Raw genomic sequence first — 69,908 nt, 5'->3', positions numbered from 1 at the left:
TGATCAGGTACTGTTTCTGTCATTGTTTTGGGGATTTTTTTCATAGGGGTTTTGTCTCCAGATGCTTTGAGCTGGTTCCATGAAGCAAAAGCAGCTGCCATTTTGGCTAGATACTGTGGTAACCCCTGAAATAATATGCTGACAGGGAGAAATTAGAGCACAAAAAAAGGACACGCCAGAGAGAAGGTATATTCCCTCCTAGTAATATGATTTGGGTTTAGGTAGTCCTGTGAGCAATAGGGAGTTGAGAGATATATGATTACCCTGATTTGGTCTGTAGGTCTCAGTGTGTGATGAGACTTTTGGGTTAGGCTGCTGCCTACAGCACCAGCTGCCGTTGCAACACTCCCGTGGAGCAGTCATACCCTACTACCTGTGTTCCTGAAGCCTGGCAAGTGACTTTCTAATGACCAGACAAAACAATCAATTAGCTGGATCTTTGAAACCCTATTTTGCAAGTTCAGCCTTTCTAGTGAGTTCTTTCTGCAGTAATTTCACACCCAAATTTCAACCTAATTGTTACTGTTTGACAAGACAAAGGAGCAGTAAGGCTGTTCCTATATGCATTTTACAAGTTAAATAAATAGGAACTGGCTACTTTCCAGTGGTTCAGTGCTCCGCTCTGGACATTTAAGGGATCCAAGTCAGCCTTTCTTGTGTGGGGAGGTATTTTCTAATCCTTAGCTTCCAGCCAAGTCTCTGGAGAACAGACCATGCAGTCTGCTTTAGATGAAGTGTATATATATATTTTTTTTTTTTTTAAATCAGCTGTCGATTTTTTGAGCACAAGAAAGGTAAAATACATTATGAAAATATGCCCAGGTGACCTTGGTATGTGGCATGCCAGGAAACACAGCTGAGTGAATTGCGTGCTATGCCTTTCCTCATGGAAGTGCATGTCACCCCCTAACTGGCTCTGCATGTTTGGTTGGGTAGCTGCCAGCAAATCTGACTGTCTCCTCTTTGCATTCAGGATGTGGATGACCACTGGAGCATGGTGTTCCCTCAGCTATATGTGCCTGGCCAGCAAAACCTCTATTTTAACAAGGTGGTGTTTGTCAAGTGCATGTTGCAAGGGATCTACAGTTCCCTCATCCTCTTCTTCATCCCCTATGGGGCCATGTACAATACAGTGAGGAGTGATGGGAAGGCCATTGCTGACTACCAGTCCTTTGCTCTGATGGCCCAGACCTGCTTACTGATCGTGGTGTCTGTACAGGTAAGGCATCCTGGCTAACATTTTTAGGAATTGGTTGTTGTTTCATGATGGCAGCATCTGGAGGGCCGGTTAGGGTACTGACAGCATTGTATTTCCTACTGCATCTTGCATTCTTGCAAAAAACAGTCTCTTGACACCAGGTTAGTCTCCTCAGTTCAACAGAACAGGAGATTTGTACGTTACGAAAGATCTGGGTGACAGGAAAGAAGAGTCTTTGCCTTGGGAAGTTTGCAGTCATAACAGACAAATCAGTTAAGGCAGGGAATAGAGAAGGACTTGTTCTAGTTTTATGGGAAGGGTTTGAAGCACAGGACTGTCTGTCTGCCATCAGGCAGTTATTTATAGGCTCTCCATTATGGAGATGTCTGTGCAGCCTGGCCCAGTGCATGATGTATGCATGACACAGCCTGAACTTGCTGGAAGAAATAGCTAAGACTTGGATGGTAGAAAAGTCAGATGGTACTATCAAGATGAGAGAGATTTCTTAAAAGAAAACCAATCAATCATACCTCCCTAGATAATAATTTCTGCTGTCTGAAGTCTTGCAGACTTGTTCTCCTAACTTTCAATGCTACATCACAGCTTAGGGCTGGGGAAATAAGCATGGCTCATTTGAACTTACTGTGTTCAGTTCTGGGGCCCCCAGCATAAGAGGGATGAGGGCCTGTTGGAGCAAGTACGGAGAAGGGCCATGAAGTTGATCAGAGAGCTGGAGCACCTCTGCTAAAGAGGGTGAGAGCATTGGGGTTGTTGAGACTGGAGAAGAGGAGGCTCCAAGGAGATCTCCAAGGAGACCTCATTGCAGCCTTCCAGTACTTAAACAAGGGCTACAAGAAAGCTGTGGAGGAACTTTTGACAAGGGCATGTAGTGACAGAGCAAGAGTTACTGGCTTTGAAATGAGAGTGGGTTTAGATTAGATGCTATGAACAAATTCTTTACTGTGAGGGTGTTGAGGCACTGGCACAGGTTGCCCAAAGAAGTTGGGGATGTCCCATTCCTGGAAGTGTTCAAGGTCAGGCTGTGAGCAACCTGGTCTAGTGGAAGGTGTCCCTGCCTATGGCAGAAGAATTGGAACAGGATGATCTTTCAAGTCCCTTGATATCCTGTCTCCAGGACTGGCCCCTAGTGACTGCTTGAGAAGAGGGCAACAACAGGATAAATGTAGTGATCTTGCCTTGAATGGTTTTCCAGAATCTTATGATTTGTGACTTGTTATTTCTTGAGACTTTGAATGAATAGCATTCTCAGGGGGAGGTGTACAAAGCAGAGGACAAGCTGTGTTCAGCACAGAACTGCTGAATAAGGAAGGCACTGACAATAGCGGTATTGCTCTGTTTTTTCAGATTGGCTTGGACACCTCTTACTGGACAGTTGTCAACCAGTTCTTCATCTGGGGCAGCCTTTCTGTTTATTTTGCTATCACCTTCACCATGTACAGTGATGGCATGTACCTGATCTTCACAGCCTCCTTTCCCTTCATTGGTAAGCCTTGGGACAAATCTGGATTGCACTCAGAATGAACACACTGCAGGGCTTAAAGTTTCCAATTATTTTAAAGTATATTTCAGAATATATTGGTTGCCTTTTTTGCAAGAAAAGCCAGGATATTTTTGAGGGTTGCTGGGATTTATTTTGAATCCCATCCATCCAGGTGAATGTGTGCCACATTCACTTCCTTGGGTAAGAGTGGACATTTCCATGCAGTCATGAGAATGGTCCTTTAAATAAACCTGCTGAGCAGGGTGGAATGCTTTCTGCTGCTCCTCTATATTTGGGTTCCAGGTGTCCAATTTTTACAGATTATCTAGGAGCATCTTATTTGTAGATGTGTGATCTTTGTAACTAAGTTAACATTTTGGCATAGGAAGGCATAGAAGTACAACATCCAGTCAGACATGAGAAAAATGCCATGTGATTGTGGTAAGCCTTCTGACAGGTTAAATGGCAAATTCCCAACAACAAAACATACCAGTGGTGACCAGGTTTTTGTAGTTATTTTACATGACAGGTTTCTGAACACATGCAAAAAATGAAGGATAAAAAAATGAGTCCATTTCCTGAGACTTTGACCAGGAGGAACATGTAACTTAAGCAGAGTAATTCAGACATTTTTAATAGATCTGTGCATCCATAGCCAATATAGATACAACATTGTTATGAATCTCTACCTCTGAAATCCCAACACTTCTAATTTCAAGTCTCAGATTTTTGTATTAATAAGTGCCTTCATTTTTGACTGACTTTTTCAGTAAAAGCTTGTTTTGCCTATCTTCACTGCAACAGCAAGGGGCTTAGCAAACTTAGAAATATCTGAGATGCAGGTCAGTTGTTGCAACATATTTTTCAAACAGATGATCACATCCACTTTGAGATGGCTTTTAGAATCAAAAATGCTGAGTGAGAGAAGACAGAATGTCTGTTCAGTTTCCCAGGGCAGGTGGAGAGTTGGACTGGGTGATCTTGAAGGTCTGTTCCCATCGTGAGGATTCTATGATGATTCTAACTCAATTGCCAGGGATATCTCATCTGCTGCTCTGCTATTACTACATTGCTCAAAGTAGCCATAGTGCTGAGGGCTACTTAGTAAAGTCCCAGTCTGAAACCATTTTTAAGGAAAGTGTTTCTAGTCTGGACTGAGACAACTTGTTTACTTAAATTTCAGTGGAGTTGTATTACAGCAGCATTTGGCCAACTGGAAAGAAAACATTCAGCAAATACACTGCCAACACCAGCATCATTAAGCCCTGTAATGAGGGTTTTGCAGACCATTTGTTCTATCTTACATTCCCTCAGTTTTGGAAAAGCCAGAAGTGAGCACTTTGGTTTCAAAGAAGGTGTCAGTGACATGCCACCACATGGCAGTAGTGCTGCCATTACCCCCATTAAGCTATGCTGTCTGTGCAAATCTCCAGAGCAACACACGCTCCTCTCGTAAAGGGCTGTGATTCCCATCACCTGCTGGGCAGAGCCAGTATTCTATATCCTTTAGGAAATGCTGCTGGGAAGCAAGAAAGGAGTATTCCTCCCTTTGCACTACAGTTCTGGCAAAAGGTGGGAGTCGTGGGCTGCTCCTGAAGTTCTCCTGAATGTTTATATCAGTCCTTTGCAGTGATTTGACTCTTCACAGAGAGAAAAGATTCACTCTGATACCCTTGTCCACCTGGGCTGTTGCTGCAGTCGTGTCTGGACATTGCATTTTTCTTTGCTCATCTCACACAGTGACACTGGCTTTGCTGTCCTCTCCACAGCCTGTTGATTTCACTGTTGGAGGTGATGTCTGCCTTGTATTTTGGTCTGTTTGCCTGGTTGCTCTGAAATCACAGAGAGCAAAAGGGAATAGTGGTGGGAGGTGCTGCTTTTACTGTTTTAATCATGGAGTTTTTTCCAGGTACGGCTCGGAACACCCTCAGCCAACCAAACGTGTGGCTGGCTATCTTCCTTAGCATCACCCTCTGCGTGCTGCCGGTGGTTGGCTTTCGATTCCTGAAGGCTCAGTTAAAGCCAACTCCCAGTGACAAAGTAAGGAGATACCTTATTGAACCAGAAATCCTGCTTACCATGGCCTAGGCTCACCATGGAGCCACAGTGCATGTGCTTGGCATCACTTGGAGTGTGTGTCCCTGTCGGGTGCAAGTGCTGCCATCCGTCTGTCCCCTACTCCCCAGAGAAGGAGGATTGAACTTGGGGTTTGGCACGGTTCAAACCATCTGCAGCTGGGACCAAGGCTGAGATTATTTACATGTGGATTAGACTGCTCTGAGGCAGGAAAGCTGCTCTATTTTTAGGGTTTAAGCACTGTGGCTCAGTGGCAAAGGAGTGGTGTATTCCTCGTGCCCTGACGCTGTGCAGTTTTAGCCGGGCAGACCTCAAGCCTTCACCCTCCACCCAGGAATATGTGTTTGCTGGGGATTTTTTTTTTTATTTCAGAATTTACTTTTTGTAGCCAATGGTTATATGCCCCTTCTGGAAGCAGCTTCCCTCCCATCCCCAGGAATATGAAGATGAGGGCACCAGGGCAAGGAGAGGCAGGGAGTGATGGAGTGGGCAGGGGGCACACAGGTCACTACAGCCAAGGGACCCCCTCAAAAGCATCAGTGCACACAGAGCTCCCTGAGCTCTCTTTCAAACAGGAGCATTTGCTGAATGCTGCTGCCACCTCGTGCTTCCTTCTTCTCCCTGCGCCGAGCTGCCTGGAATCTGTGTCAGAGACAGCCCCAAGGGAAAGCACTGCAGTTGATGCCCTCCATGGTCATCCTCGGGATGTCTGTGGAGCTCCACAGATTCTCCAGGACTGCAGGAGAACATGTTGGGGAATTCTCAGCCCTTGTACAGAGGCTAGGTGGGTGCTAGAGAAGACAGCTGGGTAGGGAGGTCCTTGGGATGCAGTTTGAGGCAGTTCAGGGGTGTAAAAGTGGGCTGAGTTTACCCCAGCTGAGGAGAAGTCAAACACAGCTGTCACCCAGAATCCCAGTCTCACTGCTGAGGCTGAGCATCCCTCCCTCTCTAGCACAAAATTACTTTTCTGCCTCCTCTTGGAAGTGAATGGTCACAGGAGAGGAGTGGGTTTCCTGCTTTATGGAGTTCTCCAGCTGGCAGTAAACAGGCTGGATGTTCAGAGAGGCCAGGGACCTGCCACTGCCATTGTGCCAAGCAAGAAGCACAGGAGTCTGGCAGCTGGGGAGTTTTCTGTTGAGCCAGAGGCTCTCAATACCAGCCTCCTGCACTAGACAGCCCCGTTCTGGAAAGGTTCTTGTCAGCAGATGAACTCAGTGGCTACCTGGGAGCAGAAAGCCCCCTACCTGCAAATGAAGTGCAAGATTTATTTCCCACCTGCCAAGGAATACAGGGATCTCTCTATTATCCCTGTAAGTGTTCAAGGCCAGGTTGCATGGGGTATTGATCAACCTGATATTTTGGCAGTGGGGTTGGAATGAGATGGTCCTCAAAGTTCCTTCCAACCCAAGCCGCTCTATGATTCTATAATTCCATGACGATAATCATTATCATCATAAAAAGCTTTTACATATCAGAAACTCCCATTAGTAATCTATTTTCTATATTAAATATACCAATTCTTAAATGTTTCTTTATTTGTTTTCTGGAATTTTGACTATTGTCGAGATGACTTTCACATTTTGGGTGATTTGACTGAAAGTCCTTCAGTAATGCCCCAACCATGGCATTGAAGAGCTCTGGGGAATACATGGAAATCATCCCATCTCATGACTTACAGATGACGCTCCCATTAACACCTTTTAGAGTAGAATAGAAGATGCCCTTTCCTCATTTTTGTCTTTGGATCCCTGCTTTTGTTTGCCTTTCTCTGCTCCTCTACCACTGTGCTTGTGAATAATGATGCACATTCCACCTTTTCTGCCTTATTTTCTGATTTCCAGGTGCTGCTGAAGATCAAAGAAGCCAAAAAGCGGCCCCCTCCACCCTCACCCAAGCGACGCCTGCGCCGGACCAGCACCCGCCGCTCTGGCTACGCCTTCTCTCACCAGCATGGCTTCGGAGCACTCATCATGTCTGGGAGAAACATGCGGCCAAAATCACCTTTTGCCACAACAGGAACATTTTCACCAAATAGTGACAAATATAAACACAAAGGATTGTAACCAAAAAAAAAAAAAAAAAAAAAAAAAGGGGGAAAAAAAAACCAGACTCCCCCTTATCCCCCTTAAAAATTAACAACGCAAACCAAAGTAAAGGGCAATCCAAAGTCAGGAGAGGAGCCAGTGGCTGCCCAGAGCTCTGCCCTCTGGGCTTCCAAATCAAGGACTTGGGGCTTTCTTTTCACCCATGTGCACCCTCTGGTTTCAGTTTCTTTTCCAAAGACATGTGCCGCTGCTGGGGAAGATGGGCACGGTGAGCATGGAGTTGTATGGTATCCCCAAGGGGCTCCCTGGCGCAAGAGAGAACGTGCTGTGGGAGGCATCTCTGCTCCCTGAGATTGTTCATAACGCTATTTTTTTTTTTCCCTCTAACTACATACCTCAGAGCAAAGAGAATTCCAGTCTGAGGAAAAGGTTGAATTGGCAATGTCTTTCTCAGTCATGTGCCTTCATTTTTCTTCATGAATCCACTCTGGACCATATTACTGGGGTGACAGTATTGACCCCAGGTGTGCCTTAGGTCCAGCCACACAACCCACAAATCCACAATCTTTGTAACGTGTGATTTTGTAGCCTTTTGACTGTAATCTATTTTCTCAAGAGATGGCCAGTACCCAAATACCACCCTCTTCCCACATCTCCCATCAGGAAGTGCTGCAAGCTCAGAAAAACCCTTAATTGGTCAAGGGACCAGGAGCTGACACTCATCAGCCTGCCCTGTTTTATCTGCATTGCAAATCTGCTCCTGTAAAGGATTATTGTCCTGAGAGCCCTCTCAAGTTTTTTAACTGGGCACCAGCCATTTCATTTAGACTTAAAATAAAAGAGCAGAAGGCACTCAGACTTCCTTATGGATCCAACCATGAAATCTGGCCCCTGAGAAGCCTGTGCTGTGGTTAGGGCTCACCTGAGCTGCCAGAACGAGGCATCTGGCCCCCCTTAACAGACTGAGGTGCATGCACGTCTGGCTTGATGGTGACCACACCAGCAGTTTGGAAGCTAGAAAAGCTATTTCATAGCCAGCAGCTGAAATAGCCTTTACTCTGCTGGTGCTGGGGCTCAGTGTAAGGGACAAAGCATGACCTGGTGGCTCCCCCACCCTCCCAATGATCAGAGTGCTCATGATTCAGAGGAACTTAGTGAGGCCTGAGGAGTCGCTGCAGTGTTTCTCTGTGCTGGCTCAAATTTTACTTGGGAACAGGTTATCTGTCCAACATGGGTGGTAGAGAGCTGAAAATCCAACCAATCTGCCAGCAGATGGACCTCAAATGCACAGATGCAGCCAAAGACGTGATCTTGAGGGACTGGGATTTGCTCTCTGTTTTGTTACACCAACTCCATAATCAGTGGGGTTACTGGGTGGAAGGCCAGTGTGGCAGTGTGAGAGTCTGTCCTGCCAGCACTGCTGAGCTGTCTAAATGCAGCTCTTTTTTTGTGCAGAGGACTAAGCCCTGGCTGTTGTAGGGGGGGTTTTGTTTGTTTTTGGTATTTGTTGAGGTTGGGGTTTTTTTCAGCTCCGTTGTACAAATTTAGACTCCTTCCTTTTGAATTGGATTTTTTTGTGCAGTAACCGCCCGATATTTATGAGACTCTGCTGTGAGTCTCTGAGCTGTCAGTGGAGGCAGTGTATGATGGCAACAGGCCAGCCATGTCCCCATTTCATGGAACACCCTGCTGCCTCTGGTCCCAGTTTCAGCAGTTACTGTGTGAGATTGTTTAAGCTGTAATAGAAGGTTGCATCTCCCTGTGTTTAACTCAGCGCAGGAAAGAAAAAAATAAAAGAACCAAATCAGTCTGTTGCACCTGCTGCGTGGGGAGGCTTGTTGCAAACTGTGGTATTAAATTTCAGCATGGCCAGTGCAAAACTGGAGCTGGGACTGGATCCAGACTTCAGTGTTCAGGACCTGCTTGATAGGGAAGGAGCAAATTATCTGGTGATCTCCCTTGCAAGGAGACGCCTAAGTGAAGTGAGAGCCTGCACTCTGGCTGAGGAAACTGCTGTGATAGTTGGTGCTTGTCACCTCCCCCTGCTTTACCATTCACTTTGCAGAGACAATCATGGCTTTCTGATGAGGATTCTGTCTTTCACAGTCAGCCTCCCTGGGGTTAGAGGAAAAAGGAGAATTTGTGCAGATAAGTAGACATCCCCATGATACCTAGACTGGTCTGTGGACTGAAAGTCCTGTCAAAGCTGTTCCTGGTGTCTGATGCAGCAGAGTATGTTGGCAGAGCAGCAGAGGCAGTTCTTGTGCTGACAGAGCACAGAAACTCTGACACTGTGCCTCTCTTCTCATATGGTTTACGTGCAAAGTACTCACCTTCTGGCTAAAAGGGGATTTGAAAATGTTGGCTACAACATGCAGGGGATAATAAAGCTGTTGGTGAGCTTGCACCAAATACAATTCTTTCAGTGGTTTGACACAATCAGCATTTGAAACACATCAGCTGGCAGTGATGTCTGTCTTGCATCACTCCTGATTTTGTAAAATAATTGTTTTTTTACAATAAAAAGAGAATGTTGGGATGATAGATTTCTTGGAGCTCCATTAATAACCAGAAGTGCACGGGGGGATGGTATGTGGGACAACGGATCTGAGGCGGCAACGCTTCTCATCCGGTATCCTGATGCGGGAAGCACACAAATTCTCAAAATTTTCCATCCTGGCTGGGATGTTTTAAGAGGAAACTTGGAGGAAACGTCAGACATCCTTAGGCGGAGGACCCGGTGGGGGCGGGCAACGTCGAGAGCCCGCCCCGTGGACCGGCTGTAAACAGCGGAGCGATGCGGGCGATCGGTAAGGGACGGCGGCAGGGACGGCGCGGGGCTTGTGCGGGGAGGAGCGGGGGCGCTGCTTCCCGTGTGCGCGGTGCTCTGCTTGGCTCCCCCGGGGAGGTCAAACCGTGTGTCATCGTCTGTGCAGTGTCTGAAAATGATAATTTAGTCTTTTATGAAACTCTCGTATTTCATAGATATGTCAAAAATTAATCCTTGAAATAGATTTTGGATTTTGTTTTCACCCCCTCCCTTTTTTCCTCCTAATTATTCCATAATATAAATATTCACAGTTTGAACATTGTTTTGCTGTTGTGCCTGTACTTGCCACCCTGCTGGGCTGCAGTTTGGGGGTCGAGAATGATAATGCTCTGATGGTGGTGAGGCACTGGAACAGGTGGCTCAGAGAAGCTGTGGATGCCCCATCCCTGGGAGTGCTCAAGGCCAGGCTGGATGGGGCTCTGAACAACCTGGTGTAGTGCAGGGTGTCTGTACCCATGGCAGGGGTGGGGAACAAGATAATCTTTAAGCTCCCTTCCAAGGCAAACCATTCTATGGTTCTTTGATAACCAGTGATGACAGGGTTCTATTTCTTACGCTGCAGCAGAGGAGAGCTTAGAACATCTTCTCTGTCCCCTGAATCCACAGGGTGACACTGAGCAACCTCTGTCCCTAATAACCGTGGAGCAGCAGGTGCGTTTGGGCAGAGGCGCCTCAAGGGTGTTTTCCATTGCTAACTGCACCACCTGCATTCCTTCCTGGCTGCCTGGTAGCACTCACTGTGCTGAGTATCCAGTTGGAGAGCCCAGGGCAAGCATGTAGTGCTCCTCTGCCCTCCCATTTCCTAAGAGCTGCTCAGGAGTAAGGACTTCCAGGCTACAGGTCAGTGGGAGAGAGTTGTGTGAATGCACACAGGTGGAGTCTGTTGTATGAATGGAGACATCTCAGTAATGACCCATGCTAACTACCAGCTGGAACAAAAACAGGAGCATAAGGGACCTCTTGGATATCTGTGGGCATGACAACTCTATCCTCTAACTCCATCAGACCACTGATAAAATTCATCCTAAATCCAGGAGTTCCAGTTGGAAAGCTTCCTGTCCTAAGGGTTGATTTTTCTCTCTCTCTAATTTTCAACCTAAATGTGTTCACTGCATTTATTCTCTTGTTGTCGTGCCAGCATTATACTTTTGCTTCAGCAGTTTTGTTTGTCTCCTGTGATATATTTAGACAGCAATCCTATCCTCTCTCTGCCTACATTTGGCTAGGCTAAACAAGCCAAGCTCTTAAGTTTCTTCTTGTTTGATAGGTTTTCTGTTTCCCTCAGGCCCTTTCTGCACCTGTTCGTTTGAGTTTTATCGTTTTTAAATGTGGGTGACCAGAATTTTTTTTGTATGGTGCTTCTTTTATCAGTGCCTATACAATAGCTCTGGTATTTCACTGCCTCACCTGGGCTGTGTTTGCTTACAGCCTCATCATCTCTGTGATCTTTAACACAGTTTTAGTGGTTATTTTTCCTAATTCTATTACGAATATGCACAGTTGTTATCTAAATTGGGTTAGCTACATAAATACTTCTCATGCCTGACAACCTGGGGAGGAGCTGAAGTCATCACAGTGTAAGTCTGCGCATGCTGATGCTTTAAACTGGTGCCTTGTCCTCAGGGGCAAGCTTTTTCCATGAGGGCTGGCAAGGACATTTTGCTACATCTGCTGATGTGTTGGCTGATGTAAATATGGAGTGAGGGAGCTACCATTTCTCCAGCAATAAGCGTGGGGCTGAGTTCCCAGTCGCAGCTCCCAGACAGCTCTGTCCCTGTGATAAAGGTCTGTGTTGCTGCAGGGCTGGATGTGATGAAGGGCTCAGAAGAAGGGCACAGAGCCCTGCAGCCTGGGCTTGACCTCTGAGTGCTTTTGGCCATATCTGCAGCACAGCTACTCTTCAGTTTTTCCAAACCTAGGCTTCTGCTGCCCTACTTCTTGTAATTCATTTAGAAGTAGAGTGTTTTTTCTCTTCCTGGCACTGTAGAGAAGCCACCTCTCTCCCATCACTCCCAGCATGAAGGGAAGTAGTTTTCATACCCCTGTCTCTTTCCCCAGCCTGCCTCTCCTCTCCAGCTGGGTGGAGCTGACTGTACTGAGCTGTCAGCTCCTGCTTTTCCACACAACGCTGAGCCCTCTGCCAGACTCTTCAGCTATAAATGGATCTCGACTTTTCCAACCCCCACTCTCAACACCAAGAGATGTTGTGGGATATCGGAGCTGGGCCAGGCTTCCTCTGAATTAGGAAAACATATGACCCAACCACTCGCTTTTTGTAGGTTCTCTATAAGCATCGTGCCTGGCTTTGGGGGAGCTGAGTGTGCCCTGGTGAGGGCTGTGCTGCTGAATTCTGTGGGTGCACTGCGAGAGCAACTGTTCCCAGACCTGAGTGCGAGGCTGGGCCAGACCTGCAGGTGCTGTTCCCAGCCCCACACGTCACCCCACAAACACAGCACCATCTGATCTGAGTGCTGTGTCTCCAGGGAAGGCCAATGTTTTTGTTACTGGCTACATCCTGCCTCCACATCTAAATCAGGCACTTCATAAAAGAAGCCTGGCTTTTATACATAATGAGCACTCCTGTTTGCTTCCCTTAACTTTGGGATTTATGGCAGGGATCCTGAGGTCTTTTAAGCTTTATTGCATTATGGCTCCTCTGAGAGGCAGGGAGCATCAATACCTCCTCGTTCACCAGGGAGTTGGGGCCTGAGGTATGCACACCAAGGTGACTCAGGGAGTCAGTAGCTGCCCTGGATTCTAAACTGAAGTCTTTTGTGTCATCAAGTGCTACCCTCCATCAGCCCTGTGGGCATCCAGGCCATTCATTCCATGTAGGGTACAGGTCTGTATTTAGAAAACTAATTTGTACTCTCATGTTGAAAAATTGCAGTCTGAAAGTCTCCTAGTTAGTGTGCTTTGTAGAAGCTGCTGGGCAAGGTTCCAGTCTGGTGACCTTTTGCTGGCAGCAGTGCATTTGCATCCTTTTGACTTAGACAGCAACACCTAGAGCAGCTGCTTCAGAGGCTTCCTTACCTCCTGGCAGTTGTCCCTCAGAAACCTTCAGGCTGTGGATAAGGGATCATAGAATATTCAGAAGGTGCAAGCCGGGTTTATGGCTGTGCAGTATTCTGTCTGCAGTTCTGCTTCTGGTTCAGTTTTTGCTGTGGCAGCAGATGCTGTCTGACACATTTTCTTGCACAGGACGCCTGGTATCCTGCATTTTCCCTATTCAGTGGCTTGGTTGTGTTGTCTTTTGGATGGATCAATGAATCTGTTGATGGGGCAGGGTTCGATGGACAATGTGCATGAATAATCTGTTCCTTTTTTTTATGTAAGCTGGAGAATGTCATACCCCAGACCATGATATTACACAGGGCTTATGGTTCACTGAAACCTCATTTCTGTCTCCCTTCTGGGATTGTGAACAGTATTTTGTACAGATGAGGGATAGACTAAGTGTTCCTTCACCCTTTTCCACTCCATCCCTGGGCTTTGAGCTCTGGGAGTATATGAAATGAAGATACTGTGTGTAGTTGTAGCTGCCTGATGCTCTTTTCGCTGGTAACCTCTGCTGCAGCTGAGCCAGGCATCAGATCCTGCTGGTTTGCTGGCTCAGCTTGGAGTGCTTCAGGTTAAACTTGGCTGTGAGGAGTCAGGTGAAACTTGGCTGTGAGATCTTCTGCTTGTAGTATCCCTTCCAGATGTTCAGGGAGGCTGACTATCCCCACTTCTTTTTGGCTTTATGTAATCTGCCTTCCACTGAACACTTATTTCCCTGTTCTTCACCAAAGCCCTGGACTCATAGCAGGGTGTTTTCTGAGCTGAGGTTTGCCAGCTCTAGGTCTCTGTTCTTCTGAGTCTGGAGCATGAAGCCTGGTTGAGGTTTTGCTACTGATACCTGCTGCTCACCTGAAGTCCATAGTTTCTCTGTTCTCATTCTGGTGTGTGTTTGCCTGGAATGCTTTCCACAATTCACATCTCTTGTGCCTGGGGTGAGTGTTTGGTGAGCATATTTGTAGTCCTTAAGCACTGGTGTGGACTCTGCACTTCCATCTGAGTCCTCATCTGAGCCATGGATGGGACTGTGTCTCAGCCACCCAACACTGCAGGCTCTTTGAGAGATCCTTGGCAGAGTGATGATGGTGCTGAATCATATTTTCAATTAAAGCTTTATTTTCTTAACAGGTTCCTGGTGGCCAGGAAATGTAGAATGGTTGGGGTTGGAAGAGACCTAAAAGATTATGTAGCATTCCTGGGCACTGTGCATGGAGCACTTCATGTCAAATGCTGTGCTTTGCAGGGCATCAGAACTCTGGTGCCTGCAGTGCTTGGTCCCACAGGTTTGGAAGACATAGTGAAGACTATAATTTTCCAGTGATTCTAAGCTAGCCAGGGTGGTTGGTTTGAAAACTTCTTGAGGAATTACACAAGCATCTTGCAGAACTATTAGCATGATAAAACAGCAAATGGGTGACCATGCTGATAAATGCCACATGTAATGGTGATTTGTGAACAGTTTCTCACTGTTCAAACAAGCAAGCCATTTGGAGTCACTGTGCATTGTTACCTGAGCACAGCAGTTAAATGTTCAGCTGTAGCCAAAGAAGGCAGATCTCACACTGGAAGCAAAAACTGATGGTATATATTCTTGTATACTAGATGTACATGTTGTGCCTGCATCTTGGGTACCACATACCAGCTGGTCACCCTCTTTCAAAAAGAGTAACACAGACCTGGAAATAATAGAGAAAAGTGGAATGGGGATGATTAAGGGACTGGGATAGCTTCTGTAGGAAGAGAGATTAGACAAGCAAAAGTAGATGATACTGGGAAAGAGCAAAGGTCTATAATATGGTGTTCAGCAGGGAGAAGTTGAGTAAGGAATGACCTTAATACACTTTATTATTTCTCACAGCGCAGAGGAAGCACATCCAGCAAAATAATTTATTAGACAGGATGTTAAGGAAGTCCTTTTTCAACACAGTTGATTTGTAGAACATGTTGCTACGAGATGGCATGAAGACTGAAAATACACACAGATTCCAAAAGGAACCAGACACCTCAATGGCCGAGATGTGTTTCAGTGTCTCTGAAACATGATGGTCAGTGTGTGACCTCCACACACTGACTTGATTGTTGCAGGCTGGAAGAATGTGTCCTAAGGGGAGATCATTCCATGATCGCACTCGGTGAAATCACTCTGTGATTTTTATGTGCCAGTGCTGCATTGTCAGGGGTGGGGCACTAGACCAGAAGAATTCTTGTTGTAACCCACTGGTGGTTCTGGTTACCAGAGCATGCTGGAACAGTGGGGTGAAAATGAACTGATTTGGTTTTGAGCACTTCTGCTCTCATGACACTCCTGTGGGATTGTCATGAGAGCAGACTCACACACAACTCACCACAGATTTTCTTATCACTTTTACTAGCAAATCTGGACAGACTTTCAGGGGAAGGGGACTGGTGCAGGCATGGCCCATCAGCTGGCTCGGTGTGCCCAGCACTGCTGTGGTTGTTGCAGGGTGTGCCAGCCCAGCGACCACTGGCCTGCCAGGCAGGTGACATGCTTGGCATTAGCTGTCCAGTCCTATCTTTGTTCCCTCTTGGCTTATGATTAATATATGGTTTATGTCCTGATGGAACAAAGTCTGGATTCTTAGTGCCTCTTATTCACGTAACTGTGGGTGGTGTTGTTATCCATCCAAATGTCTTGTCGTACGGAAAGGGGAAAGAACATGCTATTGCGAATTCTATTGTGAATTCCTTTATCCTTTCCAAGTCCTATGTTGCAATTTCCTTCACAGTCTAAATAGCAAAATGTCTCCAGTCTCCCTACTCAGAGAACTGTGAAAGTTTGGAACTGAAAAGCCTTGAAAAGTCTATTTGCTGATAATGAAGTACTCATTTTAGGAGCATTAACAGAAGCCACTGTTACTTGCTGCTCACCCTGTTGAAAACTTACCAAATTAATATTTCTGGGGATTTGGTTTGGGTTTGTTTGTTGTTGTTTTTTTGTTTTTTGGTTTTTGGGGTTTTTTTGTGGAAGCTGGCTGAGGCTGTAGCAAAAGCAAAATGCAGTAATGGGCATACTGTTTCTGTCTGCCATTCTGCTTGCTGCAAGGGGATTCTTCACTGGTTAAGCCTGATCATCATATCACAGTGAGATTTTGGGAACACTGAATTCAGAATCCAGTCATCATTTTACTTCTGCCTCATTCCTTGAACTCACCAACATTAGAATGTTTGTGCCTCTTCCAGTGGGACGGATAAAGGGTTTTAAAGCCCAGTTCCCTGCTCCCTATACAGAAGAAAAAAAGTCTCCTGGCAGCCTCAAGCTGTTTTTAAACGAGACAAATGCCCATGGTGCCTGTCTGCCAGAGCCCCCCAGCCCCTACACCGAGTCCCTTTTTAGCACACTTCTCCATGCAGCTATATCTGGCTCCAGTTCCTTGCTCTGGGAACGTGACCTCATCGTTGTTTTGGTATTTCCAGTGATTCAGCCTGGTCCGGGGCAGGGAGGAGTCATTCCTGGTGCAGGCTGACAGGGTGTTTGTGCGTTTCTGGAATTCCAGAGCAGTGCAGCCTCAGCCCTTCCGCTGCTTTGACAGCTCGGCTGAGGCTGGGCTGGTGCACAGCATTCCTGCCTGGCAGATGGCCTGGGTGCAGCTGGTAGAGGGACTGATGCTCCTGCTTTTGGGGTAATGGGGATCCCTGTCTTTGCAGGGTACCTGCTGTGGTGAGGGTGAAGACAGCTGTGAGCAGTAGCTTCTATGTCGAGGGAAGCCACAAGGAATCTCTGCTTTATGGGTGGGAAGAGAGTCCCACAGAATGCTCATTCCTGTTTACAGGCTGCCAGCATCCCATGAGGAAATTAACTTTGCAACATCCACAGCAGCTTGGTAAGTGTTACGGTCCTTGTTTTCCAGAGGGGGGGAAACCGAGGCACCAGGCAGGGAAATGATCTGCTTGAGGTTTTACACCACTGAGCTGGAGCTCCCCCACATCCTTACAGACCACACTTGCTTGAGAACTACAGGAACGCCTTGTTCTTCATTGCCGGTTTCACCCAGAGGTCACTGGTGTGAGCTATATGCCTGCCTGGCATGGGGCTTATAGGCAGTGCCTGCTGTGCTATGAAACGTCCTGAAACAGCTCCTTCCCAGCCTCTCCCTAAGGTCTTCCAAGGCTTGTTTAATGGGCAGTGGTTGACACCAGCAAACCTCTCCTCTGCTGCTGGTTCTAGTTGAAGGCACAGTGGAGGCAAAGCCCCTGAACTCTTTGACACCTTGCTTCTTAACTGTGAGATGAGCTCAGCTGGTTAGAGCATGGTGCTAGCAATTGCGGGTTTGATCCCTGAATGGGTCATTCAGTTAAGGGCTGGGCTTGATGATCGTTGTGGGTCCCTTCCAACTCAGAATACTCTGTGATTCTGTGCCAACGTAGTCCCTATCGCCCATGTTCCACATTTGGTGTAAATACAGCTGCAGTACAGCATGTAAATTACCCTGAGATGGCGGGAGAGAAGAATCCTGGCAGGAGGTAGTACCAAACACATTGAACTAGGGAGAGAGGGTAAGTCTCAAAGATGCGGAAAACTGGAGCCTGGGGAGAGGGCCTGAGCAATAGGAATGGGTCCAAGCAGGTGAATGGAGCAATGCTCCAATCAGCCTTTCTCCCTGGAGCAATGGGCTGCTGTGGCACTCTGCACCAGAGAAGGTGTGGGGCTAGGGCCGTCCCGGCTGGCGTGAAGTTGGATGGGTTTGCATTACTGCTAGCACGTACTGCATACGGAGCTTAGGAGCTGATGGAGAATGTGGAACTGGGGGGTCTCCCCTCGCTAGTGGTCACTTCACCCCATGGCTTCTCCTGGCAGGCAGCTGCCCTCCCACCCCACTGTGGGAGCAGGCAGGCAGTGGACCCATCCCGCACAGCCCTGCCACGCTTCCCTGCTTTCTGTGCCTGCTGTAAATGGCTCTCTGTAACACGAGCTGCATTTCTGCCATAGCCCTCTCCTGTGCGCATCTGTATTTACACTGGGGCTTTCATTAGCAGTCTGGCCCTCGCTCCTCTCCCCTGCCCACATGCTCCCCGAGTGAGACTCTGGCACCGCTGTGCCTGACGAGGGGCAGGTGACTGGCAGCAGGAGGAATTCCTCAGCCAGCTCCTGCCTGGAAGAAGTGCCTTGTCATCTTGCCTGTTGCCCGCCATCCTGCATCAACAGGGGAGCAGCCGGCGGAGACGCCCCGCAGCACGGCTCGCTGATCCCTGAGCCGGCACGGGGACAAGCTGGTTTTGCTTTGGATTATCGCTGGCTCTGCATGCTCTGCTCCTCCTGCGGCTCTCATGCCAGTGCCGCTGCACTCGGCTTCCAGCTGCGGTGAGCTGAGCCCACGTCCTGGGGAGGTTCTATCTGGCAAGGTAGGAGCTGATCCCTTCTGTTTATTCTGCTAAATGTAATGTGACCAGTTCTGCCCATGCCTTTACAGCATGCGTCAATTAGTGGGTTTATTTTGCATTGCTCTGTAGCTCTGCTCGACAGCCAGTATGCTGCTCAGGCTGTAGCCTCTCTTGCAGGGAAAGAGAATGTATATATACCCTTTATTTTTACCTACATACTGGAAAAATCAAACTTTGGATCCTTTTCTGTTTCAAGATGGAGTCTTCTCTTTTCTGTCTTGTCAGTTCTCATGCAGCAATCCTGTGCATGTTCTTCAGGTCATGTCACCTGCTTCTTCAGGAGATGTGAGAGTAGAGAGCAGTCTCTGATGTGTCTTGGGAGGAAGGGGGAGGGAGGAGAAACTCACTGAAGACAAAAATCAAGTAAGTTCAATAGGCTCGGAAATGGCTTTAGAGAAGTTATTTTTAACCCAGAAAATCAGACAGGGGAAGAGCCTCCTTTCCTTGGATAGTCTAGGTTTGCTTTTGATTTTTTTTTTTTTTTCCTTTAGTCCTTTAGGGCCCACTCTTCTGATACGGAAAAGCCTGAGGCTGCTACTTACTGTCCCTAGGGATAAAGGACAGTCAGTCTTGTCAGTGTGGTGCCTCCTTTCGAGTGAACCTTGCTGATGTTAGGTGCTTTGCCTGCCCCCACCTCTGCACACCTTTGCTGCTGCCACATTGAGAAAAGAGGTGATGACCAAGAAACCCGACCCCTGCTGGACTTCTCTGCAGCAGCCAAGGAGAGATAAAATAGGAAGGCATCTGCATTTTCTGTGTTTAGGCACAACTGTTCCCTTTTTAGTCCACAGCAGCTGGGATGTGCTCTGAGCCATCCATCTTCCCCGAGCCTAATGTACCTGGGCTTCCCTCCCATATGGACAAGAGTCTGTCTCCTCAGCAGGACAGACAGGGATACCAGGGCTTCTGCAGGTGATGGCTCACTTCTGAGGACTGGCCCAAACAGCAAACCATGTTTTAGGGCCCTGCTATATCCCTGTGAGGAGGAGAAAGGGGTGCTCTAGCTTTCCCCAGCATATCCTGCGGTGCTGCCAGTGGGTGTATAAATAGTGCCCACAGTGTACTATTTTGGTGAGAAGCTCTTCCCAGGATTCATCCAAAGAGTTATGTGAGCAAGTGTTAAAAATAACACCAAGCCCTGCCCAAGTGCTGGCGTCATTTCAGCCAAAGTGTTGGGAATCTTCCATGGAGAGCAGCCTTGGACCCTTGGTGGGGGCAGCAGGAGGGGGCCCAGCACAGCTTCCCATATTTTCCTCCTCTTGCTGTCCTGCTGACTACAGAGGACTGTGGCCCTCAGCTTCAGCAGATGTGCTGGTCACCAAGAAGGCATAAGACTTCCACTTTTTTATTAGGTTGCTTGACACTGGGCTTTCCCTATGTGTTCGGGGTATTATTGCTGGGTCTAATGAGAGGTACAGGAAATTTAATCTAGCTTTAATCTAGCCTGCTGCCAGGTCCCTGGTGGTGGCCAGAGCTTGCTGCCTCATTAGAAACTCCTGGGCTGTAGAATGGCATATGGAGTCGTTCTGGTTCTGGGTTAGGTTTATCCTGCAGACTGGTAGCTGGAGATTAGTTTAACTGTGGAAAGGATATTAAATCTATGTGTTGCATTATGGCTTAGCTCTGGACATTCTTGCCATCTGTATAAACATGAACGTTATCCCAAAATTCTGCCTTTTTTATGGTGTAATTGGTGTCTATAATGGAGATCTGGACCACACAGCAGAGATGTCTGGGGAGCCATGCTCCTTGAGCTGTGCAGCCAGTGCAGGATGCGCCATCCCACTGTGAAGCTGGAGCTGTGGTTTGTTTCTCTCAGGCTGGGTTTTGCTTGTTGTTGGTCAGGTTCTATGCTGGTTATGCAATTCAGCTACTCTCATGCTGCAGCAGCATCATGTTGTGTGTTGAAAAACAGGAGACCTCCGGAATGCAGCAGACCTCAGTGAGTCCTGCTGCCCAGTGTGTGAAGCCCAGAGCTCACAAAAATGCTTCTTGAGGGGCTCATGCTCAAAGAAACTCTATCTGAAGAAAGAGCTAATCCTTCCTGCAGATGGGTGATGTGGCTCCACTCTGGCCTGGTCTCATATGGGATGTAGAAGCCCCTGTGGGTGTAGAGCACCCATTGCTTAATTACGTAGCTTAATACATGAAGCCTCACACACAGGAGAAGAGAAAGAGGTAAGATGTCCTCTGGGTGCAACGCAGGGGAACTGGGGCTCACCTGTTTGCTCTGAGTCGACAGCAGTAGTATCATGGACAGAGAAACATCTCTTTCAGATGCTGGAATTCAGGATCCCCCTTTATAGCTCCTTTGCCCCCATGTTTGCATTCCCAGATACATCAGTTCCAGTTTCTGGCTTTGGAAGGGCTGGATGGTTACGGCTGGACTTGATGATCTTAGAGATCTTTTCCAATCTAAATGATTCTGTGATTCTGTAGTCTTTGAGCACTTTCAGAAGGGCTGCATTTATTTTAAGCTGAAAGGGAAGGTTGCTGTGAAAGCTGCAGGCATGTGAAAATTGCTAAAAAGGTCACAAGTGCTGTTGGACACTCTATGCTTCACCTCCTCTGATACGGGATTACTAATTCTGGCAGATGTTCCCAGGGATGGAGAGCAGGTCCTGTTAGAACATCATGACCAAGCGTTTTCTCTGTCTGTTGCACTGAGGATGAGTGGGAGAGCAGAGCAGATGCTTGTCGCTGTTGCGCGCAGGGACGGTGAAAAATGACATCGATTCAGGTCAGAGAGGTATGGTCAAAGCTGACCCCTTTAATGCTAAAAACCCATCTTTGCATGGATCGCAAAAGAGAAATTACATGACTGGCCCATTGGTCAACCACCTACCAAGGTGATAGGCCAAGAGGTATAACCACCCATTTCAAAGTATTATTCTCAGTAAAACCAAAACATTCCACGATGTTCTCACAAGAGCCCTGCAGGTGCAAATGTTTACCAGACAGCAAACTGGCAGACAGCTAGCTTGTGTGAGAATGGAGACTTTCACATGAGACAATTAGAAGTGGAGAATTTTTTCTGTGCTAGCCCCCTCAGCATCTATAGATGCTTGGCTTCTGGCTTGGACTGATGTATCTCCAGTGCTCCATCCTTCTCCCCCTCTCACCTCTTAGCTGGTCTTCTCTTTTCCATGCTGTGTGTGGAGAGGCACAGGCAGGGTGTGTGCACGGGATGGAGTGCTTTCTTAAGCATGTATTGAAAGCACCGACTTCAGAATTGTCTGGACATGGAAGTACGTCATGGAGATGAAAAGCATGTTTCTGTTTCTCCAGAAGCGTGCTCTGGACAATCAGTTCTTCATCAGGGGCTTCCTGCTCCTCAGTTATTCTGTTCCTTCCTCCTCCTCTCCCATGTCCAGCCAACAAAGAGCTCTCTGAGTCACCCCTGTGGCTGCTTATTAGGCCTCAGACAAGGCTCTTTGTATCATCATATATTACAGAGCTCCTGAAGGCTCTTTTAGGGCCCTTTGCACCCTGGCATGCTCTTGTTCCTCTGACTGGAATGTGTCTGGAGTATGTGGGGATGTATTGTTTGTTGTCCTTGAGCACCTCTTTGCTGGACATTTCTTGATAGTTTTCTCATAGTTCTTCTATCTAGAATAGCCTTCTAGACTATTCTCTGATAGTCAGTGCGGTGCCAGAGCCACACACCAGGGATTCCAGGAGTTCCTGAAGTGCCGAGATATCTCCATGGGGAACTCGTAGAGTGGTCTGCCCCACCTCTTTCATCTGCCTCACAGGAGGCTGAGCCCTATTTCAGTCTGCCCAGCACAATCCAAGCTTGGCACGTTTGTCAGCCATCTCCTGTGACCTGCTTTGCCTTTGTGGCCTGCCTCACCATTGCTTCCTGGGCTTTGCCTCTGCCAGCTTTTATTTTCTATTTTAAAAAAGAGGACAGGATTTCCTCCCACACACAGATCCCCTTTATCCCTATAGCATTTCCTTCACTGGGGGTCTTTCTCCAACCTGAGGAAATTTGTTGCCCTCAGCCTACAAATTTCCCATTTCTGGCTCTTTGTGCCTCTCTGTATATGGGGTGGCTGCCTGTTGTTTGAACGTGACTTTTGGAGGAGGTAGACCTTGCACAACTTGCCCAGCAGCTGGGAGCTGCAAGTTAAGACTCTTTGTGTTAATTAAATGTACACCGATAAGCACATAGAGCCACAAGGTTGCTTAATCATGGGCTGACCTGACATGGAGACCTTGAATACAGCTGACTGATGATCCATGACAGCTTGCTCTGGTAGATGGGAAGATGTTAATAATAACCAGAGAGAAATTTAGAAGGGTTCTCAGCTGTGACCAAGGATCGTCTCCAACAAGACCGAATTCTTGAGGAAAAGGTCTCTTCACTGTGGTGCATGAAAGGAGGATGAATGCACTGGCTGAAAGCTCACACTAAGCATATTCTTCTTAGGGAAAAAATACACCTGGAGTATATTTTTAACAGCCAGGTGGATTAGCAGCCAGATCAGCTGGCACAGGATGCTTTTCCACTCTCAGCTGCACTTGTATATTTGCTATGTCTTTCCAGGAGCATGTTTGTATTTCCCCAGGTATTCTGCCTCAGAGAATAAATTGCTCTCATCTTTTAATCCCGCATCAGAGGCTTCCTGCTTCTCTGAGTCAAACAGAAGTCACACAACAATAAGACCTCCAAAAGCCATGTAATAATCACGTCTCCCTGAGCTGGCACAATGGACTTGGGCTATGCCATTCTGTGGGTTTCTTTATTTAATCTCTGGAAGCTCCCACTGACAGGGACATTACCTGCTGCACCCTTCATTTTAGCAATCCAATCCGTTGCTTCTGTTGATATTTCCTGATGCCATGAGTTGACCAAGATTGTAACATGGGCATTTGTTTGGCAGCAAAGTTAGAAAAATAAATTGTTTCCCATTTTTAACAGTAAGGGCCTCTGAAGATTAACAGGGGTGTGTGCCTCTAAATAAGTAAAGCAAAGAGCTTCTGAGATATACAAGACCATAGACGATTTTAAGAAAACCAATTTACCTCCCGACTTTTATGCTTTTTTGGTTGAATAGGGAATGGTTAGTTTTATCTGTTATACCTGATGTCTAACCTCAATTCTCCTGTCTGGCCCTCAGGGATCCTCTTCTTGTTGTTGAGGATGTGAAGAACAGCTCGTCCACTTGCTCTCGGCAGCAGCCTTTTATACATTTTGGAACTACTGTAATGTACCCCCTGGTTTTCCCCCCCCTGAGACCTAACCCGCTTGCTTTGCAGTTTACTCCTTTCTGTCCTTTTTTCCGTGTCGTCTTCAAGCTCTCACCAGTTTGTCCATTTAGGATATGTCCATGAGCCGTGTGCCAGTGTGGGCAGAGGGGAAGGATGACTCCAAGTCTTGCACATGCAAGACATGCCTATTCATACAGCCCTACCCATTGTTTGCCTGCTTCAAAGGAAAATGCCACTATTGCTCAAGTTTTGCCTGTGATCTGCAGTAACCACAGATCCCTTCTGAATGAGCAGGTCATGCACAATGATTAAGGGTGGGGATGTGCAGTCTGTGCTGTGTCAGGTGTTATGGTAATGACTGTCATTTATGTCAATTTGCTGTTTGTGTATAGACCTTATCCCTTCAGCTAACAGTACTGTAGACAGCAGAGGTGAAGAGTAAAAGAGAGCCAGCACGTTAATGCACAAGTGGTGGACAGGGTCTCAAGAAGTTCTCAGTGGTCCTGTTCCCTCTCCCCTTTGTAGCTTTTCTAGGTGCCTGCTGGGATGTGGGTGTTCAGGAGTCCAGGCAGTCTCCCGTGTAACCCTGGAGCTCTGTGCCTGCAAATACTGTGCTGTTATGTTGCTGCTGGTAGGTGGGGGTGGAGTGAATCTTCAAGTCTCTTTTATCTTTTAGTAACAGAGAGCTTTGCAGCTGCCAAGACATTGCTCTATTTGCCACTAAAACATAGCCAGCTGGGGCAGGTAACACTGCAGAGCAGCACTGTGTGTCCAGCTGGGCGGTAACTGGAGCAACTTAGAGGGAAAATCAGTATAAACAATCATAACTGATATCATGTGTCTCTAATAAATCAGACAGTGGTTATGTACTCGCTAGGCTTCATTGCAAAGTGGAGTGGGAATGTTTGAGAGCTGGGAGGTCTGCTGGGAACTTGCTGTTCTTTGTGGCGAGCTCCCAGATCTCTCTGTTTGACTCTTGCTTTTGCTCAGAAAAGGGATGGCAGGGAAGGACTTTGGCATGTGCAGAGTGATGTTAATGCGGGTTTTCTATGTGAATCATAGGATCACAGAATGGTTTGGGTTGGAAGGGACCTTAAAAAGATCATTTAGTTCCAACCTCCCTGCCCTGGGCAGGGAAATCCAGAACAGTTTTCATACTTACTGTTGCCTTGGAAAACTGAAATGTTTATGACTCAGTCCTTGAGCAAGAGGGCAGGAGGGTTTTTTTCCATTCTTGGATGTGGCTTCTTGTGCTTCCAACAGTGATGTTTTTCTTCTCCTCTGCTTGCCCTTTCCCTGCATCATCCCTTCCATTGCAGTCCCTGTGAGCTGAGCCTCGTGTGCAGTGCAGTCACCCTCACTTTGAATCAGCCTGGCTATGCCCCCAGAGTGGGAAGGGAATGTCACTTTGGTGCACATCATGGGAACCATAAGCAGTCACTGTCCTCGAGCAGTGTGTGCTGTGCACACAGTGAACCATTTCAGGGCTGCAGATTCAGTTGAGCCCTGCAGCTTTTCATCTGCTTAGTTGGAAGTACATAATTTTTATTTGAGGTCAGAATGCAGCAGTGCTGTGGCTGCCAAGTTCACCAGCTCCAATGTATTATGTTATGTGGCAACTTAAGGCTTTCCTTATGGCAGTGGGGAACTATTAAGTTATTGTGAAACTAGTTATTTAGGTAAATGGTACTTTAGTGGCAGCATTGATCCTGTTTTGAAAACTAATTTTAATAGGAGTGAAGCCAGTAACACCTTAATATCCACTGTTACCATGGCTGCTCTGAGTGATTATTTGCCAGATTAAAAGGCTTTTTTTTTTTTTTTTTAATAATACCCTTTCTGCTTCTTTTGCCAAGGCTTTGACTGATGAGAGTTTATATTCCCAGTTAGTGTAGCATCAATATCTGAGTGAGTGCTTGAAGAAACAGCTTTGCCCTTAGAGCTGAGCTCCTGCTTAAAACATCCTGAAACCTCAGCCTAGATCAGTTATGTTCAGGCTTTGCTTTAATTCAACATTTTCTGTGCAGCTTTATGAGCCTGGTTTACCAGATTGAACCTGAGTCTTCAGACATGATTCAGGAGCTGCTCTGCTGTTTGTTTTCTCATTTCCCTCTGCCTAGAAACATTCAGCTATTTTTTGTGCTCTTGTTTGGGCAGTGCTAGTAGAAGATGGGCACTAAGAATTGGGTTGTAGGGTCATTTCTCCCTTTCCCACAGAATTCCAAGTGGTTCACATCTCCCTGTTACCCCAGTCTCCTTTGGGGTACAAACATACTGGAATCCTGGGCTGGAAAGGACTGGAGACAGACAGCTGGTTGTGGGCAGGGTTTGGTTCTCCCATAGATGTCTCAGTAGTGTGGAGGTATGTGAAACTCAGCCCAGCCCTGTGGGGAGCCGTGCCAGCACGAGCCCTATCTGGTAGTTGTGACTTTTTATGGAGCTTGTGAGGGCCCCTGTTCTTGGGCAGTGAAGCATCAATTGCCAGCACTAGGAGGGATTTTACCTCAGTACTGGAAGTTGGGAATTCAGATGGTGTTTGGGATGGAGGAACCACCTTGCCCAGTATGATTTTTCTAGAAGTGGTTGCAGGTAGTCAGCAAAGAGGGGGAGCAGAACACACAACTATCTTATCTTGTTGGTTTTTTTTTCCAGGAGATTGGCTAGTATTTTGTTTGCTTAATAACCTGAAATGAATCTCCCAAGTGCTTGTCCTGCCTCCCCTTTAATCCATGTGTAATTCTTCCATCCATAGTACCCTTTGAGAAGTAAGAGGCAGTAAGCAGACTAGAGGAAGATAACAGGAATTTTGAAAGAGGAACTACTGCTCTGAAGGGAAGTTGTTAGTGGAGATAATCCTCAAAATGGAAGCTATTCAATACATGAAATAATGCTCTGTGCACTAAAAAGTAAGACTTCAATAGTGATATTTCCTTAAGACACAAAGCTAAGGAAGCATCATTGCAGGCTATTCAGCAGGAAGAGGGATTATTCCTTAAGGAACAATACAAATGGGAACTGGATAGTTCAAAATTGCATGGTTGTGTGCCTGAGAAATTAGCAAAATGTTCAACTCCATGTGGGAGCTCACTGGGGGAAAGTGACAGTGATGGGGAGAAAACTCAGGGTCTCAGAGTGGTGTACAAGATAACTGTGAGCATCTAACTTGATGTAGCCATGGAAAAGATATGTCATCCAATGTGACATGTTAGACAAAGCATTTCTAGCAGAGATTCGGAAATCTGAGCATATTAAGGCACAGGAGACCTTGCCTGGAAGACTGTGTACATTTCCAGTCACTCTCTGAAGGCTGTGTGCAAACTGGGTCGGGTCAAGAGAAGGAATATGGGTATGATCAAAGAAATGGAAAGCCTACCTAATGTGAAGTGATTAGAGAACTCAGATGATACAACTTTAAACACAGGCTGGATAAATGCTGACGTTAAAGCTCATTTTTGGAACATGAGTGAATAGGGGTGAGCTGTGCATGGATAAAGATAAGCTGGAAATTCAGAGAATGTTCTTAAACATCAGAGGACTGAGCTTGGGGAATTAATTCTGTTAGAAGACAGTTAGCAGCAACAAGAAATGTCCAACTTTTTTTAAAAAACAGCAACAACTTTCTCTTTTGAAGCCATTTCCTCATTTGGAGGTGTGGCTCCTGCCTTGGGTTGCTAGCACTGAAGAAATCAGTACTGCTGTTGTGGGCAGTGGACAGGGCTCACACAGAGTCATCATGGTGGGCTGGTGAACTCTGATGTTGAGAATGTGTCTTTGACTGGCAAATCCCCCCAGATTCCTGTGCCTCTGTCCTCAGTTCCCCTTGGAAAGCAGGCTCAGTGTGGATTGGTTAGTGATCCCCCAGGGAAACGTGAGGGCTAAGGGCAGGCATTTCCACTGTGCTAACATATGTTTTTATCAGTCTGCTTGGATTTTTGACCCCTCGTTCAAAAGCTCGTGTATCTCTTCCCACAGAGCAGAAAAGATGTCGAGCGCATGTCAGTAACGATCAGCCCGTATTGATCTCCGTGTGTCAGAGAGATGCTGTTTGACCTTGAAACACAGGACTTGAAGGACTGGGGGAATTATTTTAGTTTTCCTTTATGAGGACTTTTATAAAGTTTCATCATCTGCTTTCCTGTTGGCTCCTGTATTCTGGTTCCCCCTTGCTCCAGTTGAGCGGACCCATGCTCTTAGTTCAACTCTGACCAACATCCCTCTCTCTGGCATTTCCCAAACAGCCTGGGTGGGGTTGGTGTTGGGTGGGAGTTGTCATGGGATTCAGATTTCTGCCACAAACAATGGGTAAACAAGGTGGGAAGGCACTGAGCTGTTTTCACCTTCTTCCTGAGTGGTCGAGCACATGGGAAAGAGTGAAGATGTCCCTGTGGCCATGCTACAAATGTGGCCAGAATGGGTATCCTAGGCATGTTCCTGCTGTTGTACCTGTGGACAGCAAGGCACAGGTTTTCTGCTGTGATGGAGATCTTGCTGTTGTTTGTACCACTTTCTGTTTGCTTGAGAAGCATGGACACATTGAAGGTATTGAGGGCTTGGTCAAAATGCCCACCCTTTAGGAGGAGGTGGCAGACAACTCCCTTTGCTGGGGTACAACTGTGAGCTAGAGGCAGCAGGTGGGGCTGCCTGGCAGTTTTGAGGTGGTCAGGTTGTGTCCCATGCCTGATGGTGAGGGATGATTAAAGACCTGTTCTAGCACAGTGCTTGATGTCAGAACTACAGCCCAGACAGCTGACTGGAATCAGGGGCTGAGCTGTTTCCAGTTCATGCATCACTGGACCAGCTTTGCAGCAAATAGGTGGGAGGCTGGGTCAGCTGGTGGGTGATTTTACTGCACAACTGCGGCAAAAGTGTAATGGGTTCTTCTTGTATGTGGGCGTGTGCTGACCTTAGCAGCCAATTCCTGCATGCTATATGAAGGAAGAAGCCCAAGCCCAAGCCTGAAATGTGTTGGGCTTTTTAACACCCATTTGATCTATTTGTGTCCTAATTGTTGTCAGCAAGAACCCCACGTAGATGTACAGCTCATGTCCAGTGTGAGTGCAGCACCTGTGGCTCCCCCCAAAGTGGCAAGCTTTGCTGCAGCCCAGGACTGGGAGCAGGATGTGCCTCCTTACTGGAATTCACAGGTGGGAGGTTGTGTTGTGCATTCAGTTCTGACAGCCCTGGAGCAAGGGATAAGGAGGCGAGATGGCAGAAATCCTTCCTGACACCTGAGATGCTTGAGGATAGTGAGGCTGACATAGCTCGATAAGGAATTTTCTCCTGCCAAGCTACCTACACTACAGAGTGCTGGAGTCTGTGGGAAGCACCTATCCCTACCTGCCCAGGTGAAGCAAGATGGGAACCTCTGTTACTGTAGGGGCAGGCATGTCTTGACACCTCCATCTCTCACCTTCCTTCTCCAAGGGATACAGTCACCAGCCTGCAGTATCTCTGCTCCTTCCTTGCGTGTCACTGTGGAGTCAGCCATGCTCCCCTTCTTGCAGTGACTCATCTGTGTGATCAAAGAGAAGTCATCTCCTAGAAGACAGTCCGCAAGAAAGAGCTTTGTTCTTTCTTATTAGCGCCTGAGATCGGCTGCCTGCAAAGCTTTGGGACAGGCCGTCAGTTCTTAGCGCCGTTGCTGAGTGAGGCAGACTGGGGAGGGAGATGCGTCAAAGGGATGTGTGCTGCAGAGGTTGAGGCCATGTGAGTTTGAGATCTGGGGAACATGCAGAATGTATTTTGGGGAGGAGGGTACAGACATTTATGTTGGGAACAGATGTGTAAATAGTAGTGTTTCTTAGGGAGCCCCTCATCTGCTTCATTGCTCTGATTTTTAAGAACATACCCCCCTGACTCCCATCTGCTCTGGTGTGTGTGTCTGCTACACAAGACAGGCATTGCTGTCAGTGAATTGGTTAATGCCAGTGTCCTGTGGCAGGGATGAAGGCAAGCACCCAGCCTGCCAGCATTTATACCTCCTGGCGTCAGCATTGGCAATGCTTGTGGAGGACTGGGGAGGGCACCGAAATAGTTTCCATTCTCCTCTCTGCTGTGGGAACGAGTCTCCTGGGTAACAAATGCTCCTTGTTCTGCACAGAGCTCCACAGCTGAAACTCTCCTTCTCTTTCCTCGCTGTTGCTCCCTGACTGTCCCAGCTGAAGGGGCCGGAGATGTCTGCTTGAGCCTGCCTTAATTAACACTGACAGTACAATGGGGCTGGCCGTACGGGGGTCCTGGGGCTGCACGTTAATGGGAGCACAGTAAATAGTCTCATTTACTGCAGCTTGGTTGGAACAGAGCCTGCCAGGACTGGCTTTCTGCTGGCTGTAATGGCCAGGCATGGAGGTAGGTCCCTCCCTCCTGCATCCTCCCAGGGGCTTGTCCCTGCCTCTTGAACAGGACCAGCTGGTGCTGTGGGTCCCGAGCATCCCAGGAAAGGCAGGCAGTGGGCTGGGGAGCATAAAGTGCCACTGACAGAGCAGATACACTGATGTCTCAGAAGGACCTGACTTGTGGAGCCTGACCTCTGGGACTGGTTGAGGGATCGTTCACTGTGGTTTGGAGGTGAGTAGTAGAGCTGCATCTGTGATGCTGGCTCCAGTGCACTGCGAACAATCTGCACAGCCCACAGCCCAAGGCCCTTTCTCTTTTCCCAGTGGAATGATCTCTGTGCACTGGGGGGAGTCCTGGACTCCTGCAACTGAAGCCCTTGGTAGGAACCACCCCCCAGTCCCATGGTTTTCTGTCAGAAATCTGATTTAAATGTACTTGAAGAGGTATTTTTAAATTTTGTAGTGTTCTTGGATCTGAGATAATTGGCAGCCACTTCCAGTAATAAGTCTTAACATTTTTCTGTCATAGCATTTTATGTTGACGTCTCCAGAGGCAGAAACTTCTGTAAAGTGTTGTATATTGTCTGGGTTGTTGTATTTGTATTACTTGTTTGCTGCTTTTGGTACATCATGGCATAAAGTAAAAAGTACTCAGCCGTGTGGCAGTTCTTAATTTCTTTGAATTTTGTGTCTGTGTGACAATTTTACCCCTTCTCTGCCTTGCTCTGCCCTGCTCACGTCCTGTGGAGCCTCAGTTTAGGACATGTGTTTTGGTTTGGGCTTACAGGTTTTGCTTTTTCCAGCGTGGATGCTCCAATTTCTGAGCTCTGCTTGGCTCTACACAGGGCTGTAGGCGCAGGGCTGGATGAGGAAGGGCAGTAATGTGAGCAGTCCCTCCAGGATGGATGCTGCTCTAGTGTTAGAAACACCTCCCTGGCACAGCACAGCCCGGAGCACAACTGAGTTTCTGGGGTGTGTCGTTATGCCCCAGCTGGTAGAAAAGCAAAAGTAGCCACATTTGTCCCTTGCACAGCTACCTGTACCCTGTCAGGAGCTGCACTACTCTGCCAATGGAGCAAGTTCCATCACCTCTTCTCACCAGCTGCCTCTGGTGAAAAGGGATATGGGAAAATCCTTCCAGGTAGCAAGAGAGCCTGAGCTTTGCAGGTGGTGACCCCGTGTTTCTGCTAGGAAGATCTGCTGTGGGTTGCTTTGCTGAGATGCCAGGATCTAGCAGCATTTTAATCACAAACTGCAACTAAGAGTTGGTGGGATCTTGATTTGAGGTCCCCGGTGAGAGCAGGGACTACAGACATCCTGCCCCTACCCGGTGGGTTCGGCACTATGGGAAGTGCTGGTGGTTGCATTTTACTCCAGAGGTGGCTGCATTTCAGGGATGCCGGGTAGATACTGTTGATGAAGCTGTTTAGGACAAGGTACTACAGAAATTTAAAGAAGCTTCAGGAAGCTTCTCACAGTCTTCGCATCCTCCTCCTCCTCCTCCAGTCCGTTGTTTTGCAGACTGCCATTTTATCTCCAAGGGTTCTAGCTGCCGTTATCAACAGCAGGAACATAACACTCCAGTCCCTTTTGCTTTCCTTGGCAAAGATAGGGTAAGAGATCAGACAGCCTGCAAGCACACAGCATCCAAAATCCAGTCTCATCACAGAATTAGCTGCTGCAGCTCTATTTTATGGCACAGGCTTCGATCTTTTTATTTCTCCTCATGCTGCCTTCCTGATTTCCCAGTTCCTGTAAGAATCAATCCTCCATCGTCTCCTCCTTTTCTGCTCCCTCCCATCCCCTGCCTTGTCTGAGGTTCCACAGGGACTGAATGCGAGCTGGAGCGGCGGTGCTGTGGGCATGCTTGCTCCTTCACACGCAGCAACGTCACAGCAGCAGCAGCAGCAGCAGCAGGAGCATCAGAGATGTGATTGCGCAGACCCTCTGCATTGCCAGGGATGCAGCTGTGAAGAAAAAAAATCGGAAAAAAAAAAAAATTGTCTCTGTGTTTCCCACAGCATCCTGGTGAGAGAGCACGGAGCCTTCTGGAATCTGAGCGCTCAGGAGTGGCGGAGCAGAGTGTGTTTGCTGACAGGAGACGGGGAAAGAAGGATCTGTGGAAAGGTGAGGTGGAGAAATTATCGGGGTGGGTGTCAGTTGTGCTATTGGTTTTCAGGCCACTCGTCGTCCTGCACGGTGGCCGGTTTGTTTTTGTGGATGATGCCGGCTAGCCGATGAAGCGTAAGGATTTTAGGATTGCTTTGTCTCTTCAGAGGCTGCATTACTCTGGAGCGGGCTGTGGCTGTCATGGATGTGAGCGAGCGAGGAGGCTGCGGCTGCTGCGCAGACTGTGTGTTTGTCCATTGTAGCTGTGAAATAGCAGTTGTCATGTCCGGGGCTTGCTGTGCAGAGGCGAGTCGTGCTTCGCCCCGGCAGTGCCTCCGCACAGCTCTCCATTGTGCCTGCCATGACAGCCGAGCCCACACGGATTGTTGTGGTCCCGCCAGCTACCATGCTCTCCGTGCATCCCTGGCGGTGATGCTGCTGTGCAGCTCAAAAGCTGTTTTGACAGACAGCGCTTCCATGAAAAGCCAGAGACAAAGGACTCAGACAGAGGAAAGGTTGCTGTCACTGTGGCTTTTGGCTCTTTTTTTTTTTTTTTTTTTGCTTCTTTTCTTTTTTTTTTCCTTCTTTTTTCTCCCCTAAATACTGGTAAATCATTTGTTCAAAAGGCATTAGGGTAAATATCATGGCATGTAAAACCCTGTCCTTCTGCTAAGAGATACACGGGCTCTGTGCAGGCTGGAGTCCTTTGTGCTGCCAGGGTGTGTCTGTGCTGGCTGTGTAAATGGATGCTTTCTCCCTGCCTCTTTTCACAGATCAGATGAGAAAGGTTATCTAGGAATGGAGGAATTACTGCTTTTAATTACTGAAATGAGGGGTCCAGGCTGGGTACCAGTCACTGGAGCTTAATTACATGGTCTTGTTGTAGCCAAATCCCTCTTTTCCCTCCCTGCCTTCCTTCTTCTTCCTCCCTCCCCCACCCTCTGCCCAAATCCTTCCATTAAATTGCCTCTGCAAATAGGAGGAGGTCTTGAACAAAGAGAAGGATGTATGTGGGATAGGGATATAGATGCTGAAGGGGCGATGTTCAGCATGACAGTGAGAACAACAAAGCAAAGGTATAAAAGAATGAGATTTTGGTATATGTGTTAAAGTGACGTGGCTGTAGGGGAATGTGCAGATGGGAATGTCATAACAAAAGGAGATAATCGAATAGCAGATTCAGTCTTTTGGAGTTATGGAAAATGCTGAGTGTGTGGGGTTGCAGTTGCAGGATTTTGGGTGGATATGGAGTAAGTGGGAGTCACAGAGGAACATATCACACAAGGAGTGGATTGATGGGTGGCATAAAGGTGCATTAGAGTACAAGGGAAGTAGAGATCTGCATTTTTATCTCCACACACCTGCAGCTTTTATACCAGTGTTGCTGAAGAGTGAGCTTGGCAGGTCTTACCTATTTCACAAAATTTCACAAAAACTTTCTCCCATTTTCCAGTGACCCAATAATCATTCAGACAAAGTTTTTTTAGGCTTATAAAGAGCAACAGGATGGTAGGAAAGATGTAGATAAAATGGTAAATGTTTTGCAGAGCTGTAGAGGAACCGTGGAAAGAAGAGGCAGATGAGAGGCATTGCAGAGCTGGAGGAGCAGGGGATTTGGGTCAGAGACCAGTGGGAGAGTGCACAGAGGGGAAATTCAGGGTTGTCATTGTCAGGGAATGCAAATGTGTTGTTTCTGTTGTCATTCTTCAGACTCTCACTGTGTTCCCCGAGACATTCAGTGCTGTGTGCAGCCCTGCAGGGTTTGTGGGGGTGGGGGTGATCCTCAGCACAGCCTTTTCTGCAGTAGTTCTCTGGAGGAACCATTTTGCTGCTGCAGGTTCTCATTTGGTTGCTCCCTCTCCATCCCTATGGAGTCACAAGGCTCCACAGCCTTTATTCCCGGTGATGAAGGCAAACCCAGAGTTTCAGTGCAAGGTGCCAGGTGAGAAGAAGAGGGCTTCCAGCAAAATCTCAAAGTGGCATGTTGCCTTCTTGCAGATCGATGACAATGTCCTGAAAGCACCATAATGCTTCCTGAACTGCAGCTCCTTCTCACCCCTGTCTTGCTCTTGGACCTGGGAGAACCTCTCTGTGTCTCCCAGAATCTGTCCCTTTCAGGCTGATGGGAGCAGGGAGCAGAATGTCTCCTGCAGGTGTGCACCAGACTGGGTTTGCTGCTACAGAGCAAGTTCCTGTGGGAGATTGGTGGTGGGTAACCCCAGCATGACTGTGTGCAGCAAGCACATCATGTGCTGGAGGACAGGATGTCCAACAGAATGTACAGGACACACATACCTGTATCAGCATGTGGAAGAAAATTCATGTGTGTATGGTTTGTGTGTACAATGCCTAAAGAAATAAAAAGAAGGTGATGCAGCCTCCTCCTCTGTGTGGGGTGGGAAGGTCCCCAGGGCGTACAGGCTGTGTCTGGCTAGTAGGTACCACTCCTACAAGAACATCTGTTAAGCAGTGAGAGTGCATAGATAATCTCTGCCTTGAGACACTTAAAAGATGGGCAAGAGGTTCTAATGACTGAGCTGACTGAAATGATCCACAGGAGTGTGTCTTCCTCACTGCTTCAATGCAGATGATGGAGATAAAGTGCAGCTGGATCTCTAGGTACAAGGGACCTGGACCTGCATTGCAGGAAGTACAGGTGGCCCAGGAGAATATGCTGTGAACTCAGGAATGGCCTGCCCACAGCTCCATTATTGCCTGTCAGGTGTCTGAGGCTGTGAGAGCAAAGAAAGAACAAAATTTTAGTCCCAGACATCTTCATTTTCTTCCAGTCAGATGTTCCTGGTGAGTCAAGATCTCACTCTAGTATGATTCCTAATACCCAGACAATACCCTGCCTTTTGCAACCCCTTGTTGTGCTTTGCTCTGTTTTTAGTTTATTTCCCTGTTTTATTTTTCTTTTCTAGTGTTTTCTGAAAGACTTATGTAATAGTAAGGGCAGGTTGATAAATCTAATGTGGGTCGCTTTGCCTGCCCTTGCAGAACAGCTACAGACTTTTACCTTTAATATTTGTCAGCCACATGGTTTCACCTTCTTCCTCTCTTTTCTAATGGGTATTTTTATTGAAAGTGCAGTTGTCAGCTGCGATCAACCAGCTATTCTTTCATTGCTCTGGGATCAAGAATATCTTGTCCTTCTGACTTGAGTGCTTTCATCTTCTTGAATTTGTTTCCACTCAAAAGCTCATTTCCTTTTTTGCACCTTCTTTCCCTTGTATTATGTAGCCTGTAATTGCTGCAGCTTCAATATTCGTCTTGCCAAAACAGCACTGAAGATGCTATTTTTCTTGTCTCTAATATCCTTCTTGGTGTGGTTACTCATTCAGGTTGGTCAGGAGCCTTTCTTTTCTAATCTTCTCATCTTTCTTGGTGAACCCAGATTTTTTTTTTTACTTACATTCAAAGTATTTTCTTCAGTACTTCTCCAAGCTCTTTGTTCTTGTTGGCATTATAACTGTTTACCCTGACATGCCAGAGATCTGCTCTTTAAAAATTAAAAAGGTTTCATTACAGCTCTGTTTGCTTTTTACCATTCTGTTTAATACAAACTGGGTCAGCTTGAGATATTCAATCCAAAGCCACTTCTGTATCATGGGTGCTGGGTGAAAACTCATCTCAATAGGCACAGTTCTGATAGTTGAACCCCAAAAAAAGTAAATCCAAAGTAAGAGATGTGGAGATCTCTACAGATGGTTGAGAGGTGGAGGATTGGAGCTGGAGGTACCTCCCTGTCAGCGGTGGAATCAAGGGCAGTACTGGAAAACAAGATTTTGTCCTCATGCTTGTGGAAACCATTGAAATCTCACCAGTAGTGGAAAACCTCACTTGTCTGCTACCTGTGCTGCTTCATGGGGAGCGTTCTGATGTGGATAAAGTTCTTCTGGCTGTCCAGTCCATAAGACCAAAGAGCCAGAAGCCCAGTCCATTCCAGCTGTCTGAGAGGCTGCAGGATAAGGCTTGAAGAAACTGAGGGAGCTTGGCTGGCAGGGGATGAAATCTACAGCAGTGATCAATGACAGCTGTATTAGTAATGAGTCTTAGCAAGGACTTGCCATGTTATCTGCCAAGCAGGTTCCCTGCGTGCCCTCACACTCATCTCAAAGTTGGTTACTCTCCAGTAAGAAAGAAATGGGCTGTTAAAATACCTCTGGTCTCTGATTCTGCTCCAGTTTTCTCTCTTGATGAAAATGATTTTAATGTTCATTTTCTGAAAGAAGTGGGTCAAAGCTGGGACATACCTGTTAAGATGAGCACAAAAGCAGGCTGGTCCATAAGCTCTTTCTCTCCCTGCCACAGTTGTGTTGCAGCCTAAGGATTGTGTAGATAATGGTTTTTTTCTACCCCTCAGACACATGTAAGTACTTTTTACTGGGCAAGGCTGACGGTTGCTATATTAACAGACAGAGGGATAAGAAACCCAAACAAAACCCACTCTGTTTGTTAACTGCTGTGAATGGGATGGAGGGGGAAGGCAGAGCTGTAATGTAGGTGTGTGGCCATAACGTGGCTGATGGCGACTTCTGGCTCAGACTCAAGTGCTGAGTTTGGACTCTTGGAAGAGAGATCATGTGTTGGTCTTTGGGCAGTGCTGAGGGTGTGGGGCTGGCAGTACCTTTGAGTGATAAATAATCAATATTTGAGTGATGGCAGCAATGCTTTGTACTGACCCTTGGCAAGTGATAGGAAACTGGCCTTACTACCAAAAGGCCACCCTCTGCTCCCACACAAAATGCCCTCTGGAAGCAGAGAACAAGTGTCACTGCTCTGTTGTTACGTGTTTGTGGACAGTGCCAGGGGTATTTCAGAGTGTATGAATGCTAGCAGTTCCTTTTGGGAAGAGGGGAGTTCCTGCTCTGGGAGTTACAGGGAGAAAATATTAAATTAGAGCCTGTATGGAAAACTTTGGCAAATAGAGGGTTTTCACCTGATACTTGCCTCAGAGCCACTGTTACCTCAGACTAGAGTCCCTACACAATTATGCTAATCTCATCAGTTTGGCTCCAGAACTGCACCTCATTCTCTATAAACTCACAGTAGCTGCCGTCGCTTCTGGAAGAATGTGCCCTAAATGCTTTCAGTGAGCTCGTTCTCTTCTTCATTATGCTCTGCCTGCACTGGTGCAGGACCAGCTACATGGCTACTTTGCCTCCTTCTGCCTATAGGCCCAATTCACCTTGGTTGTTTAGCAAGATACCTTCTTTTGGTCCCTCTCTGGGGTTCCCATGGCAAACAGCAGGGATGTGTGCTTCAGGTTTCATTGTTGTGTGTAAGCTCACATAGCATAGCTTACTTCCAGATGCCCTTCTTTGCAGGGAGAATGACCTGGCTTGATTATGGTGCTAGTGCAGTTTTCTGCTCTTAGCAGGCAGGTTAATTACAGTGTATTTCCCTGTAGTCCCATCTTCAAACCTTTTCCAGTAACTCAGGTGGAAGAACGATAAGCCCACACAAGGAGAAGATCCAGTGGGAGGAATAAATATTTCTTATCTCTGGTCCCAAGATGCTGTTGGCCCACATGGTGTACCTTCCTTGGCTTTGCCTAATTCATTCTGATGATTGATACCTGGAGTGACACGTCCACCTGGGGTTTGGCTTACTCTGGTCGACATCTCCTTCACCATTTGCTCTCATCTGAGTTGTTGCAGTGGCTTCTAAGTGGTTTCTTGCCCAAGTGTGTCTTACCCTGACCAGTGATTGTACCTCCCTTCAGAAAACCAGCAAGTGGATTTCAGCATGCATCTGCACTTAGCTATTTCCTACTGGCAGCAAGCTGTTCTCGCTTGTCCACAGTCAGTGGCATCTAACTAACCCTGCTGCTGAGATTTGTCCTCCAACTGCAGGTCCTAGTGCTTTAAATGGTGTTGAGGAGACCATTGTCCTTACCCAGATATCTCCTCCTGCCTTCAGCTCCTTGTCATATGCCCATTCATTTCCATAGGCACCTGCTATTTATAATTACTGTCTTCATAAAGCACTCTGAAGGTGGTGACTGCTTATTACAGTAAGCCTGACAGCCCGTTTGTTCCCATGTGATCCTCAGAGTGGCTGTTTTTGGGGGAACACTGGGTCAGAGGAGAGGTGAGGCAGCATGGAGCACAGGGTGACCTCAGGCATCCCTGACCCTGGTCAGGAGGGCCAGCCAGTTCATAGTACGATAGGAGAGGAGGAGGGGGGAAACTGCAAGAAAACAGGTGTGTCCTGGCACTGACAAGCAATGGCATGTGGTTAATGCACAAAGGTGGCAGTGCTCCAGCCACAGCCGTTCAGTTTATGCTTGGCCATATCTGGCTGAGACGCTGAGAATCGTTTTTGACCCACTGGGGTTTCTGTAATCTCTGTTTTTCTTGATGACTTTGCAAAAGTTTCAGAGACCCCATAGAATATTTCCATCTCTGTAACCCTGACCTCTCCCAGGCTTTGTGCTGCTGACAGGATTTGGTACCCCAGGGTAGAGAAACACCCCAAACTGAAATCGTGCATTTGTATTTGTCCCAGAGGCACTGAGGAGTGATCCCCCTCTGTACCAGAGCACGTTCAACATCCAGGATTTTGGTCCAGTGTCTTGGTTTACTTTCCCCTTGGCATGAGTTGAGGTTGAAAAGAAAAACCACAACAACCTCTTGGCTTGGCCTTCAAAATGGAAGGGGAATCTTCCTTCAAGGGTGCTGGCTGCTAGGCCTCACTGCTTTAGTGAGGGAAATTCACTGTGGAGAAATACCCTTCAGCCCAGACCCTAGTAAGGCTTGGAGGACCCTTTTATCTCGTGGGGGACCTCAAAAAGAAATTGCATATAGACAGGCCAAGAATTTGTATAGCCTGAGAGAGCAAAGACCCAAAACTCACACTCCAGTGAGGAAGGAGAAGAAACCCCTTTCCTCAGAGAACAGATATGTAAAAAAAACCCCCTGGTTTCTTCTAGGCTAGTCTTGTTGTAAATCTTGAAATTCTTTAGCTTGATGCTAAGTTACATAACTGTGTGTAAGAGAAGATAGTCACAAACATACACTTTGTCAGATTCCAGATTATTAAACTGATTAAACGCATTCCAAGTCATTAAACTGATGTCATTAAACTGCAAAAAGTAACTGGTTGTCACCCTGCTCATAATGGACATTACCTGGTAGGCATGTACATATGGATGTTAAGGTACATAAGAAGTGGAATAGAAAATTATTTTACAACTTCTAATCCCACTGCCAATTGGAAAACTGTGTGAAATTAGTCACCCCAGCTCAGAAGCATGAATGCATAGCTGGAGGGAATTGAGAAACTGCCTAGGAAACTGAACAAGTCCCTGGAAAATGCTCCTAAGAGGAGAGATTGAAGAAATGGAAGTTACTTGTAGTAAATGGGAAACTGTAGGGTTTGTGATATGAAATAATGAACAATCTAGAGAAAGAAAATAATGATTTATGAGGTGCCCTGATGGTAATGTGAAAGCTCCAGGAAATCAAGGAGGATTATTTGAAACTGATAATATGAATACTTTTCACGTACTGTGATTAATTAGTCCGTGAATCTTGCTTTCAAACTTCAAAGCCCAGCAGTATTCCCACATGGCTTGGCATTCTTGTGAATAAGACTACCCAGTGTATTTATAGTATGTGTTCAGAAGTTGCAGTTTTAAAACCTTGTGGCTTTGTTAAGGCCTATCTGAGTGCAAGGGCTTAACACAGGCAAACATTTGTCTCAGCTACTTGTCTTCTCTGAGACTTCTGGTCCAGAAAGGATGCAACAGCTTCAAGAAAAAAGGTGTTCAAATGTGAATGTGTCCTGTCTGTGAAGATCTGGGAGCTTTGCAGTCTTAAGGTGCCTCCTCAGTTCTCTCAAACACCCTTGAAGTGATTAAAAGAATGCTCACAGAATCATAGGATGGTTTGGGTTGGAAAGGACCCTGAAGTTCCCCTCTTGTTCCGTACCCCTGCATGGGCAGAGACACTTTCCAACTAGACCAGGTTGCTCAAAGCCCCATCCAACCTGGCTTGGTGGGTCTCCTGGAACTCTGACTGCTCTTCCAGTACAGAGTCAAGGATCATCCCTGTTTGCCCTCCTTTTTTTTCTCTGGTCAATAGGTCTCTGTAGCACAACATCCTCAGCAGAAGACCTTGGTTAATCCAGGGTTATCAGATTTAGTTTACCGTTAATGCTCTGTTGAGCCCAGTCATTCCAAGCCTAATTAGCACATGAGCTGTCTTGTGGAGTGATATTCTAAAATAAACTGTCCTGAATAGAGCTTTACAAACTGAGCTTGGTTTGGGTTGCCAGCCCCTACAAGGGATATATTTCCCTCTCAGAAGGAAAGTATGTGTAATCATTAAGAGTGCCTGGTCTGCTTCATAAGTATTTTATTAAGGTTCTGGCTTGCCTTTTGTTAGTTTTGCTGCTTGGAAAATATTCTGTTATATAAACTAATGCTGTGGTTTCATCCAGATCCTCTTGAGTTCTGCCTTGCTGCCAGCCATGTGAACATACAAACACACCCACACATCAAGAGGACACTTGGAGAGAGGTTGGTAATCAGACCAAGGATCTGGGAATACTCTTGTACTTCAGCAGAACGAAAATCTTGGCACTGAAGATAGGCAAATGCAGTAGAAAATATGATCCTCTCCCTGCCCTAGCCCAAGGATAAGCAGTGAAGTTAAATATCCCTATGTTCAAAAGTACTGACAGATAACTACTAGTGTGGCATGTAATTTGGTATGGAAGGCACTGGTTCAGGAAGTTACAAGCTCTAAAAATTTGTGGGAATTCCAAAAGGGACACTGAGGGATGATTGTATAGTCTCCTAAATTTCTATGGGAAGGTTATGAAACCTGCTCTGCAATGTGAACTATTCCCAAATGAAGGAAGCTGCTTGTGACTGGGTAGTCTCATGATGGCCCAAGGATTTGTTCCTACATCAGACAATTCTTGTCTCATCATCCCAGGAATCATTCTGCCTTTTTTGTTTTTACCCACACTGAACTCTGTTGAAATGAGATTCAGACATGATTGCAGAGGACCTGTTTGTTCAGGTACCTGGCCAAAAAAAGGATCAAGAAATGCACAGTCTTAACAACAATCACGCAGTTTCCATTTTCAAATCTAAGTGCTACAAGATCTTTTCCTCCAGCTGCCTTCAAGGGATTGTAAAATCCAGCTTGTGGTCTAAAAGCATTTGGGTATCACTGTTTTTATTATATATATATCCATGTATTAATGTATTATATAAATAATGTATTATATATGTATTTTTTTATATTCATGTATTAATATAAGATAATTAATAATTAACATATATATTATATGTGGTCTTGATATCCTTAAGAAGGCAGGATAAATTTAATGTATTATCTCCTCAGATGCTGCATTTATTGGGCTACTCAACCATTTTGCTTTGTACAATGCTATCACCCCAAATCAGGGAGTTGCCAGCCTCCAGACCATTGTGTATTCCTGCCTTGGAGATGCAGAAAATGTCTTCCTGTGTATCCAGGCATTTCTTCTAGTCTTGGTAGAACAGCCTAGGGCTAGGAAGGGTTAAAGTCTCCTGCAGCCTTAGCAGGAGTCAGCTGTTGGTCACAGCTGCTGGTTGAAAAACCATTTAGATGTGCATCGTGGAAGAGAAACATCTAGTAAAGCAGGCTGCTGCTGGGATGTGTTCTGTTTGTGCCTGATTTTGGTGCTCCTGATTTGTTTGCGTGCAGTGTGCATTAAATTCTGCATAGGATTGCATCATTTAATACAGCTCCGCAGACGCAGGCATTCAGACTGCCTGGCAGATCTGGTGTCCATCATTCCTAGGTGATGCCATACCTGCGCTGCTTCTCCTGCTTACTGGGATGTGGCAGCAAAGCATTGCAGCACTGCAGTCTGAAAATAATCCTGGTGGTGCTTTTTGACATCACTAGCTGCTTTATTTACAGTGGCTTCTGGGGTGATATTTTGTTATTTCAAGAGCTTGGCCTGGCTGTGGTTTTACTTGACTCCCCTGTAGCCATCTTTGCTGCCTGTTCTGCTGTCACAATGTGTGAAGTTGTACATCTGCAGTCCACCATCTCAGAAATGTTTGGTTTTCACTTGATAGTGAGTAATTCCTACATATGTGGCACTCTGGGCTGAAGAGACTGAGTTATCTTAAGACTGAGTTCCTTATTTGTCAGGCTTTTTCAAGTGGTCACTGATGCTTTTGTCTTGCAAGGAGGGTTTTTTTTTCTTGCAGGGATTGTTTTGCAGCTGTGATTCCTGTAATGCATAGTCTGGACAGAAGTGCAATGTCGGTTTTAATCTGCACAGAAAGGAAGCAGTAGGGAAGATATGCAGCCATGGAGTGGCTGGAGTCTGTATGGATGTGCTGAGCTGTACTGCAGCAAGATCTTGTTCACAGTGAAGACAGGCTTTCTTTGGCCATCTTAGGACTTAGCTCATCTTTTTTCCACAAGTCATGAATGTGGTACAGTATGTAGGACTACTTGAGGTAGAGCTGGCCTTGTGTGCCTTTTTTGTGCAGACGAAGATTGCTCCTGAAATTATCCTCCCATAAGCTCTGGATAAGTAGGTCATCTGCTTTGCTATGGTCTGGCCAACACTATGTTGCCTGAAGCCAGATTCCAGTAAGGGTTAGGGAAGAAAATCCAATGCAAGTGATTTGTCACTTCTCTTTGAGAGCTCTTTCCAAAGGGTGGTGCAGGGTTGTGTGAACTGATAGATGCTAGTAACCAAGGCGACCATGACCCACAGCTGAAGTGCAAAGAGTAGATTTATCCCATCACCTTACCGGTTGTGAGGTTTCAAAACCAGATGGATACACATACCCTGCTAAACTTATTCCACCCTAGGAGGAGACAAAAGCACATGGGCCCATTCCCCGGCCTCAGCATCTCAAAGGGCCTTGCCCATGTGCAGTGCTTCATAGTTCTGTGCTTTCTGTAACCTCCAAGCTTCGTACCTCTCTTTCTCACAGCAGGAAGGCCCAAACCTGTGAAGAATGATGTTTTAAGTCATTGACAGGATTCTGTTGTCTTCTACAGGAATTCCATTTCTCAAAGCAAACACAATACATGAAATTTCCCGCACTGAATATTCTTAGCATCTCCCAGCTACCAGGTCACCTTGAGTGAAAACAACTGTGTTTTTCCTCCTCACTAAATTTTCCACTTTCAAGCCTTTTCTCCCTGCAGTGGTGTGATTCTTGGGGTGTTCTGTGCAGGGCCAGGAGTTGGACTTGATGATCCTGATGGGTCCCTTCCAATTCTGCATATTCTGTGATTCTAATTATAGGGATGCTACAGATCCCCAGCAAGCCCAGAAATCTCCAGTGCTGTTGAGAGTATTTCCATCCATATGAAGCATCTGTGTCCTCTCCACTTCATGACATTATCTCAGGAGCCTTCACCCGTGTGGTGGACACCTGAGCAAGAGCAGCTGCTCATTCACCATTGCACGTCGCCAGTTTTGCCACCCTGTGCAGGCACAGGTCAGAGAGCTGGCATTGATTCCTGAAGCTGAGCTGAGTTTGATGCCTGACTCCCTCAGCCAAACACTCCATTCCCCGCCTCCCATGGCTGTTGTGGTGGAGATTTTTGAGCTCACAGCTCCCAGGCATAGAAGTTGGTGGGAAAACCTTCAGTCCAGACTTCTGCTGGCTTTGACTCAGGTTCACCCACAGCTGCTGGCTGTGGTTTTGTCCCCACTCAGCTGCAGCTGCTGGTTCCTGGGGCCCTCAGTTGGGCAGGTCAGTAGAAGGAACACATTGATGAGGCAGCCAGCTGACAGTCCTGCTTTGCCATAAATCATAGAAGCATAAAATGTCTTGGGTTGGAAGGGACCTTAAAGGTAATTTAGTTCCAACCTTCTTGCCATGGACAGGGAAGCCACCCATTAGGTCAGGCTCACTAGGCCCTAACCAAAGCTGTGCAGTTAGGGAGGGGTAGTCTTGGCATCTTTGGATACTGAGTGTGCCCAGAAATTTCATATGCTTACAAGATTTTCTTTCCTTCTGCGTGGGTTCCTGAGTGCTCTGGTGACCCTGCAACACCCCGACTCCAGCACCCAGGCAGATGCACGTTTCAGAGTGGAATTGTGTGATTTCTGCTGTTGTAAGATCTTCAGGAAGCTTTCAGATTGCTCAGGCAGAAAGATGCTATACAAGCATAGTCCCTCCTCCTCCTGCTGCTGCTGCTACTAGAGTGTCTGTGATAAGAAAGGATTTACTGTGTCTGCAGTTTAATTCAGCAGCAATTTCTTTGTGATATGAACAGCTAGAAACATCAGTCTTTTTCTTCTCTGTGGATTTGCATAAAGTAATTAGGAGCATATGTGCTGGGGGCTGGGGCAGGGAGGAGGAGGAGGAGCAGGTTCCATCCCAAAGCACCTCAGTGGATGCTCTGAGTCATGGCCTGTAAATGGCTCTTGCCGAGTGCCACATGCCAGATGATGAGTCACAGAGCAAGGGAACACAGAAATGGGAGAAACTGGTTGGGTCACTGTACTGGCTCCTGTGTTAGCTGGTATAGATCTGCTGCTTGAGCTATTTCTGGTGTCTTGTGTAACTCTAAATGCACAGAGCAGCTGGGGCTTCTTGTCCTCTGACTGGGAGGCAGTACCTGCCTCACACTGGTTATGTCATCATCAGGAATACACACACTACACCTATTGCTTAGTTCTGTGTGTGCTGGTGACTCCTCGTCCCTGACCCATGCAGCTCCTTTCTGCCAGCAGCACAAGGGCTGTGACTGACGGTCACATGCTGCAGTTTCCATTTGGAACACATCATAATCCTGTATAGTTCTGGGAGGTAATGATACATTAATCATGGGCTTAGTCAGGCTGTCCTGGAAACCACTGGAAAAAGCCCTGGCTAAGGCAGGGCTTTGTGGAAAGAAAAGGGAAGTGGTCTTTTCAGGAATCACTGCACAACACCACAAGAGGAACCAACCTGAGCTGAGGCAGAAGTTTAGGAAATATTTAATCTTTCTATTTTTCTGCAGCTCCCTTTAAACATAAAGGGCTGGAATATTCATCCTGGGAGCATGCAGACCACCCTGACTATGCTCCCTGTCCCCTGAGGCAGGGAAGGAGAGCTGGAGGTTTAGGATGAATAAAACAACTAGCATTTCCTTTTATACCTTTTCTTTCATTAAATGCACTGGATGATTTAATAAAGTATTTAATGAAGGTGTGAATTTGACAGAGATGTAATAGCTGGGGAGAAAGAAACAGGTGTCCAAACAAATACCACTAACTAGACCCATCATGCAACAACTTACAGGCTTCCTCATCTCCACCCTCTGTTTATTCATTCCCATGGTTCAGGACCATCCCCAGGCCACTCACCCCATCCCACTCACCCCATCATCCTCTTCTCTGATGCTGCTCCCTGAATGTCCTCCAGTTTCCTGGAGTTTTCCTGTTAAGTTTTTTTTTTAAACCATCCAGTGCTTTTTGCTAGCTTTTGGACTGGCAGAGCCAGGGCAGGGATAAACTGCAGGATTGGTGCTGGATACAGTGAGCCCTGAGATCCCCCACACTGTCCAAAGGGTGGCTTTCAGTTTGGATTAATCCCCCAGCCCTTTTGCCTGGAGGTGGACATACAGGGAGTAAACTGAATATATTGCTCCCTGTGGGGCAAAGAGGAGATGTCTGTATTGTGCCTGTGTCTACAAGATCACACAAACCATTGCTTTTTGAAGCATTTCTGCTGGTGCTTGTTTTGCAGGGTTTTGTGTGGTTTCTTCAGGCATGTTAATGCAAAGGCACTGTGGGAGTCAGGGGTTAACATGGAACAACCCTCAAAGAACAAGCAGCTCTAATACAAAAGAATTTTTTCTGCTTCTTCTACAAAACTGAATGCCTAGCTTTTAACCCTGTTTTTGCATATTTCACCCTTGAGTGACATGATGAATTTTGGTCCCTCTCAGGAAGGTGATGATGACAGTGAAACCATAGCCATACAGAAAGAGTCAGCAACAATCCTCACAGTTAAAGGTTTCCTTTGGACACTCAATTCCATAGATGAAGTGACTGAGGTTTGTAGAAAGAATAATCTGTTCAGAAAAGGCATCCTCCAAAAAGTATCCAGCTGACAGTTCTGATGGTATTGCTCCTGCTTCTTCATCCTCTGTGCTCTATGTGCAGTCTTTTTGCATTAAAATCACATTTATGTCTTATGTCTCAGCATGTCTCCTCCAATGTATTACATTTTATGAGGAAGCCTGTGTTACTGTGAGCTGAACCCTGTTGCCCCACATGTGTACAGGGGACAGCTCTGAGAAGAGTAGAGTATTAAGAGTTCAGCTTTAGAACTCCAAAATTTTGGTTGGAGCCATAACAGAGATCAGAGTATGCCTGGAGGTGTGCGACCGTAACTCATCAGCTCTTGGAGGCAATTGCAGGCAGGTCTCGTGGCTTCTGCATCTTCTCAGCAGTGTTGCAGAGGCAGAAGCTTGTACCCAAGGAGCCATGAAGCTGCACTGACCACCTTTAAATTAGCACAGTGTCCTTAGTCTTAGAGGTATGACAGGAGAGGGATTTGAGGGCCTCTGTGTAGTGGTCAGCAAGGACTTAGAAGGCACAAAGTGCAGAGCCCAAAGGATTCTGCGTGCTCCTGTTACCTGCAGCATGCTGCCTCCTCTCTAAAGCACAGATGTGACCTGGTAGGTGGCTCTCAGATCAGTGCTGAACCATCCTTTGTTGCTCAGCACTCACCTGCTTTTTTACCTAGAGCTTTGCTGCAGCTAAGGAGTTTTTGTTGCGTATATTTATTTCCATGGGGATGCAATCATTCATGAGCAGTTCCATACCAAATGTAGCTGTATCGCAAAAAAGCCATTCTGTCTGCTCCGTATTATCCTGGTTGGAATGAAGCATCCACAGTCTGGCCCTCACCTTCTCCAGGTAATCCTTAGCACCTCAAGGAAGAGCTCCCTGAATAAACAACCCGTATCTGCCATGTTGCAGCAGAAGGTGTCAGTATGGAGAAGGCAAGAATTCTGACATTTGAAAATAAAATGGCTGATGTACAGACGTGTCTAGAGTTGTGGTGCTCCCTGCATGCCTCCCTGCCTTGCACTGCCATTACATGCTGTTCTAGGCTGGATGCTGTGTTTGGTTTTGTGTGTGTAGCATTGAGCTGGATTCAGCACAATGATAAGAAGAATGAACTGGTCTGGCAAAAAAGGTTCAGGTATGAACTGCCTATCCACATCTGCAAATTTCCTGTTGCAAATTGTGGGGTGAGGGCTTTACAAAGAGCTGATGAAAACCAGCAAAATCTAAAACTAGTCTGCTTGTTGCATTTTATTCCCCAGTGTCAATCCCAGCGTAGCAGACCCTGAGTAGGAAGAGGAAGGATATTTCTACAGTCTTCCAGAATAAGGAAGGGTCAACTAATGGTGCAGCCAGGGAGGATAATCTGGTGCTGGGAACTGAATAATCCTTGTGCTGGCTGTGCCATTGCCAACCTCCCTGCACCCCTAAGTCCAGAGGATGCCAGGAGGTGTTGCAAGGGAGAGAAATGGAGTAGCTATGGCACAAATGTCCTGCCTACCCCTAGAGAAGCCATCAGAATGTCTCCTGGCAGGAGCTGTCTGCATGTCACCTGTGATCCTGCACCTCAGAGCCTGGTGCAGGGAGCAGGCTGTGGGTGCAGGCAGGATGGGCAGCCGTCTGCTGCAGCATCTGTGGCAGCCGGTGAATCACAGCCCACCCGGGGAGCCTGTGCTGCCGCCGGAGCCAGAGAGCTGGGCAGAGCTGCATGTTGCAGCCAGAGCACGGGAGAGACAGATGGAAAATGGCTGCATGTCAGCTCTGACATTTTGCTGTCAAATGTCAAAGTGTGTCTGTGCAAGCCTTGTCCTCCCACAGCAGCTTCTGCACTGACGTGAATTGTGTGCGGGGCTTGTCAGCAGATGGATGCTGGTGCTGGGAGCCTGCTCCAAGCAGCCATTTCCCAGAGGCAGCAGAGACCTGGTGCTTCAGCAATGGGCTGTGCTGCCATCATTGTCTGTATCCTCAAAATGATGCTTTTCAGGTGGTTGCATGGTGGCAGCACTCGAAATACAGCATAGCCTGGTGGAGAGGTGTGATCTGAGCATTACAGTCAGATACAAGAGCAGTAACAAAGGCAGGGGTGGGCTACATGAGTACACAGGCACTGGGGGACCAGCTTTTTTCCCAAAATGCTTGTGAGGCAGGGGCGGGGAGACAGGATAAGCTTCTGCTGAGTTAAATAGAAATAAACTCAGATAAACTCAGACCTCCTGCTGTGCCATCACTGATGCACAAGGTCCAAATTGGGGCATGAACACCACTCCCGCAAGTGTGTGTGTCTGTGTGTGCTCTAGGCTCAGGGTCAGGAGCTGCTGTTATCCACAGTGGCTCTTGAGCAATGGGATCTTAGGAATCCTTGATGAAAAAAAGCTGTCCCCCAGGATCTAGGCTGAGTACAGATCAGCCTCTGTGGCAGCAGCTGTGGGAAAGGAGCCAAAAGCTTGTAAGACAGAGGAGTCACTGAAAGGGGTGTAAAGGTTGATAGAGGTTTTAGGTAGACTACAGGTGAGGGAGAGTTTAGGGTTGCACAATTAATAGTCCAGTTGTATATGGTCCACGTGGTCCAGGTGATCTCTCTTCTTCAGAGCCTAAACCTGGATGAAACATGCCAGGAGAAGCAGACATGTAGGTGAGAGTCCTGGCCATGTAAGTCTCTGGCAGCATGTACCAGAAGGCCTGTCTGTTCTCTGACACTGGTGTTAGCATTAACTTTCGCATTATTGGGAGTTTACTGTAAACATTAGCTCTGTTTCCATCTTTGTAGTTTTATTTCCTGCCAGCATCATCCTGTGTCTGTGAGAAGCACTACTGTGCGTGGGAGGAAAGTACTTCTTTTGATCATTTCTCTCATCTTCTAATTGTTATTCTTACACCTTGAGGCTGAAAGAAGTTAAGTTCCTGATGTTTCTGGGTAGCTGTCTCTTTGCTTAAGCTCTTGTTCTAACTTCACTTAACCCACATTTCTCAGTTTCCCTCCTGGGCTCCCATGTGCCTTTGCAGGTCTGCTCCAAATCCATTATCACCTCACAGTCACAAATGCTGGGGTAAGGTAGGCAAAATCCACTGTACATACCACTTTCTGGAGTCTGAAGGTCAGTGATGGAGTCCTGGAGTCCAGAGCAGGATCCAGGGATGCAGTTTTCAGGGTGCACTGAGCACTGAGGATGCCTGGATGAGTTACAGGATGTGTAATGCTGACCGAGGGTGCTTGGGCCAAGATTTTCAGGGCAAGTGGTAGATCTGTGAGAGCACTAGGTCATTTTTTAATCTCTCAGACTCATCCTGGATCACTGCTGTCTTTTGTGGATTCTCCCTCTCCTTGCTGCCTTAGCTACCCACCCATACACTTGTCTGTGTTGGATTATCTGATATGTAGAAGGGAAGGGAAGAGGAAAACTCCCTGCAGACTGTGCTGGAGGTGCTTGTAGGCTGGACTTCTGGGTTAGGTGGGGAGGGAGAAGTGAGTTTGTCCTTTGCTATCCCACGTCAAGTGCTGGTGAACATCTACAAGAAAAGATGAAGAGGCACTTTTGACACAAGCCAAGAATGACAGGACAACGGGGAAAGGCTTTAAACTGAAAGGTGGCATGTTTAGATTAGATCTTAGGAAGAAATTCTTTACTCGAGGGTAGAGAGGCACTGGAATGGATTCCTCAGAGGAATTGTTGATGCCCAGTTGTTGACGCTGGGAGTGGCTCAAGGCCGGGTTGGATGGGGCTTTGCGCAACCCGATCCCAGGGAAGGTGTCCCTGCCCATGGCAGGGGGGTTGGAACGAGATGTTCTTTAAGGTCCCTTCAGTCCAAACCGTTTTGTTATTCTGCTGGCTCTACGAGAACCTGCTATTTACTGAACACAGGGAGAGTGGGGCTCTTAGTGCCCTGCCTGTGCAGTGCCCTGCCTATATGGTCGCCTATCCTGGGACTGTGGCAGTCACACTGTTGTGAAGTACAGCAGGTAATAAGATAAGCAGGTAAATGCCACAGATAATGTGGCAAAGAGATATGAATCCCTCACAGACCACAGGAGGGACCAGTTTGAGCTGAGGCTTCACCATCAGCAAAACGTCAGCAAAAGCCAGTGGGCTGTATGGGACCTCTTTGACCGATGCCTGTGCCTCCCCATGGCCCCAGTGAAGTCATCCACTCCTTTTCACTGGAGAGGCCCTTGTGTGCGTAAGTAGTTGCATACTTTGGCATGTTCCTCTGGCACCATTAAAAGGGCTCAAGACCTCATGGGGTCTCCTGGATTTTGGAGAGGAATGACTGTTGCTGCTTTTCTGTTTCAGTCTGCTCCTGCTTTCCAGTCTGCCTGGGCTTTTGTGTGTCTGTTGCAGGACCTTGCTGTGTTTGGTTCTTGAAGGGAAGTTCAGTGTATCTAAAAGGAAGCAAAGATGTTCAATCCAGTGTGAGAAGATAGACTGCTCTCACCAGACCGCAGTGCTTCACTTCATACCCTGTACTGTTTTCCTGTGAGCACACAGTGCCATCTGCAGTGAGGTCTTTGTTTGGCCCAAAGCCTGTACAGCCCTTTGGCCACTTGACTGAAATCAGTATCTCTCTTCAGGTAACTTTGAGAGGGGTCAGGTGGAATCACAAGTGTTGTCCCAGGAACCTGCATGGAGGGTGACATATTTGTTTTACATTCTGATGGTTTGTTTCCCAGAAGAAGGACCTCGTGCTCAGGTACTTGTGCTGACAAGAAACCAGTCTGTTTGATCCTTGTCAACACATGGAATCTTCACTCAAACCAAGGATGCTTTAAATAGTCACTGCCTTTCCCGAGAGGTGACTTCCTTTGTGATTTTGTCTCTCTGTAGGTATCTGAATTCCCTCATGAGAAGTGTCCTCCCTGCCTCTCATGTGCAGCCCTACCTGTTCATGGGTGGTACCAGCTTCACTGATGCCCTGAAGAGTATTCCTCACCATGGATAGTCCTCCCAAACTGACTGGTGAGACGCTGATTGTCCATCACATTCCCCTGGTGCATTGCCAGGTCCCCGATAGACAGTGCTGCTCCGTGAGCAAAAGGACCAACCCCTTCTGCCAGCCAGAGCTCAGCATTACTCGGACCTCTGCCCTTCCAGACAGAGACCTCTCACAGACTGACTCCTTGGTGTACAGCAGCTTTCTCCAGACCTCTGAAACCTCAGCAGAGGCCTCAGACAAAAAAGAAAGAAAAGCGAGGGATCTGATTGTCCCTAGTGTCAGTAAGAGACACAACCCTTTCCTGCTGAGTGAGGGTGAAGACCTCACCATTTTTGGGGATGACTTGGGTCAAAAATCTTTCCACCTTCACAACTCACTCGTCGATGGCAAACCTCCCTTCAGTCTGCAGGATCTGGCCTTGCCCCCTTTCCACCTCCACGACTCCAACCACATTGTGAAATCCTGGAACATGGCCAGTCGGTCTGGTGTGGTGGATGGGCAAGAGGACAAACTCAGCAGTGACAACATCCAGAAGAGGAACAACGCAAACAGGTGCCACCAGGCCTCAGAACGCATGGAGCTGGATGAATGCAGCTGCCATCGTGGCAGCTCCTCCAACTTCTCCTTTGACAGTGGTGACCAGGAGTGGAACCAGAACACGGGTGAATCACTGCGGAATCAGGACGCCCTGCACAGGACATGCAGTTGTTCCAGCTCAGAGATCCAGCACTGTCGCTGCTACAGTTCATCAAGTCAGTCTGAAGTGATTGACCAACAGATGGGCTACATCAGTGACTCTTCTTGCAACAGCTCTGATGGGGTCCTGGTGAACTTCAGTGCTCTCTACAACAAAATGAATGGCCAGTCTCAATCCAACCTCAATTCAGCTAACCTGTCCTGTGACTCTTCCTTCTGCAGCCACTCAGACACAGGAGCTTTTTACCTGGATTTACATTCATCACCCACTGAATCCAAGATGTCTTGCGAGTCGCATAACCCAGAGAGTTCGGGGAAGGTGTGTGGCTGTCAACACTCCTCCTCACCCGTCCTCGATGCTAACTGCAACTCCTACCACCTCCACTGTGAGCCTTGCACGTCGGAGAGCTCAGACCTCACTGCTTGCTTCCAGAGCCAAGCACGGCTTGTTGTGGCTACTCAGAATTACTATAAGTTAGTCACGTGTGACTTGTCTTCCCAGTCATCCCCCAGCCCTGCGGGATCTTCCATAACTAGCTGCTCAGAAGACCAGACCAAGGGTAGCCCAGCCCAGCCCACAGAATACTATCTCTTTAGAAGGCCCGACCTGAGACAAGAGGAAGGCAATGTAGAGTGCAGTGAAGAGGAGCCAAAGGGAGATTCCAGCCAGAACATGATTGAGGGTCAGGTCTATGTCAATGTGTCGCCACCGAACCTCAACACAAGCCGGCAGCGCTCCAGGAGCTATGATCAGAACCTGGACAGGAGTCCTGGCAGCAGGCTGGGCTCCTTGGAGCGCATGGTGAGCTGTCCAGTCAAGCTGAGTGAAAGTCCAGCAATACCCATCCAGAGCTCGCCCCCCAAGAGGGTGACATCGTTTGCTGAGCTGGCTAAAGGACGGAAAAAGAACAGCACCTCCCCACCGCTCCGCTCTTGTGGTGATTCTTCCCTGGAGTTCTCTCCAATCCCTGAGACTCAGCGGGATTGCCCAACCTTCCTTGAAGAAAGAGCTCGGCGCAGCCAGAGTCTTCCACCCATGCCCTTCATCCACGGCCTGAACCGGAGCTGCGAGGGCTTCTGTTTGAATCCTGCTTTTGGGGACAGCCAGGCTTTGTGTTCCACCAAAGACTCGCTCTCCAGTGAGAAGGTCCCCAGTGGGCATGGGGCAGGTGAGCAAGCCCCTCTCTCCCTGCTGACGGAGGCAGATGCCAGCTTCTCGGGTGGCTCTGCCAGTGGCCACGGACAAAAAGATGTTAGAGCCCGAGCAGACGGTAAGGAGCCAAACTAGGCAGAAGGCATAAGTAAAAAGGAAGGCAGCTCTTTGGGATATGAGGGGAGCAGCAGGGGAACCTGCATGGTGATAGGAAACCAGTGCCTGTGCACTTTGGTTCCTGGTCTGCCAGTCCCTGGGACAAAGCCTTGCTGTGCTCATTTCAGTCTCATATCAGTGTACGTGTCTTGTCTCTGTATTTCTAAAGCCTCCTGAGGTTTTGTTCAAACCTTTCATACCACGTGAGCAAGGACATGGCATTAGCACTGAGGGAGTCTGTGCAGCTTGAAGGGTTGTATCCCTTCCAGGGAATTTACTGTGCTTGTCCATAAGAATCACCTGCCCTTAGCTACTAAGACAGAGATGTGAAGATGCTCAGTAGAGTCATAGTCACAGCCTTTCTTCTTTGGAGCTATTTGGGGCAGAAGTGGAGAAGGAAGAGACATAGCCAGCAATCTTCTTTCCATGCAGGTTCAGGAAGCTCACACAGGTTCTGCTAGGACTTACAGTGTGAGTCCTTAAGAGTCTAGCCTGTGTGTCTCTGCTGGAATATCCTGGTCACGCCCTCCACAGTGCTGTGGATTGCAGCAAAGGTTCCCATGGAGAGCCTTTGTCACAGTTACCTCTGTAGGGACTCCTGTAATATGTGAGTTGTTTCCCACCTTGATATTGCTGTCACTTGTCCTCGTGAGGAAGCTGTGTGACACTTCCTTCAGAGGTGTGGTGATTTCTCCAGCATTATGGGAGACCTGTCTCTGCCCTAGGCAGGTCTTACACCTGCTTCACAGGTAGAAGCCCTTCTAAAAGGCCTCTGACCAGACCACTGCGGTAAATAGCCCCTACCATGTCAAAAACCAGACTGTCTCCGTTTAATGTCCTCAAAAATTTTGGCAGGAGGTAAGAACATGTGGTTTATTGCCATGTCAGGGGTGGGAGAGATTTTGGCCCTTGGAGCAAAAGATTTTTAGTTATTGTCCTGTTTGTTTATTGAGCCTTGAGTGTGTGCTTGGTTTGGGATGGCAGTGAAGGCAGGTCTCTGCTGGGAGAGGGCAGCATGGGAGCAGCCCTCTTAGCTTCAGAGGGAGGGCTTGGAAGGAGCAGGCCCTGCTCAGGCAGGAGGGGGCAGACAGGAGCTTTCGGGGTAATACATCCCAGCAGTTGCTGCCCACCACTCCGATGGAGTCCCTCCCTCTGCACTGTGACAGCAAGGCAGGCATCAGGGCTGTGCAGGGAGCTTCTGCCTGAAGCTGGAGATGGACACGTATCTGCCTTGCTGCAGCCCAGAGCAGCATGCAAGCCCAGAATCTCTGAGAGGGACTAGAGGGAAAGCAAGCCCTGCTAAAAGCTGGCTACAGGGAGAAAGGTCTGGAGCACCCCACAGACAGTGCGTAACACCAGGGCTGATCAGGGATCTCAGTCAGCCCCATGTGGTAACCAGTGCTGTGTGTGTTCCGCACTGAACGCACAGTGTGTCACAGCTGTGTCCCTCAGGATGTTTGTGGCCCCATCAGGAGCTGGAGGCATGTACACATGGAGATCAGCCCACCACACTCCCTCAGGACATCCCAGTACATCATTTGCTGGAGTAGACTGGCACTTTCCAGGGTTGGAGGCATGATGCTGGGTGTGTCCTGCTAAGGTCTGGTAGAGGCAGGGGGATGAAGGAAGCTCTGTGTTCCAAAGTGGGGATAGTTACAGGAGAAAGAAGAGGGAGGGAGAAGGGGAAGCAGACAGCCTTTGCAACAGCACCAGTATGTTGCGATGTGGGATGCAGAGCTGCAGTGCTATTGCATGTAATGCTTTGTGCTGGGCTGGGCAAGTCTGCAGTGCATGTGGGAGGGGACAGTCAGATCCTTTCAGATAGGAAATCTGACTGTACCACAAAGTGTTGGGCCTTGACTTTGTGGTACTGCTTGGGCAGAAGCAGCTCAAGGGCAGGCACCTCACACCATGGCTTTGTGCTGTCCAGGGGGCAAGGCATTGGGAAAGGATGTGAAGCTGGTGACCCTACCAGGACAGACAAGCTCCTGGTGCAGTGCTCTGCTCTTCCAGACAGCTGGAAACTCTGCATTTGGGGCCACATATGTTTATCTTGCCAGCTCTTGGTGTGCATAACCAGTTCAGATTTGAACCAGTCTGTAACTGGCCTCTAGCTCACCCTTTTCCTTCTGCAACAGAGAGCACATTCCCTTTTGCCTGCAATCTGCTTGGCTGACGATGATTGTCGCTCTGCCTGTCCTCACACTTTCTTCCCCTTTCTCTCTCTGAAGGTGGTGGCACAGACAGCAAGCCTGTAGTACGCTACAGCAAGGACCAGCGTCCCACAACGCTGCCCATCCAGCCCTTTGTTTTTCAGCACCATTTCAGCAAGCCACCCAAGGCACGTGCCCTGCACAGCCATTTTGCCTCCAGCCTTTCCCAGCTCTACAGCTTGTCCAGCAACCGGTCTGCCAGCCAGCAGATCTCCAGTTCCCAGTCCTCGGCCTTGGCCACCTCGGCAGAGCGGGCGGTGGTGGCGGGGAGCCAAGCCCATGGCACGCTCGTGACCCAGCGCTCAGCAGACGGAGCTGCCTCGCGCAGTGATGGGGGCATCAAGAAGCCTGGCCCCGAAACAACCCGTCCGTCCCCTCTGGGCAGTTACTCCCCCGTGCGGTGCAACATGCCTTTCTTCCAAAGCGTGGACTCCTCTTCCTCGCCCACCGCAGAGAGAGCTGAAGACAGCCAGCCCCCCAGAAGCAGGTCCTGCCCCATCTCTGCCAACCTGCTTCCCACGAGGTCATCCCCTGCTATCAGTGCCATGCAGCCCTCCAAAGCCACCAAAGCTGACACTCTGAGGCAAAAGGAGAACCCCAAGCTGATTCCCAAGAAGGAGGCCCCGCTGGAGCCAAGCCCACCACTCTCCGAGTACCGACTCCACAGTGGGTCCCTCCCGCCCCTCTCGGTGGGTGGCCTGTCCATGAGCAGAGTAGGAGGCCATGCAGATTCCCACTGGAGAAGTGGCAGTGAAGCCAGCAGCTCTGGTCCCCTGAGCAGCATGGGAATACGGCCTGTCAATGGTAGGTACCCATCCTCCAGGACCTGCTAGTCTGGAGCATCTCCAGCTCCCTACAGCCATGGCTGCTCCCTATAGTACCACCATTTCTTACAGCCACAGACCAGGGTAAAATTGCATCCAGGTGCTGCAGGAAGACCTATGCTAAGAGCGTGTCCATCCAGTCCCAATTCCTACACCGTGTTTCCAGAGAGGGCAGTGTGGGCTGCTAGTCTTACAGCACCCCATGCCAGGTGCTTACACCCCAAACCTGCTGCCTCTATGCTGGCAGCCATGAGGGCATGCAAGCTCCTGGCCTGCTGTGCCAGGCAGCGGCCTCCACTTGTCTCCATGTGCATGTGCTAATGTCCTGAAATGCTGCTGGACCTCTGAGTAATGTGCTGTCTCTCTTTCTCTGTCCTCCTTCTTTCTCTTCCTCTCTCTTCCTGTTTCCCGTCTGCATCCTCCCATGTGCTCTCGTCGTCCTGTCTGGTGCTCACTGCCCGCGGCATCCCAGCGAACCACCTCTCCCCCCAAGCGCTGAAGTGGCGGGAGTACAGGCGGAGGAACCCCTTGGGTCTGGACCGCGTTTCGGGGCTGCCCAGCTTAGCAGGCAGCCTGGACAGGAGGCAGCAAGAGCCTCGGCTGAACCGGGGCAACCCCATCTTTGAGCTGCCTGGCGCTCTCAGCACCAGCCATTTCCACTGCAAGCTGAACGGTGCGCACCACCTTTCTGCTGGGGGTTCTTGGGAGGTGACCTTGGGACTCGGGCTCAGTTTCCTTGGGGCTCAGGTTAAGCTTGGATTCATCACTGCTCTGCCTGCTCAGAGCAGGAGGGATGATACATCCATTCACAGTGGGGCTGGAGGGTTCAAGAAGAAGGTGAAAATTGCTTCACTGGTTCAAATCTTTGTGGAGCCTCCCTCTTGCGTGAGGTGAGAGCAGTCACGTCCAGCTCTGAGCTGGATTGAAGGGCAAAGTGAATGGCCCAAGAGCACATTTAGACCTCAAGAAATGCTCCTGGGCTGTGGCCAGACTGTAGTTTGTCTCACACAGGAGTTGGGGGGGCCCTTGGAGATCTCAGGTCTGGCCCCACAGTGCCTGACCATCTGCCCCAGCCCACACTGAGCTGTAGCTTTCACGGGGCAGCTGACAACACTAAAGCCGTTATGGGACTCTATCTTCTCCACGCTTTGCCCTTAACGTCTTCCCTGTCCTCCAAAACCGCTGCAGGAAGGGCTGACAGGGGCAGGCTGCTTTTGACTCAGCCTCCAAGAGTCCTGTGGGGAGAGCAGTGTCATCTGTCTGTGAGAGGGAGAGCATCTACAGGCTAGCCTCAAGCCATGGAGGGAATTCCTCAAAGCCTTATACCTCACTCTGCCAACACAAACAGTTTCTCAATCCTTTCTTCAAGGGAAGATGCATACCCCAGAGTCAAACAGATGGAAGTCAAGCACATGGGAGAATTCCTATGGATGTCACTCACCCCTTGAAAACAGAGGCCATCCCAGAGGACAGGCAGCAAACATAGTAGCTTCTTGTCTGTGGGTGCCTGTGCGTGACAAGTAATGATTTTGTCTGTGCTGACTCCTGCCCTGCTTGCAGCAGCTTGGAGACTCTGGTGCAGCAAGGTTTCCCTTAGCCCCAGCCCATGAGACTGAACCTCCCGCAGCATCTTCCCAGAGCCCCTGGGCCCCCAGTCAAGCTGGAGATGGATGCTGGGAAGGTGATGGAGATCAACTGTTCAGGCACACATTGCAAACCAGTGCTAGGGCAGGAACAAGCCTGTGGCCTTGCTGTCCCAGCAGAGGACAGGCTGGCACGAAGACTGCTGCTGGTGCAGGTTGCTTCTGGGAAAAGCAAACATCATGAAAGAGGCTTTGGTGTGAGGGATTGGGGCTGATCCTTGTCCCCTCTGTGTTGTCCCCACAGGACAGTCTATGAGGCAACTCCAGCTTACCTACAATGACTTTTTCCCTGACTACTTCTCGCTAGCAGAGAAACCTCCTGCTGAGTTCTGCCTCTCCCCAGATGGCAACACAGAGTCCATCTCCATCGACTTGCTGCAGAAGAAGGGTGAGTCCATGCATCTCCGGTGGACCGTGCAATGTGCCACAGAGTGTGCTTGAGCTGCTTGTGCCAGGAAATACGATTAGAAAGGATCTTAGGCACACAAGAATGGGCAGAGAGAGCAGACAGGCACAGGAGTGTGATCCTAAGGCAGGGCATGCTGCCACCTCAGGCTCTACATACAAGGGTAGACCTGTGTGTATCTGTGTGACGTTGCAGATGTGCTAACCTGAAATTTTGTAATTTAGGTAAAAAGTCTGTTCAAGCCTACATAAGTAATATAAAATTATATCAATTATATAAAAAGGTGGGAGAAAGGACTCCAGAGCAGGACAAGATATGGCCATGGTGGGATCCATGCTAGAAGGAAAGGTTGGGGATGGGGAATTTGACAGCTGATTTGTTACAATTTCAGAGGCAGGGGATGTGCAGAAGGGTTCCCATGCTTTTGCCAGCTATGTGTTCATGATTACCAGGTGGCAGCTTTCCCTTCCATTTCAGTTCTGTTCCCACATTATCCTGGTGTAGATGTCAGACTACACACCACTGGCTTGTTACTGAAAGTCATTACAGAACCTGCCAAAGACAAGGCTTCTGCCCTGCCTCTGTGTGGCACCAAGGCAGCAAAAGACTCATTGCCTCAGATCCCATCTCTTCTGCCTCACTGGATGGGGTGTGGAGGTGATGGTCCCTGTCCCGTGGGAATATTGACAGGTCCTCCTACTGTCAGGCTGATAGGTGAGTGCTGGAACCAGCAGGAACAGTTTTGGTGAGGATTTAGGAGAGTGTCTACATGTTTTTTGGCAGAGAGGGTTTGTGTGCAGACATGGCCTTGCAGTGCCCTTAGCTGATTACTTCAAGGAGTGTTTTGTCAGGGTCTGTCCTAGCAGCCACTCAGGCAGCTCTCTGACCTGCTGTTTCCCTCTAGGTCTGGTGAAGGCTATCAACACTGCTGTTGACCTGATTGTGGCTCACTTCGGAACCAGCAGGGATCCAGGGGTGAAGGTATGTCTAGCATTCAACATTCTGAGTGACACAGAGAATAATGGAGCAAGATTGCCTCTCCATTCTCTTCCAGTAAAAAACTCCAGGGTACCTAATGAAGGCAGGAGTACCAAGAACAAATCAAACAATGGTGATGGCACACCATGCAGCATATAGTAAATCTGTGACAATTCCTGCTGCATACTGCAGTAAGTACATGTATTTAAAGGAAGATCAGGAAAAACACAGGGAAGGGAAATTCACTGATGTTTACTAAACACTTAGGAATAATGTCCAGCTTAGTGTCTGAGTTGAAAGTAGTTGTAGGCCGTGAAAGTATAAAAGGCAAGTATTAAATATGTTTGCTCTGGTTTAACTCTTTCTTATGTACTTGCTATGGCTCTTTATAAGAAAAAATACCAGACCAGCTGCCCTTCTGGTCTGATGCAGCACACCATTCTTTTATCTCGCACAGTGGAGAGTTGTGTCTCCCTCCTCCACATGTCCTGTGACTCTGGCCTGGCACTGGTGGCAGGACACAGTGCAGTGTTCCCCATCCCTCAGTGTCTCACGGGGCTCAATAATGATAAAAAAGTGCATCAGTCTTTGCCCATCTGGGGCAGTTGGTCACCCCCATGGTAGCCCTTACCAGGAATACATTCTTGTAGTCAGAGTACATCTCTGGGACTGGCTGTGTTAGGCCTGTGCTCCCCTCATTTCCCATCTCTGGAATAACACACAAGTGCATCTAGGTTGCCCTGGGGCTGGCTGTCTTTGGCCTGTGCTCCCTCATTCCCCCATTTCTGGAATGACACAGAAGCAGAGCAATTTTTCTTCTGTTTGTACCAGGCATTGTTTGCAGTCCTGTGACACCCAGCATGTTTGTGGTGCCTCCTCTCAATGCTGAATGTTCGGCTTCAGTCAGGCGACTCTGGGCAGCAATGAGACGCTATTTGGACATGACAACTCCCCTGGCATCCCATCCCCAAGGAGAAACCTGACTGGGACAGATTCCAAAACCATTCAATCTTATCTCAGAGCCCAGAGTCATTTTCCCCTAATTGCGGCTGTTGCTGATGCAGAGATTGCTCTGCAACATAACTGGAGCTGTTGAGATTCCCACGGCTTTTTAAGGCTTCACTGTGGATTTCCAATTCTTACAGTGTAGGTTTGGGGAATAATTGCAGCATTCCTCCATTAATATGCTTATCAGACAATGCTGTGGTTTTAACCTTGGATTTTTTTATGTGCCAGGGGCTGAGCATTCACCTGTCAAAAGGCAGCATCCATCCCTGCTGCTGCCGTGCTCAGTGGATCTGACAGGATTATTCCTGAGCCAAGTTCAGTTTCAGTTCAGGGCTTTTGTGAACCTGTGCCAAGTGGTCAGTATAATTCCAGCTCAGCTGGTAAAATCTGTGCCCTGAACACCATTGCCTGACCTATTTGGATAGACCCCCTTGGCAGCTCAAAGACTGTAAGCAGCAGAATGTGTCCTTGCTCGGCTGGTGTTGGGCTCTTACATGCTTCCTCTGCACCTCAGTCTGAGCTCTGGCCATCCATTTTGCCCTCACCCTGTTTATTTGTAGTAATCCCTAGGAGTTAGAGTTTGATATGTCACTGAGTTAAGTGTTCCTTAACCCCTCGGAGCTGGTACTTCTATGTGGCTTGGTGCTTCCTGCTCCAAAATTAGCAACAAGAGAATCTACAGCAGCAGGAAAATCCCCAGCTCTTTTCTTCCTCCAGCAGGAGAGCCTGGTTACACCTTCTGGGAGAACCCATCATCCCTTCTAATTGCGATATCCTCTTCCCAAGCTAGGATATTCTTTTTTCAAGTCATTGCCTCTTCCCAGCCTGGGGAAGACTTTGCACAGAGCAATCCACAACTGGTGTATGAAGCATTAGGAGTGAAAGCAAAGACCCTGCATGTTCAAGGAGCTGCTGAGCCTGGATGTTGCTTGCTGGGTGCCTGTAGTAGGCAAGTGGGGCTGACCTGTTTCCATGCATCTCTACCTTGAAAACAGTTACCAACACTCTCCCTGTTGCCTGTTGTGCATTAGGCCAAACTTGGGAACAGCTCTGTGAGCCCTAATGTGGGGCATCTCATCCTGAAATACCTGTGCCCAGCTGTCCGGGACATTCTGAGTGATGGGCTCAAGGCTTACGTCCTGGACATGATCATCGGCCAGAGGAGGAACATCCCCTGGAGCGTGGTGGAGGCATCTACCCAGCTAGGTATGGATGTTGTGCAGCAGTGCCTGCAGCTCTGTGGTAGTTGTGGTTGGGAGGTGCTGGGGAAGGTTGGCTCTAAGGATGGGAGTGCAAAACACACATTTCCTGCATTGGAACAGGGTGCACATTGACTGGCTCTTGCAAGAAGGGAGAGACACTGCACTATTGTGCCCAAGCATTTACTGGCATTTCCCCTGAAATTTGCAAATTCTCCCATAACAGGCCAAACCAATTAAAAAAAAGGAAAAAAAGACACCTGTGGATACAGAATGCTGCTAGCAAGAATTTTTGTTGCTTCTTTCCAGTCCCATGAGATACTTTTCTCTCTCACGGGAGATATTTGTAGAGTTCTATAAACTTTGAACACCTGTGACCTTGCAAAGCCTTGTTTATAGTACAGTAGAAAACTATTTTGACAGTGGATGTTTTAGGATTTTAGCCAATCACCCCAAGGGGTGGTTGATGCTTTGACCAATTAGACTATGAAGAGAAAAGTGTATAAAAGAGTTGTAAAATAATTAAATAAATGAATCTTGCTGCACAATTCCTGCCTGCTGGATTTCTCTTCTCCTCCCTACCACAGCGGGATACCGTGATAGACAACCAACAAAATTAATTCCACATTGGTTTCTGCATCATACTGGGAAGCCTCATAGCCAGATCATGGCAAATCTTCTGCTCTGGGGTTATCTCTATGATTGCTGACACCCCAAAGTATAAGCATGCAGCACAGTACTCTCTTTACATGCTGATTTTGAGCCAACGGCTGCGACTGTCACTGAAGTGTGGGAGGCAGGTCCTTGTGGTATTGAAACTCTCCCAGAGTTTTGGAGTGGCAGTCTGGGATGGACCACAACCCACCTCCCATGTGTGGTTAAATGTTGGGATGGAGTGAGCTCATGCTGGCGTGGTGGAGAGGCAAATCACACACAGACATGGACACCCAGACAGCATCCATCTTGCCTTGATGCTCCATCCTGTGGTGCAGTTTTGGCTTTGCTCACCACAGCTAATCTCAACCATTTGCTTCTCTCTACAGGCCCCTCCACAAAGTTGCTGCACAGCCTCTACAGTAAGATCAGCCAGTACACAGAGCTCACCAACCACACCATGAGGTTCAACGCGTTCATCTTCGGCCTCCTCAAGTAAGCAGGACCCCTGGGGTGGCTCCATGTCCCTGTCCAGGGCTGGCAGCAGCTGTTGATCCATGAATGCAGGCAGGCACGGATGACCATGAAAAAAATTTAAGAATCTGGGAAGCCACCTCTCAGAAGTAGGCAAGGGAAGGAAGAAGCTGTAAGCCTCAGGGAACTCCAGATGGATCAAACCCTCCCCTTCCAGGTCAGGACTGAGAATGAGTGGCTGTAGTCAGCTGCAGAACAGGGTCAGTCTGTTTTAGCCCCAAAACATTGGGTGAGAAAACTCTGTCCAGCTTCATATGAGGTTAGACATAATATATGCATTAATTACTCTTGGAAATCCCTCTTTAAACTAATGCCTTTTCCTGGTCTTAAAATCAAGAGTCATACATGGTTAGAAGGGGAAAAGGGATTTTACCTTGGTATTTATTTTAAGGATCCTTAGGTGCACACGTCCAGGTCACGTGCATTGAAATGCACCCCACAGAATGCCCACCCCAAAAGATTGGGTATGACATTATAGGTTTTTATTAATTAGCATATCTATTAAAGATTCTCTAATGAGAGGCTCAAGTGAGCCCCCTACCCAAGGAACCTTCCCCTGGATGGTTCTATCTTAGTTTACAGAATGTGTTCTGGAGAGGACCTTGGGGTCTGGGGCACACTGATCCTTAGCTATGAAGCTTCTAAAATGTTTAGTCTCTTAGCTTGACAAACAAGTCCAAGAATGTAGGCAAAAAGCACTAGGAATACAGAAGTTGTAAAAAGGTATAACAGCGGTATAAAAGAAAAGGCAAAAAATCTTCATGGCATCAAAACCACTGTTTCCTGGAGCTGCAGTGGACCCCAAGGCATTGCCAAGGCAAGGATCTGAAGGAGAGGTTGCCCTGCTCTAGGACTCCAGATCGGCCCTTCCAGTTTGCATAAGGAGTGTGCATAGTGTGCTGTGTTTAACAGAGGAAGGCAGCAATACCTTTTAGTGGGTGAAGGGATAAGTGCTCCTAGGATGGTGTTTCCCTGCTCCTCTCTGGTGGTCAGCAAGAGCTCTGGCAGTGGCAACAGAGTTCCCAAGATCTCCAGATGTTGTAGAACTCCTACAGGCAGGAACAAACTCTGCCCTGCTCTCCCCACACAAGGTGACCCAGCTCTCCCCTGCTGGCACAGGATACCAGCATATTTTGGGCTGAGCCAGCAGCACTGGTCTTCGTTTTGTAGATAATTTGCCTCTTCCACAGCAGCCTCGTCTCAGCGAACAAAGCTCTCCCAAGGACATAGGAGCAGATTAGCGAGGAATCTTGCTGCAAACATGGTTGGGCAGGGTTACCACTGCACATGTAAAGCCATGTAGATGTTCGGTGACAGGCTGGGTGGCTGTGATCAGGGTATGCTGATGGGACTGAGCCACTGTCCTTTCTCTGGGCTTCACACACAAGCTCATGCTTTGCAAATGCCCTTTTCCAGCCACACCTCTTGTGGCAGAGCAGTGAGGATGGATGGGGTGAATAGATCTTCACTACTTCTTTCTTACCCTGCTAATTTTCTGTTCCTGCAGCATCCGGTCCCTGGAGTTCTGGTTCAACCACCTCTACAACCATGAAGGTAAGAGCCTGAGGGCTGTGGGCTGCAGTGGGAGCCAAATTCTGCACACAAATAGAGCATGGGATGGAAATGTGTTTCTCTTGTTGCTCTCTCAGCTTGGGCTGCTCTTCTCTGCCCTGAGCCGAAGGACTAAGCTATACACAGTCTCAATGTACCAGGGAAATCCCAGGTGGAAGTCCAAGTACCATGCAGCTCCTTCCACCTGAGCCTGGACTTCCATTCTCCTTCCCACCTGCAGCTACTATCCAAGGCTATCAGTGCAGATCCCTCAGTCTATCTGCAGGAGATCAGATCTAAGGCTCCCCAAATTTCTATGTTCCCTGCCCAGTGCCTGAGACTTTGGTATGCCTAGAGATATGCACACTTACCTGAAATTCTTCAGGCATGGGAAATAGAAAGAAATGGAAAGGAAAATCTGACAAACAAAAAGCAGGTTTTACTGGATATATCTGTTTTGTAGCAGATTAGAATAGAATAGAGTAGAGTAGAATAGAATAGAATAGAATAGAATAGAATAGAATAGAATAGAGTAAGATCTATGCTCATCCTGGCTTTCTGAAGCAGAAGACAACCACCTATTTCAAGCCATCATTAAGAGCTGGAAGTGTGAGCAGAAGCTGGGGCTGTCAGGGTGATGAGAGCTAAGCAAAGGGGAGGTAAGGTGCAAGTTCTGTTTGTGGTGTAAATTTGTTATCTCACTGGGCTGGGGCCACAAATCCCATTCCCAGCTCTCTCCCTGGTAGTGAGACCTGACAACAGAACGGGACAGAGGGGTAGTACAGATGTGGTCAAATCAAGTGAACTATGAATGCTACAGATAGAAATGCTAGTGCATTCTCTGCTAAGACCCACAGTTCAGCCCTGACAGGTCCCTGGAAAGACAGTACCCAGCTGCCCCTGACACCTCTGTCTGTAGGGGACTGGTACTGCCCGGATGTGCAGCTCCTCCTTCGTCTCCAGAAGTTGTAGAATAGAATTTTCCCATGTAACAAGCCTTTTGTGCTCTTTATTCCCATTCTATTTCCATGGCATTTGGTGGCAGAGGTCGTCTGGGTTGGTAGTCTGCCAGGCAGGTCCTGGCTGCAGGCACAGCTGGAGAGCTCTGTCTGGGCCAGTTTCCTGAGAGCTCACAGAGCAACTGGTGCCTCTTGACCCAGGCCTGAGCCTCACACTTTGACCAAAAACTGGTGTCCATCTCCTTTCCTCATAGCTTCAGCAGCTTCATGGTGGCTTTGCAATGGTGGCAAGAGCATCTCCTCTAATTCCTGTCTGTTTCCTTACAGACATCATCCTGGCACACTACCAGCCAGTGGGCTTCTTGTGCCTGTCTCACAGCGTGTGCCAGCCTCTTTTCGAGGAGCTCCTGCTCCTGCTTCAGCCTCTCTCCCTGCTGCCTTTCAACCTGGACCTCCTCTTTGAGCACCACCTAATGCAGATGGGCAAAGAGCAGCAGCAGCAAAAGGAGCTGCTGCGTGTGAAGCAGGACCTGCTGCTTTCCGTGCACTCCACCCTGCAGCTGATGCGGACCCGGGGCAGCAGCGAGGATCCCGATGGCTGCAGCACTGCTCCTGAAACGTGCCAAGGGGGTGCCAGAGATGGTGACATCTCACCAGGGCACAGCCCACAGCAAGCTGTGAGTGAGAAGAGGATCAAGGGAGTGGGGGCCTCCTGCGGAGAAGGTGACAGGCAGGAAGAGCAGAGTAAGATGCAAGAGAGCACATGGGAGGGGAAGAAGGACAAGCAGGCAGGCTGGTGGTACCAGCTCATGCAGACCTCTCAGATTTACATTGAGGGCTCAGCCGAAGGCTCGAAGTTCATCCGCTCTGAGAAGAAAAAGGTGGATTTGAACCCTGCACCCAGGTCAGTGGAGACCCACAAGGCACCACCTCCCCGAGAAGGGGTGGTGGAGGGTGCAGAGGCTTGTCCCATTGCAGAGGGCAACGTGGAGGAGAGGCCCAAGGCAGCCAGCAAGCCAAGTCCTGAAGCCGTGGAAGAGCCCTTGGAAAAGCCCCAGCAGGTAGTGGTCGGCGAAGAGGTGAAAGAACGGAGCTGGCCCTTCTGGATGGGCAGCCCCCCAGACTCTGTGCTTACCGAGCTGAAGCGCAGCAAGGAGAAGGAAACTCAGCAAAGAGTGGGAGCAGCAGCAGCAGCAGCCCCCCAAGAGGACAGCAGCACCAGTGCATCAGAGGGCAGCCAGCCCATCAAGTGGGGACACTTGTTTGGGTCCAGGAAGGTACAAAAAGAGCCCAGGCAACCAAACAGGTAAGGGCAGCTGTGTTTTGGGGCTGAGAAGGGCTAGTTAACCTGGAGTGTGGCAGTACAGGTGGAAGTCAGGCCAATAGCTGACCGCTGGGCTACACCATGGTGGTGCATCATGGGTCTGTAACCCTGATCAGTCCTGCCAGCCTGCCTTAATTCTTCCCATAGCCTTGCTCAGTCCATCTCATAGGCTTTCCTCTTCTGTCTGAGCTCTGCTGATGCCTTAAGAGGCCTCCTAGAAACAGAGACTAGACAGGAGTAAGGGAATAAGGTAGGTATTTATTTGAAAGGCCTTCAAAGGTACCCCCTGGCTGGGGAGCCAGAGGCTATTGCCAAGATGGACCCCGAGATGGACAACAGGTCCCGAGTTCTTCACACTTTTATAGGTTTGGTTCATTTGCATAGCAGGGTTAATTCTCCAATTAAAGCTTCAGTTTAATGATGTAATTTCTCCTCTGCTTGCCCCTCTTGCTCTTTGGTTTATACCTTTTGGGCCTAGGACGGTCTGGGTGTCCTTGGAGAGCAGGCCTGGACAGGCTTTGTTACGTCTACGTAGCATGAGAGAGCAGAAATTAACAGGCTACAAGAAACTTCAGAGTTACACACTAAGCAATACAGAATTTGAAAAATATAAAAGTTAAAACCTAAGGCATCACTACAACTGCCTTGGCATCTAAACTCTGCTACACGGCCCCATCATCACCTCATCCCTCCCAAAACCACATACTGAGAACAGAACACGGAGCCATCCCTGTTGCTCACAACAGGTGAGGGGGAGGCATGAAGTTGTCCCCGGTAGCTGAGGCCTCCCCGCACTGTCTCTCCCTCTATATACCCTTACTGCTCCTGAAAATGACCACTGGAAATGTCCTTCCCAGTCCAGGCTGTGGTGTTACAGCTGAGCTCTCCCTGCCTGGAGACCTGGGGCACTGCCTAGCAGTGCACTTTGTGCATGAAGCCAAACCTCTGAGGCGTGACCTTGCCATGGAAGCAGCTGCTCTGTTCCCCGGGTGCGGTTTCCTGCCACTGACTGCTTCTGTCTCCTCCTTCCAGGCTGCCCTCTGGCTGGCTGAGCTTGGACAAGTCCGTGTTCCAGCTGGTGGCCCAGACAGTTGGGGCTAGCATGTGGCGTGAAGCAGCCCCAGAGCCAGACCCTCCCCATCCAGAACCACCTGAGGTACCCGCTGTGGCACAACCAGCCCGGGGGATGTCTCCTCACCCTACCTGGTGAGTGGCACCAAGTGGTCAATCCTGCAGGTGCTGGGATGGGGTAGGTTGAGGGTGGCACGGCTCTACCTGTTGCAGTTTGCCTGACCCCCTTCGTAGTCGTGGACCAGGGAATGGTTGGGGGCAGTGATGCAGCTTGTGCATCCATCCACCACAACTCCACAGTCTATGGGTGGTGGGGAGCTGGGGGGGGGCAGTTGGGAGCCTGGCTGGCAAGGGAAGCAGGGGGTGTTTTCCTCTCTCCTCTGGGCCTGTGGTGGTCCCTGGGTGGGGTGAGTGTCCTGAGGTGAGCTAACCCTACTTTCCTTCTGCCTGCAGTGAGGTGAAAGCTCTTTGCCATCACATTGCCACTGAGGCAGGACAACTGAGCTTCAACAAAGGGGATATTCTGCAGGTCATCTCCAAGGTGGATGGTGACTGGCTGCAGTGCAGCCTTGGCTCTGAGAAGGGACTGGTGCCCATCATGTACGTCACCCACCCCGAGGACGAGGACTATTGACACGTTTAGGAGGCCAAGCACAGTTCCCTGGGCTGCTGAGGCTCCTCTGGGGTAGCCTGCCCTGCCAGAGGAACAAACACAGCTTCTTGCTAGTTTCTTACCTTTCCTGCCATTACAGAATACAGTAACCGTAGGTGGTTCCTTCTTGCTCCTCCTTGTGCAGCTGCCAAAGGCCAACTTAGCCCCCCGGGGTCTTCTGCGAGCTGCACCTCGTATTGCCAGGCATCGCCATGCATGCAGCCACACCAGGGACCGCCTGACCCCCCCTCCGCCCCACACTGTCTCCAGCACCCACAGGCCATGGACTTGTACATTACAGGAACCCAAGCAGTCCCTGCCAGGGCAACGCTGCCCTGCTGCCCAGCTGTTGGATGCTGGAGGGTTCAGGATGCTGGCCGTCCCCTCCCTGAGGGTGGCAGTGCAGTCTGCAGCCTCCAGTATCCCCGGCATCCTCAGCTGCAGGGGTGGGAGCACCCTGCGTTGTCAGGGTCCCTGCGAGGCTGGGCTGAGGGGTTGTGTTTGATGGGGCACTGCAAGGTAGGCTCCCCCATACTGGAGCATCCCGGTCCTAGTGTGCTGTAGTGGTTCCTGGTGGGGTGTACTGGGACAAGTGGCCTGGCAGTGCCACACTGCAGGGCTGGGGCTGTGCGTGGCCACAGCCAGGGGAGGGGCACAGGGTATGTGTGTGCGTGTGGAGCAAAGGGGTGTGTGGGGTTGTGAGGAAGGCACGGGGATGTTCAGTGTTATGTAGGTCCAGGATGGGTAGTGCCACCCTGTGCAGAGATGGGTGCTTTGGGGGGAGGCCCTGCGCCCTCCGCACTGAGCAGGGAACCAGCGCCTGGGATGCTCAGTGGAGGGGCGCTGGAGGGGAGGGAATGAGGGCAGGGTCCCTGACTAGGCTAGGGATTTGGGGGCAGTGCTCCCAGCAAGTAGATTGGGGGTGCTCCTAGAGGGAGCTGGGGAGCCTGGGGAGGGAGGGGTGGTGCTCCCTTTGGCACAGGGTTTCTGGTCTTGCTGAGCAGTGCTGTGGGGTGGGGGGGATAAGTGTTGTGCACAAACACAAGGGGATACTGGAGGTCCTGGGGTCCTTGGTAGAGGCAATGCCAGTCAACCCCTTCCTTGCCATGTTCATGCCGCCTGCTGTAGTGGGGATCTTCACCTGCCTGTCAGGTGGGGAACAGTGTTAATGAAAGGCCATGCCAGTATTTGGTGCCATGGCCGGCTTGACGCTGTTCACAGCATCGTGCCTGGGCTGGCTTCACCATGGCAAGGGGCCCTGGTCTTGCTAGGTTACCTCCTGCTTGTACATCGCTTAGCGGATGTTGCACCATATTTAATTTGTATTTCCCTGTTAGAATGAGGTGTCTCGCCTTTATTTATTTCTTTATTTATGATGCATATTAATAAAAAAGGTGCTGATTGAGCTCCCTGCTACCCAGACTTGTGATTTCGGTGTATCCCTGGGAAGGGTCTGGTGGTTACCGTTGCTGGGACACTGCACTCCAGGCTTCCTCCTGCGTTCACCACAGCCTACACCAGGCCTTCAGGAGGACATAGGTTGCCCCCAGCAATCAAACCTGTCAGTTCAGGCCTGGGGGGTTGCGGGAGTGGGCACTACACATGATGATAGGTTGTGGGGAGGCAGTGCTGTTTGGGGTTCCTTGGGCATTGCTTGCGGGGACCCAAGCAGGTTTCAAACAGATCACACCATTTCAGCCTGGAATCTGCTTCTCCTGGGTCATGGGAAGGTGAAGGAGGAGTTGTGGGCTGGGACCCATAGGCTGGGGCAACCTGGCCATGAGTTTCAGTGGCTATGGCTCACTCACAAGGAAGGACTCCAGGGATTCTAAACTTAGACTCACAACAAACATTGGGCCTCCAAGTCCACTATGAACCTCAAGAGCCACCTCTTCTCTTTACCTTTCAGCAGCTCAAAAGGAGAAGGGAAAATCTCTGCTTGCGGCTCCAGCCTTCTCTGCGAGAACACCGCTCTGGAGTTTGCTGCATCCGTGTGGACAAATGATCTGCACACGTGCAGTGTGTCAAAACTGCTGGAAAAAAATGTACAAGTGAAGAAGTATAAAGCCCTGTCCTGGCCCAGAGCAGCACAGAGCATCCAGGGCATGTACATGGGCTGCTTTTATTAAGCTCTCAGAGCAGGCAAT

At 48.5% G+C, this 69,908-nt stretch overlaps 1 protein-coding gene across 11 annotated transcripts; it reads left to right on the top strand.

Annotated features, from left to right (window-relative positions):
* Positions 1-9,598: 9,598 nt before the first annotated feature.
* Positions 9,599-68,690, top strand: RUSC2 (RUN and SH3 domain containing 2). 11 transcript variants are annotated; one of them, XM_082300990.1, is made up of 14 exons: positions 9,599-9,630; positions 16,374-16,549; positions 31,678-31,783; positions 50,632-52,707; positions 54,977-55,762; positions 56,255-56,455; positions 57,670-57,813; positions 58,736-58,812; positions 60,849-61,023; positions 62,060-62,165; positions 63,712-63,758; positions 65,042-66,020; positions 67,071-67,244; positions 67,563-68,690. In XM_082300990.1, exons 4-14 carry the CDS (start codon positions 50,739-50,741, stop codon positions 67,741-67,743), a joined length of 4,839 nt encoding a protein of 1,612 aa, XP_082157116.1. In that variant the 5' UTR covers positions 9,599-9,630; positions 16,374-16,549; positions 31,678-31,783; positions 50,632-50,738; the 3' UTR covers positions 67,744-68,690. The 11 variants fall into 11 exon arrangements, with proteins under 11 accessions (XP_082157116.1, XP_082157119.1, XP_082157117.1 ...); XM_082300991.1 differs by lacking the exon at positions 9,599-9,630 and adding an exon at positions 16,663-16,722 and having other exon boundaries at positions 16,331-16,549; XM_082300993.1 differs by lacking the exon at positions 16,374-16,549 and having other exon boundaries at positions 9,616-9,630.
* Positions 68,691-69,908: the final 1,218 nt, after the last annotated feature.

Source organism: Coloeus monedula (assembly GCF_965178545.1).
Source record: "Coloeus monedula genome assembly, chromosome: Z".
In the NCBI taxonomy this organism is placed as follows: domain Eukaryota; kingdom Metazoa; phylum Chordata; class Aves; order Passeriformes; family Corvidae; genus Coloeus; species Coloeus monedula.
Note: the sequence above shows the minus strand (reverse complement) of the source record. Positions and strands in the feature narration are given on the sequence as shown.

Excerpts from the sequence above, each read along its gene's own strand:
- RUSC2 (XM_082300990.1), top strand. The coding sequence starts at position 50,739 with ATGGATAGTCCTCCCAAACTGACTGGTGAGACGCTGATTGTCCATCAC. Across the intron at positions 58,813-60,848 it reads GCAGGGATCCAGGGGTGAAG|GCCAAACTTGGGAACAGCTC; the intron begins GTATGTCTAGCA and ends GTTGTGCATTAG. Across the intron at positions 61,024-62,059 it reads GGAGGCATCTACCCAGCTAG|GCCCCTCCACAAAGTTGCTG; the intron begins GTATGGATGTTG and ends TTCTCTCTACAG.